General features: G+C 42.2%; 2 protein-coding genes across 2 annotated transcripts; both read left to right on the plus strand.

The window, feature by feature from the left end:
• Positions 1-37506: 37506 nt before the first annotated feature.
• Positions 37507-53434, plus strand: LOC133440776 (trichohyalin-like). Its single transcript, XM_061718094.1, has 6 exons — positions 37507-39447; positions 39491-39817; positions 39899-40074; positions 50335-50437; positions 50522-50722; positions 52132-53434. Exons 1-6 carry the CDS (start codon positions 37522-37524, stop codon positions 52441-52443), a joined length of 3045 nt encoding a protein of 1014 aa, XP_061574078.1. The 5' UTR covers positions 37507-37521; the 3' UTR covers positions 52444-53434.
• Positions 53435-61731: 8297 nt separating this feature from the next.
• Positions 61732-66284, plus strand: zgc:171704 (Ras-related and estrogen-regulated growth inhibitor-like protein). The gene is made up of 6 exons (XM_061718095.1): positions 61732-61743; positions 61804-61870; positions 63310-63363; positions 63737-63804; positions 64906-66208; positions 66255-66284. Exons 1-5 carry the CDS (start codon positions 61732-61734, stop codon positions 65308-65310), a joined length of 606 nt encoding a protein of 201 aa, XP_061574079.1. The 3' UTR covers positions 65311-66208; positions 66255-66284.
• The last annotated feature ends 5805 nt before the right edge of the window (positions 66285-72089 follow it).

Below are 72089 nucleotides of genomic sequence, written 5' to 3' on the forward strand. Positions count from 1 at the left end.
AAGCTGCTGCACTGTCCACGCTGCAGTGGGCGGAGCTAACGCTGCAATGGGCGGAGCTAAAGCTGCAGTGGGCGGAGCTAAAGGTACAGTGGGCGGAGCTAAAGGTACGGTGGGCGGGGCTAACGCTGCAGTGGGCGGAGGTAAAGCTGCAGTGGGCGGGGCTAAAGCTGCAGTGGGCGGGGCTAAAGCTGCAGTGGGCGGGGCTAAAGCTGCAGTGGGCGGGGCTAAAGCTGCAGTGGGCGGGGCTAAAGCTGCAGTGGGCGGGGCTAAAGCTGCAGTGGGCGGGGCTAAAGCTGCGCTGCAGAACTGGAGGGAACAAAGTGCATATAGTCTACATATCTACATATATCTGCACATCTTCAGTTTCCTATTTCACCATAGATCACACTTTGGGACGTCTTCTTTATATTTTAACGTTATTTCAGCATAGATAAGATCCAGCGAGCCCTTGCTCCCGGTGGCTGATTTATGGTTCCGCGTCACACTAACGCAGAGCCTACGGCGTAAGCTACGCCGTCGATTTAACGCGGAACCATAAATCAGGCTTTATTTCTCATCAGCGCAGATGAACAAAAAAAAAAAAAAACGTCGCTGATTAAAGCTTCTCTCACTCTCATTTTTTAACTTGATATCAAACACAAGCCACAGATCCAGCAGCACATCTATCATCTCCTCAGCAGCTTCACTCCAACCTCCTACTTCTAACCTGGGTATCTAAAAGAAACGAGGACGAGACGAGTCGCGCTGAGTAGGTACTAGTGCAAAAGGCCGTTAGTCTCATGAGTGAACGTGGAACCAAACATGTCTGGTGAATAAATGAGTTTGTGTGAACACATGAAGCTGCTGCAGGAACATCCATCCCTTCACCCCCACAGGAAGTTAAACCCACACCCACAGCTGGCCTGATGTTCTCATCCAGATGTTCTCATCCACAAAACATCTGGAGCAAACTGGACAAACGACATTTCACCCAGTTTTACAGCCAAAGGCGCGGCAAAGTTTGTTATTAAAGAGAAATAAATCTTAAAAGAGGAAGATTATTAAATAAAATGTTTAGAAACTAGATGTTTTAAGACGAAGCTCCAGGTAGAAATAAGTGCTGAAGTTTGGGAGAGGGCTCGCTACAAAGCCCAAACACAGGCGATCAATACCAGATACAAGTTATTACAAAACAAGTCACTTATGAACGTATATTACTCCCTCTCTACTTAACCGTTTTGATCCTAATATACCGGACCAGTGTGTAAAGTGTAAAGTGGAGAGGGGAACATTATTTCAATGCTTATGGCCAGAGATCACAAAGTTTTGGAAAGAAGTACTTGGTATCTTATCCCAGATTATCTCAGAAGATATTTCCTATTTGTCCACAATTGTGTATTTTAGGTTTATTTCCTAATAACTTCAAAATAAACAGTAAAAAGAAGAGTGTGATAATTAACTCTCTTCTCCAGGCTAAACATACAATTGCATTGTTTTGGAAGAACCAGCCAAACCCGACATCCAGCAACGGTACTAAGAACTCTAGAACTGTCTTGCATTAGAGAAATGGACATACAGGACTGTCTCAGAAAATTACAATATTGTGATTTTCTGTAATGCAATTACAAAAACAAAAACATCATACATTCTGGATTCATTACAAATCAACTGAAATATTGCAAGCCTTTTATTATTTTAATATTGCTGATCATGGCTTACAGCTTAAGAAAACTCAAATATCCTATCTCAAAAAATTTTAATATTCTGGGAATCTTAATCTTAAACTGTAAGCCATAATCAGCAATATTAAAATAATAAAAGGCTTGCAATAATATAGTTGATTTGTAATGAATCCAGAATGTATGACATTTCTGTTTTTTTAATTGCATTGCAGAAAATAAAGGACTTTATCACAATATTCTAATTTTCTGAGACAGTCCTGTATGCCATGAAAGGGAAATCTGATGACTTTTGGGAAATCTGGGACGTGTACTGGATGATTCTGTTGAATAATAATGGAGATAAGATTCTGTTTTTTGGGTTGTTTTTTTTAGTTTTGTCTGTAATGTTTTTTTATGTTGTTGTTGTTGTTGTTTTTGTCTCTGTATCTTTATGTCTGCTAGGTTTGTGTGTTCTTTGTTTTTTTCTATTTTATTGTACATTTTATTTACAGATATAACTGTATTGTTGTAATAATTGAAAAAATGTAAATAAATATAGTGTTAAAAAAAAGTTTAGACAAGCTGGTCCCGGAGCGGAGCCGAGGTGTGGCTGATAACACACACACACACACACACACACACACACACACACACACACACACACACACACACACGCACACACACACACACACACACACACACACACACACACTCACGCACACACACACACACACACACACACACACACACACACACACTCTCTCTCTCAGCAGAGACGCAGCAGCAGGAGGAGGAAACAGTCTGCGCTCCGAGGTTTGGAGGTTTCGGTGGATTTTCTGGATCTTTTTCTGGATCTTTTTCTGGATCTTTCTGGATCTCTGCTGATCGAACCTGCAGATGGATATCAAGGTGAGCAGCTGGACCGATCGATCAGGTATCGATCCCACTGATCAGGTCGGGAGTTGGAGCCTCAAACCTCCGACAATCAGAGTTTAATCACTGATCTTTAAAAACAAGTGCAGAGTTATTGATATTAACGTTTCTGAAAGTGGGTCAGATCTCTGATCATTTACGGCTCCGGATCTGGATTATTATGGGTAATAATCGATAATAATGACATACTAAACTGATTAGTTGATTATCGGGATAAAACTCGTGATTAAAACTGTGATTAGAACCGACATAACTGCAGAGCAGAAATGCAGAAATGAAGAGAAAGAGCTCCAAATATTGTAAAGGTCAGAACTTGAATAAAAGTAACTAGTAATTCCACCTGAAATAGTGACAAATAAGTCCGTGGTGAATATTCATGGATGTTGCTCCTCTTCATGGCAGATTATTGAAATTTTAGGATGATTCTGGATCAGAAATAATCCAGAATGAGATGATTCTGATTCTGGATCATTTATTGATCAAATCAGTGGAAACAGTTTGGTGCAGAAGTTCTGTCAGCTGAACAGGTAAAAGTTTAAAGTCGTTTATTATTATACTGTTCTGCGGAATGTTGACAGCACTTGAATTCTGAGAATTACAAATATGCAGAAGAGCAAAAACCTGCAAACGCTGGCTATGAAAGGAGATGGCAGTTAGTCATTGGTTGTGTCAGCTGTCAATCAAAAGACCACGCCCCTAAGGTTTATTTGTGTCAGGGACAATTTACAACATGTATCAAGAGTATCAGGGCCAGGCAGGAGACAAATATATAATATTTTAGAGGAGGAAGATTTTTTTTTCATTATGCACTTCAAGAAAAAAGTTGAAATGTTGAGAAAAAGTCAAAATTTCGCGAATAAAGTCGAAATGTTGAGAAAAAAGTCAAAATCTCCAGAATATTGTTCAAATATAATTTCGAGAAAAAAGTCGAAATGTTAAGAAAAGAGTCGAAATGTTGAGAAAAAAGTCGAAATTTCGTGAATAAAGTCAAAATATTGAGAAAAAAGTCGAAATGTCGAGAATATTGTTGTGGTATAATTTCGAGAAAAAAGTCGAAATGTCGAAAAAAAAGTCGAAACATTGAGAAAAAAGGCAAAATTTCGACTTTATTCACGAAATTTCGACTTTTTTCTCGAAATTGTATTTCAACAATCTCGACATTTCGACTTTTTTCTCGACATTTCGTCTTTTTTCTCAAAATTTTGACTTTTTTCTCAACATTTCGTCTTTTTTTCTCTTGCCTGGCCCTAATACTCCGTTCCGTACAACATGACATTAGTCTCAGAAATTAGAAAAGATGCTTTGTACCGGATTTAGTTTACTAGCTACTTTCCATCCGTAGTCCCTGGGCAGGTTTATGGATAATAAAAGGTAAGAGCGTCAAATACAAAACAAATCAATCATATATACACATGTACATCCACACATCCACACATCACTCACACACTCATGTACAAAACATATTACATAACGGGGGGAAATACGTTTTTAAAAACAATTGTAAAACAGTTTAGATATAAGATTAATGTTGACAAGTCTGATTCCTTAAAATCCACTTTTTGACTGCGGAAGAAAAAACGTTGAAATCTGTGCAAAGTTTCAGGTGGGTAGAAAGATTGTTCCATTATTTGATGGCTTTAACGGAGAAAGCAGATTGAGCAAAGAGCTGCTTCGGGATTATACATAAATTAGTTATTATATCCAATTTTACCTGATGTAGTACAAAAAATTCCCTCAGAGGCCTCTAACGGTCTAAAGACAGCTGTAGTTGCAGATATTTCTAATTATTTTCTTATTTATTTAGTAAAAGTTGAATGAAGTGAGAGTTTGGATGCAGACTGGGGGGACATGAACCTTGGAGAGGCTTAAACAACGATGTCATTGGTTTTCAGAGACAACCTCCTTTACTGTGTTTCATTGTTGTAAAAGATCTGAACAACATTTCTTCTCTATTGTGGGATTATTGATTCCTGGAATCTGAAATGTTTGATCAGGTTTGTCAGCAGTTTGAGGAGTAGAGACCGACTAACAGTAAAAACAAGTGATTAACGGAGCTGCAAACTGAAGAACTGAGTGAAAACTGAAGGAGATCAGGACGGTTTCTGCAGCCGCCCTTCTGTCCTGGAGAGAAGATCTGGGTCTGAGGAATGAATGAATGAATGAATGAATGAATGAATGAATGAATGAATGAATGAATGAATGAATGAATGAATGAATGAATGAATGAATGAATGAATAGTCTTTATTTCTGTCTTGTATTTTACAAAACAAAATGAAAAAAGTAAAATAAACATTGTTTTTGCCGAAAAGGTGCAGCTGAAGCCGAAGCTTCTACCCTTTGTCTCTTGTGATCAGTTTAAATCTGAAACATTAGCATTAATCCGTGGAAACAAACAATGCATAAAGAAGACAAAATATAAAATTGATGTTTTTGATAATATACTTTATAGTTATACTTCATAGTTATAGTGTATACCTGTATCATGTCGCAACTTAAAGAAAATTCTCTTGGAGCCATGGCCCAAACCAAACAGGAAGTCGGCCATTTTGAATTAATCGTGTCATTTTGGCGAAATTTATGCCATTTCTTCGGCCGTTAATACGGCCCGAACCGTAACGTGCACCCAGGTGTGTTATACATCAAAATGTGCGTCTCCATCCTGCAACGACGCCCATTACTTTTCTCAGTCAAAAGCGTTACCGTGGTGACGCTAGACGCCAAAAAGCGCGCCCCCCCTTCATCTGATTGGTCCATGTTAGATAGTTCCTACTTTCTGCCATAACTTTTGAATGGCTTGACATAAAGAGTCGTCGGTGGTGTCAACGGACTCGGTATTGAGTTCTTGATCTTTATGGGTGAAAATTGCACACGGGAGGGCCCGTTCATCGCCGCTTGCCGGCTCCATCACGGCCGGTTAAAGGAGGGTGAGACTCCCGGGACCAGAGAGAGCTCATAAATGACACCAGAGATCACAGACTTCATGGTTTTATTCCGGCCAATAAAACACTCAACACTTCCAGACTCAGCGGTTCAGCTTTGATAAGAGTTCCTCCCTCAGCAGATCAGGCTCAGGGCTGGGACCCGTCCTGGTTCCCCGGGGAACCGGGGGAACCGGGGAACCGGGGCGGAGTGAGACTCCTCTGCTCCCCAGCTCTCAGCTCAGACGCTCCAGCAGGATGATGACATGAATTCCTGACATTCCAGCTCCGTAACGACAGCGGAGCCTCCCAGAGTCCCCGGGTTCAGCTGAGCCTCCACAGAAACACGATGTTCTCCACAGGAACACCACGTTCTCAGAAACTCCACGTTCTCCACAGAAACACCACGTTCTCCACAGAAACACCATGTTCTCCACAGAAACACGATGTTCTCCACGGAAACACCATGTTCTCCACAGCCACTGCTGATGGTGTGAAAGCAGGGCCGCCCCTGAACAAATTGGGGCCCTAAGCGAAATGTTACTTGGAGCCCCCACACCCTCAAACCTCTCCCCATCCCAAATGTATCTTAGGTACAAAATAACCTTATAACAACATGCAGTTTAACTTGACAACCTTTATTAATAGGAACAATTGTACTGTAAGTACAGAGGGAATGTGCATGGCGTCACAGATGCGACTTCACAGCAGGTTTTCACTGTGAAGTCGCCCACTTTCTGACACTCAGTCTTTCGCCCACTGAGTGTCAGAAAGACTGAGTTGCAGCGTAAACTTTCAGTTCATTTCGACTTTTTTCTCAAAGTACATAATAATTCCCCCAGTTCTAACTAATATAGCTACATGCAGCATGTGTTTCTTCATTCTAAGGCTGATACAAGACTTACATTTTTTTGCGGCTCCAGACATATTTGTTTTTTGTGTTTTTGGTCCAATATGGCTCTTTCAACATTATGGGATGCCAACCCCTGGGTTAGACTGATTAAGCTTCAGCTCTGTGATGGACGGGGCCCCTCCAGCCCCCCCCCCCCTCCTGGGGTCCTGTTCCAGGGTTGCCCCCGGTAACCGGGTTGGTAATCGGGTTGGTAACCGGCCCTCTCTGGTTCTGTTCCAGTACTCGGACCTGGAGCTGGCCATCAACACGCTGGTGACGGAGTTCCACAAGGCTGCAGACGACCAGCCAACCATGAACACCACCCAGTTCCAGACTCTCGTCTCCAAGCAGATGCCTGCTGTCGCCACGGTAACCATCACATTACAGCTCTGCCTCCAATCACAGGAGATGGATGGATGGATGATGGATGGATGGATGGATGGATGATGGATGGATGGATGGATGGATGGACGGATAAGTGGATGGATGGATGGATGGATAAGTGGATGGATGGATGGATGGATGGATGGATGGATAAGTGGATGGATGTGTAGTGCAACAGGTTAGCTTTAGCTGATCAGTTATCGAAGGCTATTAATACTTTTATTAATAATTATTAATAATTAATAAAGTCGACTATTTATCAAATTGAATTATCAAAATGATAATAATTCTCGTATGGGGCACCACCCCGGGGCCTTAATCCAGGGAAATTATAACTTTTACAGCAGAATATCAGTCTCAAGAGTTTAGGATTATTCTGCAGAACAGTAAATAAGATAAGATAAGATAAGATATCCTTTATTTTCTCCCTCAGTGGGGAAACTTATTTTGTTGTCAGCAGTACACTTAGCACACACATGTAGGGAAGGGGTAAAAAGACTGAAAAGTCAGAAATAAAAAATATATAAAAAAATACAAAAGATACGTATAAAATATGTATAAACACAGGATATGAACAGTATATACAGTTAAGAAACAGTGCAGAAAAGCAGGTGGAGTGTTGTGAGGTAGACTGGCAGATTGACAGATATTGCACATCTTATTGTCCACTGGCTACTGAGAGCAGGCCTGGTTGTACAGTCTGATGGCAGCGGGGAGGAAATCTTACCATCATTGGCCCGGACCCGAGAGCGGCTTCCACGGCGTTCGGGCCGACGCCGGGGACGACCCCCCCGGCCGTTCCGCTGGTCAGCCCGGCGCCGAGGGTGGCCTCCCGACCAGGAAGGCCCGGGGGGGTTCCGGGCTTCCTCTCCCGCTCCGAGGGGGCGGGAGGGGGGAGTAGGCTCGGCCGGACGGACCCCGGCGCGAGGTTGGCGTTGGGGGTGTGTGGCAGGGTGGAGAGGTTGATGGGACACGCACCTGTGTCCCATCCGCTTGAGTGGCTGGTTCTCTCCACCCTGCCTGCCTTTATAAGGCAGAGCTGGACAGCAGCAAGGGGTCCGGAGGAGCTGCTGGCATGCTGATGTGTGATGCGGTGCTTGGGCACGTGTGGCGGGTGATTTGCGTTAAATAAAAAAGGGTCTGCACTGAACTCCGTGTCTCTCCATCCTGTCGGTCGGGCCCCCGTGGCACTCACACTGCTACACATTAATTAACCAGAAAAACATCAATAGAAATTAAATGAAAGTTAAATGCATGGAATGAAAAAGAAATCAAAGCAATAATAAAGATGATAAAGAACCTCTACAGTTCAAAACGTGGCTGCAATGTTTAAAGATGGCAGGGCTCCTGTGGTATTTAAAGATGGCGAAACCCTCTTTAAGCCACGTGCAAATTTAGACCGGATGTTGATCCCGGTGTTTTAAACCGTGATCAACTGGCGAAACGGTGCCCCCAAATGAACAAATAACCGTAATATGCACACAGTAATTTCATTAAGCATAAATTCAGGTCTACACCGTTTTAAGTGACTGATCGCCCAGGACGCAGCCTCACGCGTCCTCGGGAGTCCGGATCTGAAGCTGCAGGCTCCGTCGCCTGCGGGCGCGGTCCTGCACGAGTTTCCCAGTCTCCCGGCTCACATCGGGTCGGCTTTTGATCCCCTCGCCGATCGCTTTCCTGGCGGGGATCCTCAGTCTCAGCGGCCGCTCAGTCTCTCTCTCCTGCTCCTAACTTCAAAGGGAAAATAAAGCAACAGTTGCTGCAGCAACCTTACGCCGGCTCTCCGGATCCTGATCGCGTCCTCAACACACTGCCTCGCTGCGCACGGGGGGCCGGTTCCTCCCTTCGGAACGGCTCGTCCCGTGTGTGTGTTGCCGGGCCTCGCGGTCCAAGGCTGGAGCTCCTGGCGGGTTCTGGCTCCCGGAGCCGTCGTCCGGGTGTCCCGGTCCCTGGTGTGGGAGAGTGCTCGAAGGAAAGAAAGTAGTTAGCAGGCAGAGAGTGGGAGTCGAGAGCGCAGCGCTCTGGTATCGGATCTTACGCCCGGCCCGGTTAGTGCGGGCCCCGACGGCTCCTTGAACCCCCCCCCACAGCTGTTAAAAAGCTGCTGGACAGCAAAACGCGTCAGTCCCGGCTCGCTGGCTGAAGAGAAGAAAAAAGCGTCAGGTGGCTGCTCATCTTTATAGTCTTTGGGGCGGGTCTGGCCAACGGGACAGTACCCCCTTTTTGGGCCGTGCAGAGGCCTGGCTTGTGGGCTCCACTGTGTCCGACCCCCCCAGGTGTCATAAACCTCAGGGAGTCTGTTCTCTGGTCTTTGGACTGGCAGGAACCCACGCTGGTTTTATGGGGTTCCACTGTGTCTGACCCCCTCTAGGTGTTATAAACCTTAGTCCTGGCTCCGGGAACTTTTCGCTGTCCTCCTTTGATCTGGAGCTTTGCAGCGGGGGTCATAAACTGACCGAGAAGTCCGTGGGGGTCATAAACTGACCAGGAGGTTAGCAGCAGGGGTCATAAAACTCTGGCCCCAGGACGAAACCAAAGTCTGGCTTTCACTGGAATTCATAATCCTGAAATGTTCATAAACACTTATAACAGTCCACATGATCACTGGATGTGGTCCAACAGATGGATGTTGGATGGATGGATAAGTGGATGGATGGATAAGTGGATGGATGGATGGATAAGTGGATGGATGGATGGATAAGTGGATGGATGGATAAGTGGATGGATGGATAAGTGGATGGATGGATGGATGATGGATGGATGGATGGATGGATGGATGGATGGATGGATGATGGATGGATGGATGGATGGATGGATGGATGGATGATGGATGATCACACACCTGGAACGGTGTGTGATGTTTCCAGGTGTGTGATGTTTCCAGGTGTGTGATGTTTCCAGGTGTGTGATGTTTCCAGGTGTGTGATGTTTCCAGGTGTGTGATGTTTCCAGCTGTTATTCCAGGTGTTATTCCAGCTGTTCTCCTGACTCCTCCCTCCTCCCCAGGCGGTGCAGAAGGACGGAGGTCTGGGTCTGGTCCTGCAGCAGATGGAGGTGGAGGGTGACAACATCTCCTTCCACAACATCTGGACGCTCATCAACAGCCAGGCCGTCCAGCTGTTCGGCTCAGAGCACAAGGAGAAGAGCACCATGTGCAGCTGCCTGCAGCAGTGACACCTGCGGCCGCACCTGCAGCTGCACCTGCAGCAGTGACGCCTGCGGCTGCACCTGCAGCAGTGACGCCTGCGGCTGCACCTGCGGCTGCACCTGCGGCTGCACCTGCGGCTGCACCTGCACCTGCAGCAGTTTCAGTTCAGTTTCAGTTTCAGTTTATTTAAAAAAGGACAGTACACATTAATCAACATTACTGTAAATGCGCCAGTTTTAGCCAACTGGCTAATTCGCAACTGTAGTCCTTTTGGCAAGATGTTATAAAACATTACACCTAAAACAGAAGCATTAAAAGTAAAACACAATAGTGACACCTGCGGCTGCACCTGCAGCAGTGACACCTGCGGCTGCACCTGCAGCAGTGACACCTGCGGCTGCACCTGCAGCAGTGACACCTGCAGCAGTGACACCTGCGGCTGCGGCTGCACCTGCACCTGCAGCTGCACCTGCATCAGTGGCGCCTGCGGCTGCCCCTGCCCGGCTCCCACCACCGGGGGGCGCTGCTGGACCAAAGTTAACGAAACTCAAATGTTCATGTTGCTGTTGAAATTAAAAGTTCTTTTTGTTTACGGTCTGAAGTACGGAGGGCCGAAGCTGAATAAAAACAAACGAGACAAATCAAATCAAAGAAACACTCTAATTCACCCTTTTATCAAGCCCCGCCCCCGTTGCTAGGTCGCTCCCGTTGCTAGGTTGGAGAAAACTCATCTCTCCCGTCCACTTCCATCGTAAAAACTGGGTTTTACTTCTCTTTATTTCTGATTATTGGACCAAAGAAAATCAACAGCAATTAGATATAAATAAAAAGTACTTCAGGTACCTGAGTGAGTTTAAAAAACTGAGTTTTTGGTGCAAACGAGATATTTTGATGAGATTAGCTGGTGGAAGGTGTGTCCGTCCACGTAGCTTCATCGTAGTTTACCGTTGGTTTTGGGAGGAAATGTTTTCCTGTGATTCTCTCTGGGTAGCGGGGGTCACTTTTTAACCATTTTAAGATAAATTAATAAAAGCGTTCGTGGTTGTAGCTGCTGCCGGGCTGACTTTGTTTTTGAAGTACGGATCGGATTTCTGCCAGTTTGAGGATAAAAACATGCTGAACCCTCACGACATAAGTGTCCTTTTACTCATACCAAGTTTAAAAAATTATTCAGTGATTTAAATTTCGATAAAAGGCAGTAAAAACTAGACTTTTTCCATTGATGTGAACGGGAGAGACGGCTGTTTGGTCCGACCGGATAAACCAGAAGCAGCAACGGAGGATGACGTTTCTGATTGGTCAGTCAGGGACCAATCAGAAGGCTGACAAAGGGTCAATTGAAAAATGGACGTTACGTCTGTTCCAATCCACTCTGGTGCCACCAGCTCCGCCCGCTACACCACAGCCGCCCGTGACACTAGCTGACATTACTAAATTAATCCAAATTATTAATAAAGTACTTACATTTACAAACATTACCCAGCATGTCGCTTGACTTGGGTATAATTTCTTTTAAAAAATGAACCGTCCAGTAATTGCCTGATTATGGAACAGCGTTGACATTTTGACCTTCGATCCTCCGTACGTCGACCACGACGACGTCAGTTCAGACTCAAATAAAACAGGAATATTTACAGAAATGAGTTTCTGTTTCCCAACAATTAAAATATTATATAAGACGTTACTCGTTAATGTAATCCTGCACTTACCAGAGCCATAAATGAACTTGTTTAATAACAAAGCCGTGCTGTCGATACTAACATCTAACTTTCATGTTCTGAATATTACATGTTTTATTTTATTTTAGATTATCTTGTGAGTGTATATGAGTGTGTTGTATAAATGTATCTTTGTTTTTGATATAATAAACCGTCTGCGACACCTAGTGGCCGTCGCTGGTATTACACTTAGACGTGCAACACCAGTGATGGCCACCAGGTGGAGACAAACTCTGATGTTTCTAATAATCAGAGAAAAGAAGATTTGGATTTGGCATTATTCTTTAATTAGTTGTGTAATTTTCTATGTAAAAAGCGTGCTTATTTTAATATGAATAATGTTGTAATGATAAAATAAGGATGATCATGTCCTGACAGAATAAAGGATGAAGATGCTGCAGTTCCTCTAGTGTCCGCTGGGGGGCGCCGTTTCCACTGTTTGGTTTTCTAATGAAATTGTTCAGCAAAGATTCTCAAATCCTTTTCTTTGCTCGTCTCTGTTAAGAATGAATATAAATTCATTTTAAAATTGCAGATTAAAGTTTATTGTGACATTTTATCAAGTTTCCAGAGTTGTGTTTGTGGTTTTGAGAAACCGACCTGCCAGTTTGTAGCATGTGAATATTAAAGCTTGTTAATCGAGACCAAGACCGTATATATATATATATATATATATATATATATATATATATATATATATATATATATATATATATATATATATATATATATATATATATAAAAGTCGAGTTAAATGTCTGAAGCAAGTTGAGTACCTTTGTTGATCAGCTTCTTTGTATTTAGGAAATCAAATCTAGAATGTCATGTATCAAAATACATACATACACAAAAATCAGCATTAAGGCAAAAAAAAGCTTTAAAAAAGCAAAAGAAGAAGAACGTTGCATCTTTGTGGAAGATTTTGCGTTTTCAGGGGAAAGTTTAGTCAATTGAAACAATTGATTGTGATTTACGTTTGCCTCACTTCAAATTAAGCATTTTAAGATTAATAATCACAAAATATATAAGAATATATATAATAACAGTAAAACTTCTGAGGATAGAAAGTACTTTTTAAACAGAAATGTTTCCGAGTCTGCCTTTTTTTGTCTTTAAAGTTTTTTTATTTATTCATGCATATAAGAACAAACATTCAAACTCAAACCCCAACATTTATAACATTTATAACAGCATCAACATACAGTAAACCTATCATACAACCACATATACAGAGGCCTCCTGCAAATCCATATTTTCTTATCCTTTTCTTTTAATTTGAAACAAGCAGAATGTACATCCAGCACCATGTCTACATATCTACAATAAAAAACATGGTCCCACCCCCTCCTAGAATCTTACTTACTGACTTTGTTTATTTCTTTATTTCATTCATTAAAAGAAAAAACAAAACAGTTCAATGTAATTACAACAAATCTCTTTCCTTGAATGAAAGGGAACAGAAAGAAAACTAAGCTTATTTTATCTCTGCCTTTTTCCTAAGAAATCACATTTCAATTAATATGCACAGATTCAAATAGCTGTATTGGAAAGTAGACTTGCAGAGAAGACTTACTCATAGATATTTACCATAGTTTATTAAGAATACACAGATGTGAAATAAAAACGGATGTGAAATAAAAATGGTCCAAATCATCCCCCCTGTAAAACTGCCATCCCTCCTTTCCATCCCTTATGTCATTTCATCAATGAATGTGGTTTTACTGCTATTTCAACATTTAGAGTCATCACCAGAAAAATAACACCAGAAAAATAACTTATTTAACAATTTTCACCTGTTTCAAGTAAATTTTCACTTGAAATAAGTAGGAAAATCTGCCAGTGGAGCAAGATTTATCTTCTTATTACAAGTAAAAAAATCTTGTTCCACTGGCAGATTTTTCTACTTATTTTAAGTGAAAATCTACTTGAAACAGGTGAAAATTGTTGTTTTTTCCAGTGATGAGTCTTGTTTTAAGTGTAATGAGATTTTTTTACTAAAATGAGACATTTTAACTAGAAATAAGACAAATATTCTTGTTAAGATTGTGAGTTTTTGCAGTGATCCATGTTACTTATCCTGTGAAGGACAGAATCATATTGATAAGTTCAGAAAAGTGTTTTTTATTGTTGTGTTTTGATGTATTTGATGTAAGCCCAGTGGATATTTAAAGCTTACAGAAGGCTGCATTTAACTGCTGCTATGTCATTCCTGCAGTATTTCTGCAGGTGTTTTGGTCACTGCTATTATTTGTAATATATTATATTATTGTAATCAGCACAAATTATCTGTCCCCATATGATAAAATCCACCATCCCCCCTGATCTTTTTACTGGTACATGAGGGAGTAACAGGGAATGAGGGTGCTGATAAATGAGCAAAAAATGGCATTGCAAAAGGAAATAACAATACCAGTTCCACTAGGAAAAGGAGAAGGTAAAGCAATAATAAAGAAGAAAGGAATGGAATTATGGAAGATCAAAAAGGACAGGGATATCACAAAATACAAAAGTCTATCATAACAAAGAATTATACAGAAAGGAACAGAAGGAGGAAATAGTCATAACAAGACTCAGACTGGACCACACATATTATCATATTATCATACATACTCATATTAATTATCATACTTTGTATGTTATGGGAAAAAGGGACAGTGATAAGTGTGAGAACTTTGGTTCTTTAGTGAACATATTCTCATGTATTGTAACAGATATGAAATAGAAAGAGAAGCTACAGGAGAAAGTGAGAGAGGCAGGACGTGAGTGGAATTTGAGTGGGATCCTGGGAACAGATGGAGAAAGTGGGGGTTGGAATCACCAGAAAGACTAATTCACTTCTCAAAAGACACCAGGCTGATAAATAGAATAAATAAAACAGGCTAAATGAAATGATGTTACACACTCTTGTACAGTAGGTGGCGGTATGCACCTTAAAGAAATTACATGAAAATATGTAGCACGTTATTACAATTTAAAAGCAACTAAATACAAAATGATTCATAAATATAAAACAAAGGGATAATACACATAAGCATGTACCTATGGACATGTGTATGTATGTGTGTGTGTGTGTGTGTGTGTGTGTGTGTGTGTGTGTGTGTGTGTGTGTGTTGTTGAATAAAATAGTTCATAACTAAACTGTATACGCTGATCAACGTAATGTTTTCAAATGTCCAGCAGCTTCCATCTCTCCTTCCATCTCTCCTTCCATCTCTCCTTCCATCTCTCCTTCCATCTCTCCTTCCATCTCTCCTTCCATCTCTCCTTCCATCTCTCTTCCATCTCTCCTTCCATCTCTCCTTCCATCTCTCCTTCCAAGGTTGTTAACTGTTCAGGGGATTGAAATTTAATTGGTTAGTTCTTATAAATATCTAGGCGTTCTGATTGATGACGACTTGTCTTTTAAATCTCATATTGATAATCTTGTTTCCAAACTGAAACTAAAATTAGGTTTCTTTTTTAGGAACAAATCACGTTTTTCATTTCGGGTCCGGAAACATTTGATCACAACAACTTTTTTACCCTTGTTGGACGATGGCGATCTGCTTTTTATGAACGCTCCTGAGCAGTATTTAGAGAAATTAGATACCGTGTATGATTGTGCTCGTTTTATCACCGGTTGCAGCTTCAGGTACATCACTGTTTTTTGTTGCTGCTGCTAACTGTCCTTCTTTGCCTCCGTAGACTCTCCCACTGGCTGACCTTTATTTATAAATCCATTTTTGGACGTCTCCCTACATATTTATGCGTGCACATGTGAACTGGGTAAAAAGGCGTTCCAGTTTTCTGCCCCGTCAACCTGGAATGATGGAGAAGGACTTGAGATTGGTGGATCTAGTTTTCTTGGGTGAATTCAAATCCATTTTAAAAGACAGAGAAATGATCTCTCTCGGTTCTTGTGACTGCCCCGTTGTGTAAATGTTACTATTGTTTCCCCGGAATGTGTGACTGACTGTCTGTGTTTGTATGTATTGTTGTTTTGTTTTTATGCTGCTGTTTTGGCCAGGTCACTCTTGGAAAAAGAGGTTTTAATCTCAATGAGTTTTTTACCTGGTTAAATAAAGGATATATATTTGTGCTAAGCTTACTGTGAGTTTACTCTGATTCTCACTGACAGGAGCATTCTGTACCAGGCAGGAGATCAGAGGGGTCATCCTCCTGACCTGGAAAAAGCAATAAATCCTCGTCCCTCACACAGACCGGTCAGAACTCAGCGGGGCGGCTGATTCTCTTCTGTTCTCCTTTAACTTTTCTCTGAGGTCTAGCTCTCACCAACCAATACCTGGTGACAAACAAAGTTAAAGAAATGTCATTTAAGTAAATTAATCAATTCTATCCTACAAATGATCAAATTGTAAAAAGATTCAAAAGAAATATCGATTCAAAATGTACTTTTTGTTCTGCAAATTCTGAAACGATGACTCATTTATTCTGGCTGTGTCTCATTGTTCAAACTTTTTTGAGTGATATGTGTAATTTTGTGTCGGAAAGCATTGAAACTGATTTAAAATAATTTTGGAAGGATGTGTTGTTTGGTGTTTTTGACCATGTAACGATTAGAACAAAGCCAAAAGAAACATTTATTATTAATTTGTTGATTATCCTTGCAAAATGCCACATCCACAAATCCTAATTCTTACACAAAAAACCCCTATTTTTTTACTTTTCATTGTGAATTCAATCAGTATCTGGACTCTTTTAAGTTTTCTACTAATTCAAAACCATAAATGTATGTAAATGTTTTGGCTTTCTGTTATAATTTCATCCCCCCTGGCTGGTCATAATGTGTTATGCTTTTTGTTTTGTTTTTTATTTGAGTTATAGTCTATACTGTATATTTTATAATTCAACTTGAAATTGCATAATGTGAAGATTTGTAATCATTGTACTTTTTGCAAATGTTAAATTAAAAAAGAAAAAGCTCCATGGGGCGGATACGGATCCATGTGTACGGGCAGGGGGAGACATCATGGGGGAGACGGAGCTCCGCCCTCCCCGACCGTAGAAGAAGAAGCTGCAGCAGCACGTTGGGAAGCTGCAGATTGTTTATGTCCGGAGTTTGAGAAACGCTTTAAAGTTTATTCAAGTTTATATTTGGTGGAAACGACCAGGAGAGATGAATGTCTCCGTGTTTCTCTGGATCTGACCGGTTTTGGGAGGAAAGTGATGGAGCCGACGGTGAGAACCAGAAATACTGGTGTGTGTGTGTGTGTGTGTGTGTGTGTGTGTGTGTGTGTGTGTGTGTGTGTGTGTGTGTGTGTGTGTGTGTGTGTGTGTGTGTGTGTGTGTGTGTGTGTGTGTGTGTGTGTGTGTGTGTGTGTGTGTGTGTGTGTGTGTGTGTGTGTGTGTGTGTGTGTGTGTGTGTGTGTGTGTGTGTGGACTGTCTCAGAAAATTAGAATATTGTGATAAAGTTCTTTATTTTCTGTAATGCAATTAAAAAAACAAAAATGTCATACATTCTGGATTCATTACAAATAAACTGAAATATTGCAAGCCTTTTATTATTTTAAAATTGCTGATCATGGTTTACAGTTTAAGATTCTCAGAATATTCTAATTTTTTGAAATAGGATATTTGAGGCTTGCAATATTTCAGTTGATTTGTAATGAATCCAGAATGTATGACATTTTTGTTTTTTTAATTGCATTACAGAAAATATAGAACTTTATCACAATATTCAAATTTTCTGAGACAGTCCTGTATATTATTAAGGGGTAAAGAAAAATCCAATCCTACATGGCCCTGTGTGGAAAAAGTGATTCCTCCCCCTTTTAAAACATAAATGATCTGTGGTTCATCACATCTTTGGAAAGCTGAGTTCAGTTTCTCCAGCCACACCCAGGCTGATCACTTATGAGTGATTACTGACTAGTGATTACTGATTAGTGATTAGTGATTAGTGATTACTGCCACAGCTGTTCTCAATCAAGAAATCACTGAAATACGACCTGCCTGACAAAGTGAAGTAGAACAAAAATCCTCAAAAGTCTAATATTTACATGTGTTTGATGATCTGACACATTTAAGTGTGACAAACTTGCAAAAATAATATATATATATATATATATATATATATATATATATATATATATATATATATATATATATATATATATATACAGGACTGTCTCAGAAAATTAGAATATTGTGATAAAGTCCTTTATTTTCTGTAATGCAAAAATGTCATACATTCTGGATTCATTACAAATCAACTGAAATATTGCAAGCCTTTTATTATTTTAATATTGCTGATCATGGTTTACAGCTTAAGAAAACTCAAATATCCTATCTCAAATTAGAATATTCTGGGAATCTCAATCTTAAACTATAAGCTATAATCAGCAATATTAAAATAATAAAAGGCTTGCAATATTTCAGTTGATTTGTAATGAATCCAGAATGTATGACATTTTTGTTTTTTTTGATTGCATTACAGAAAATAAAGAACTTTATCACAATATTCTAATTTTCTGAGTTAGTTGGTGATTCAGATGAAGTTAGTTGTGATTGGTGTAAACTTCTCTCCTCTCAGGTCATGGCGTCGGCGGTCGCCGTGGAGATGACGGGGAAACTGGAACCATCCTTTACTCAGCAGGTAAGACCACGCCCCTTTTACCTCAGCGCAGGCCCCGCCCCCAATGGACATTAATATTTGGTACAGTTACCAAGAACCAGTGGTCCATGGACATTAATATTTGGTACAGTTACCAAGAACCAGTGGTCCATGGACATTAATATTTGGTACAGTTACCAAGAATCAGTGGTCCATGGACGTTAATATTTGGTACAGTTACCAAGAATCAGTGGTCCATGAACATTAATATTTGGTACAGTTACCAAGAACCAGTGGTCCATGACATTAATATTTGGTACAGTTACCAAGAACCAGTGGTCCATGGACATTAATATTTGGTACAGTTACCAAGAACCAGTGGTCCATGGACATTAATATTTGGTACAGTTACCAAGAACCAGTGGTCCATGGACATTAATATTTGGTACAGTTACCAAGAACCAGTGGTCCATGGACATTAATATTTGGTACAGTTACCAAGAACCAGTGGTCCATGGACATTAATATTTGGTACAGTTACCAAGAACCAGTGGTCCATGGACATTAATATTTGGTACAGTTACCCCAAGAACCAGTGGTCCATGGACATTAATATTTGGTACAGTTACCAAGAACCAGTGGTCCATGGACATTAATATTTGGCCACGAATCCAGTTTCCTGATATTTATATGTACTTAATTTCTACGCCGGGGAAATACACGAAGCAAAGCTTGAAGGCGTACAAAAGTCTTGACGCTTGGTCCGACTTCAAGGCAGGATTTGTTGTAGAAATGAAAGTGATGAGGACACCGAACTTTATGATTTGACCGTTTAACGTTAGCTACCCAAAAATCCAACATTACCTGATACAAAATGGGAACCACAAATCCACGTTTCGGTGCCTGGAATCCAGTTGTTTCTGTGAATTGCAGTGATCCATTTGTCTCTCTTAAGGTTATTTTTCAGCAGTCTGTTAAACGATAACTCTGATTTCTTAAATTTAAACTTAAACTTTATTTATTTATATAGCACCAAATCATACAGTATGAATGCAACACATGGTGCTTTACACGCAGAATACAATAACAATCAGAAAACACAATTTAAAACATCCCATACGACCCCTACCCCCACCCCCCACGCGTACACACACCCTCACTCATACACACACACACACACACACACACACACACACACACACACACACACACACACACACACACACACACACACACACACACACACACACACACACACACACACACAGTAAGTGGACTGGTGACATGGCTTAGCACTAACGATCCAGGTGAGGAAAACACTACCTATGGGTGGTCGTCCACACCGAGAGGCTCCACCGGCCATGACCACAAGGAGCATCGCCACAGAGACCCCCCCAACCCGGACAGACCAGGACAGACCCCACACAGAAGGTGGAGTCCCACCCCCAGCTACCCAGGCCTGAGGGACCCCCATGACGACACCCCCATGGGCGGAGCAGGCACACCTCCCAGTGTGGACGACCCCCCTGAGGAAACACTGGAGCTAAAAACTAAAAGATTAAAAGAAAGTAAAAAATGCCTAAAAGTGTAAAATTTTTGAGTACAGTCGATCGTACAACAGCTCTTTCCCATTTTAGATGTTTTCCAGTTGCTCAAACTGAAAGTTTACGCTGCCACTCAGTCTTTCTGACACTCAGTCTTTCTGACACTCAGTCTTTCTGACACTCAGTGGGTGAAACCCGCTGTGAAGTCGCATCTGTGACGTCATGCACATTCCCTACGTTAATTGAACAACGTTCCCCCCCCCAGTGCAGCAGCTGCCCCGGCCTGCCGGTGGTTCAGCTGCAGCTACGTGGTAGTTGTTAGTTAGTTTATTTGTTGATGTTTCCCCCCCCAGTGCAGCAGCTGCCCCGGCCTGCCGGCCTCCTGCTGGTGTCTGGACTGTGAGGAGGGTTTGTGTGACGGCTGCAGGTCGGCCCACCGGAGGGTGAAGCTGACGAGGGGACACCGTCTGCTGGACCAGAACCCTCCAGGTAACCCCTGCTATGAGCAGCCAGACCTACAGGGGGCAGTGTAACGAGAAGATAAAGTCATGCTAGCCAATCAGAATCCTGGAAAAAAACATCAACAAATGACACGAGTAACTTCCAGTTACTTCCAAGATGAACGAGAGTCTTTCGTTTGGAGTGACAGAGAAGTGGAGTTACTTTTAAGTGTGACTTTAGAATATAAAACAGGTAAAATACAAGAAAATATTGACGGTGGCCAAACAAATTGTAAACACAGGTGTCACTCATGACGCTGGGGACGTTTCTGTCTCAAAATGTGAAGTTCTGAAGACTAAATGTCCGTCTCTCTCTCTAATGGAGTTTTTGCAAATCTCCACTTTGGCCGGAGTTTTCAGAAATTATGCTTTTTGGAGACTTTGAGCTTCGTTTTCGTGTAAACGAACGGGCAAAACGCATGAAAACACCAACTTTTTTGCTACGTGGAAACGGGGCCTTATTTAAAAGCAAGGTTCAAAATAAAACAAACATAGCCAAAAACAGTGGTCCCTGACAGCCTGTCCTAACTGCACGCGAGCGTCCGACTATCGCGTCGCACTGCGTGGAATCGGACGCTCTCTGTCCTGAAACACTGAACGCGTTATCGGCCCCCACGTTCTTTTGATTGACAGCTGAAACTCGCTTTTTTAAAAGGCTGATTTATGGTTCCGCGTTTCACCAACGCAGACCCTACGGCGTAGGCTACACATAACCATAAATCAGCCTTTATTCACCGCACTACCCGCCCGTGCGCTCCTGAAAGAAACTCCTAAAATAACTCCTAAAAGAGTAAAGAGACAAGTAAAAGATGGGTGAGTACTGGTAATCTTCCTACGTTTGTACTTTCTAAACAGAAAACAAGCTTGATATTGTGATATTTTAATGTTCTATTTTCTTCCTGCCGTTGGCGTTGAAAGCCGGTAGAAAGCGCTGTAGGAAACAGTCATGATGAGGAACGGCTGATCCAGTTAGTTGAAATGAGAAGTTATCTCTATGATTCCTCCTCATTTCACTACAAAAACCTCAATAAAGTGGGAGAAAGAAATATTATTATTATTATTATTATTATATACTATCTTATTATATCTTTTTATCTTATCAGAACCTTCCAGCTCCCTGGCGATCTCCCTCCAGCAGCTGCCACTTTATTGAGGTTCTTGTATTGAAATGACTGTTTCCTACAGCGCTTTCAACCGGCTTTCAACGCGAGCGGCAGGGCGTCCGACAAATGTTCAGCTCAAAACGGCGCGCTGCGTCCAGTTAGGACAGTCCAATAGAAAATAAAGCAATGGAATTGTTTTTGTCGCTGACGCTCACTCACATCGCATGCAGTTATTAGGACACGGTGTGAGTTGCTTCTTGGTTATAAAGGTGGTTCCTGGGATAAAACCAGTTGAAAACCTCTGGCCCAGATAACCCCCCCCCCCCTGCTGAACCAGCTTTGATGCACCCCCCCCCCCCCCCCCCCCCCCCGCTGGTTAACGACCCCCCCCTCAATTAACTGCTGTTTACGGCCTTCAGCTGATCAGAACCTGGAGACAAAAGGAGATGAAAGAGACGACTGGAAAGGAGAGTTGGGAGGGGGGTTGATCAGAGTTGGGTAGTAACGAGTTACATTTACTCCGTTACATTTACTTGAGTAAGTTTTGGGAAATGTTGTACTTTTAGGAGTAGTTTTGAATCACTATACTTTTTACTTTTACTTGAGTAGATTTGTGAAGAAGAAACTGTTCCTCTTACTCCGCTACATTAGGCTACGTTGAGCTGTTACTTTTCTTTTATCCCTTTTATCCACGTACGCGTCAATCTCATGACATCACTGGGTGATTCTTTGGTAAAAATGTTTGTTTGTTAGTCGTTCTCTTTTCTTCTCTTTTCTTGTCTTTTGTTCGTATCTTTCGTCTGTTTCTGGATGAACGTGATGTTTTTCTCCCTTCAGACACCGACGTCTGTCCCAAGTTCTGCCCCCTCCACCCGCCCGAGCCGCTCCGGATCTTCTGCTTCACCTGCAACCAGCTCACCTGCTGGGACTGCCAGCAGGTGGACCACATGAACCACAGGTACAGACCTCCACCGTGCATCTGCAGCAGAACCTGCACCAGAACCTGCACCAGAACCGGACCCACTCCCAGCTATTTTAGTAATCAAGTATTCTACTGAAAATTCCATCGATTAATCCAGTAATCAGATAAAACATATTTTTGTTTAGTTAAAGAGCAATTATAATTAAAGCTGCAAGCAGCGATGAACGGGCCCTAGCACTCACAGCCACCGCCCTCATAAGCATATCAGAAATGACACCACCCACGACTTCCTATGTCAAACCATTGAAAAGTTAAAACAGAAAAAAGGGACAACCAATCAGAAGAAGGGGCGGGGCTAATTAAGGCCAACGAAGCTTAAGGACTCATTACAGAGTCCCATGACACCACCCACGACTCTCTATGTCAAAACATTCAAATGTTATACCAGGAAATATGGACAACCAATCAGAAGAAGGGGCGGGGCTAATTTTCACCAATTATGGTCAAGGACTCAATACCGAGTCCGATGACACCACCCACGAGTCTTTATCACAACCCGTTCAAAAGTTATGGCAGATAAAAGTATTCTAGGGGGCGCTGTTGAGCCATTAGGCCACGCCCATTAATGCAAACCATGAAATATCAAATGTATCACCAGGCCTGGCTTGTGCGCAAAATTTGGTGACTTTTGGGGAACTATCAAATATGGACCAATCAGATGAAGGGGAGGCGCGCTTTTTGGCGTCTAGCATCGCCACGGTAACACTTTTGAAAGAGAAAAGTAATGCGTGTAGTCGCAGGATGGAGACGCACATTTTGATGTATAACACACCTGGGTGCACGTTACGGTTCGGGCTGAATTAACTGCCGAAGGAATGGCATAAATTGCGCCAAAATTACGCGATTAATTTAAAATGTTCAAAATGGCCGACTTCCTGTTCGGTTTCGGCCATGGCGCCAAGAGACTTTTCTTTAAGTTGCGACATGATACAGGTGTGTACCAATTTTCGTGCATGTACGTCAAACCGTATTGTGGGGCTTGAGGCACAAAGTTTTTTCTGTCTGAACCAATCAGATGAAGGGTGGGCACGCTTTTTGGCGCCTATCGTCGCCACGGTAACTCTTTTGACTGAGAAAAGTAATGCGTGTTGTCGCAGGATGGAGAATCACATTTTGATGTATAACTCACCTGGTTGCACGTTACGGTTTGGGTCGCATTAATGGCCGAAAAAATGGCAGAAATTGTGCCAAAATTACACGATTCATTAAAAATGGCCGACTTCCTGTTGGGTTTCGGCCATGGCGCCAAGAGACCTTTCTTTAAGTTGCGCCATGATACAGGTATGTACCGATTTCGTGCATGTACGTCAAACCGTATTGTGGAGCTTGAGGCACAAAGTTTTCTAGGGGGCGCTGTTGAGCCGTTAGGCCACGCCCATTAATGCAAACCATTAAATATCACATTTTTCACCAGGCCTGACTTGGTGCAAAATTTGGTGACTTTTGGGGCACGTTTAGAGGGAAAGAAATGCCTGTGCATTTAAAAACCCTGAACTTACACCAGCTGACCAAATTCACTGCCTTCACTCAAAAAATTAAGGATCTTAACAAGAAATGTTCTTATTTCTAACCTAAAAATGCCATTACACCTGATAACACACATCACTTAAAAGGTTAGTTGTTTTTCCCACGTGTTTCAATTGAACTTTCATTTGTGTCAAGCAAATTTTAAGTTCTATTTAAGTTTTAATTTAAAGTCTTGATAAGATTTTGAGTTTTGGCAATGTTCAAAATATAATTCTGAGCCCTGCTGTATTGGTGCACATTAGCCACCAGCGCTACTTGATGTTTTATCCATCAATGACTACAGAGCTAAAATTGAAAACTACCCAGTTAGCTTTATTACGTTTTTATTTTTCACCCTCATCACTCTACAGCTCTGTGTTTTTACAGATTAAGGGCCAAATCCACAAAGAATAGATTGCGCCCGCAAATAGCGCTGTGAATTGCGCCGCATCTGCGCCCGCAATTTGCCCCGCTTTAAGGTCCTATTCACAAAAGATTTTGCTCTAATGATATGCCGGTGCAAACACGCCCATAAAGTTTTGCAGCTGAGTGCAATTTTCCCTTGTCTGAGTAAGTGAGCGGAGCTGTTTCCAGTGCTCTCTTTCAGCACACAGATTGGTCCATAATGAAAACTCCAGAGAGCACAACAGCCTCAACTTTCACGTATTTGTACTTCTCTAGTATTTCGCATGTATGACATAAGCTAATGAAATGTCAAATGTTAAGAGGCTGTGCGCATTTACGCACAAGGCACAGCACCGGTCACTTCATTAACACCGGATCGGGATCAGATCAGGATCTGACGGTAATTCATGTTCTGTGTTTTGCTACACACACCTACAGGTCAGCTGTTAAACACACACATTCTAGATTTATATGTTTATATGGTGGAATTGTGTGTAATAAAGCAGCCCCTACTGTATGGATGAATCCTGAGCTCCTGTTATTTTTATTTTTAAATCCGAGATAAGTCCACAACCCCACTTGATCTGACTGTGTACAGTCATGTCTGACTGTAGATTTCACCCTTAATATCATTCAGTATCACACAGGCTTGAATTATATTGAAGAGAGAGAGAAACAGAGAGACGGGGAGTGAGGAGTGAGTTTGCACGCAGTTAATACACGCTTCGAAAAGACGGTATTTGCTCCACTATTTTTGCGTAAGGCAAATAGCACTGGCCTTTGTGAATTAGACGGTTTTTGCAATGAGGCTTATTTGCATAGAATGTATGAATATTACCTAATTTACATGCATGCAAATGGCACAGGCGCACCATGACACTATTTGCTTGGCAGCGCAGTTTGCGCCCTTTGCGGGTGCTTTGTGAATTAGACGCTCTCTTTTTGTCTCATTTGCACCGGTTTAGCGGCTGCAAAAGCCACGCAATCCTTTTGTGGATTTGGCCCTCAATGCGTTAGCCGCGCATCGACAGTAGTCATATGCAACAGTGTTCGCCTTGGTGTCCAGCTGGAAATGCTGCCACACTTTTACATTTTCTGCCTTTTCTTTTAGTTAAAATCAAACATATTTGGTCTTTCTTCTTCCTTTACGTGTGCGGCGTCAGCGCGTTGTGCCGCATTAAACGTTGCCCGGGTGCAATAAAATTAAACGATTCCTCGAGGCAGTGAAGATTCTTCCATCATTTTTTGTAATCAAATTATTGGAGGAATGGTTTCAGCCCTAGTACAGACCTCCTGGCCGTGCGTCTCCCCCAGAACCTCCACCTCGTCCCGGGACGTGGTGGAGGTTCTATCAGCTGACCTAGGGCTGGGCGATATATCGAGATTTTAATATATATATCGATATATTTTCAAACGCGATATGGTACGAGACAATATCGTTTATATCGATTATTAAAAAATGTTGTTTTTTTTTAGGATTTTGATATCGCTTATTTTGTGACAAATTGAATGTTTTATTTGATATTTGCACAAATGTTTTGTTATTTGCACAACTGTCAACCTCAGTTGAAAAGTCTGCCTGTTACTGTCTACATTGTATTAATTGCACAGTGTATTTTAATTTAATTGTTATGCAGGAAAGGGATATTTGTTTTATTTTATTCAAGGAGCATTTTTATTCTATATATGCAGGCAGTTTATTTTTATTTCATTTGTTTTATACATTTTGATATTGTGCAGACCTCTGTTAATAAAGGAACCTGTGTGACATTTGGCACGAGGCTTTGTATTAAAACTGACTGTTTTTTTAAGGGTTTGCCTCTTGAAAAAATGATGCTAACAGAGATGCTATGCTATAATGCTTTGGGGGAAACCCCAATTATGGCACAGAAAAAATATCCATATATATATCGAGTATCGCCATTCAGCTATAAAATATCGAGATTTGACTTTTGGTCCATATCGCCCAGCCCTAAGCTGACCTCCTCCGTCCTCTCAGCTTCCAGTTCGTCACGGACATCGTGGAACACCTGAAGAAGCACCTGCACGACCTCATCCAGCCGCTCAGCACACAGAAGAAGGTGGTGGAGGAGAGTCTGGAGAACATGGAGAAGAGGTACCGACCCGGGGGGAGATGAAGAGAAAACAGCACTAGACTGATTAAAATTGATTTTGTATCCTGAATAACTTCCAAATTGTTTAATTGTATATTGCAGGTAAAACATAGATTTCTCAGGGTCAGTGATATATAAAAGAATGTCATCAGCATACAAGGAAATCTTATGTTCTTTGTTACCAGTCTTTAAACCTTGAATGTTAGTTAATATTCAGGTTTTAAAAGGGTTATTGATGCATGGAAACGCAGTCACTGTGACCGGAAAAACCAGAAGCCAAACAAAGGCCCAATTCCAATACTCGCCCTACTTTCTATCACTACCCCTAAAAAAGAAGGGACAGATTTTAGGGCACATGAAATCTTCCCAGGTCTGTCCCAATACTCCCACTACTCCTACTTTCAGCACCACCCCTAAAATCAGGAAGCTGAGAGCCAAAAGCTGTTTTAATTCAGCTGTAGTGCTGTTAATATGCCACTTTATTAAGTTTTAATATTTTTTCAGGCGTAAAAGTAACCGTTAAGATCCCCAACCTGGGCTCAGTTTATCCAAATAACGCCTGTTAAGAAATTTGATCCGATGTTTTCGGAGAAGAGCCGCCGGCTCGGAGCAGCAGCAGCTGTTACCATGGTAACAGCTGCAGCTGCTGCTGCTGCTGTTACCATGGTAACAGCTGCAGCAGCTGTTACCATGGTAACAGCAGCAGCAGCTCACGTACAGACGTGATCGTTAGGTCAACCTGCGCCGTCGTCCCGGGGAGAAACCTGCAGCTCTGTGGAGAATTACCGCTGGCTGAAATAAATCATTTAGGAAGATAAATGTTGGTTTAATAGATGAAATCTAACAGTTGTGGCTACGCCTGTTAAGAAATTTGCTCCGAAAATTTCTAGATTTCTGCCTGCCGGCTCCGGAGCTGATTTATGGTTCCGCGTTAAATCGACGCAGAGCCTACGGCGTAGGTTACACAGCGACGTGCGCCGCACGGCGTAACCTACGCCGTAGGTTCTGCGTTGGTGTAAATTACACTGTACAATTAATACAATGTAGACAGTAACAGGCAGACTTTTCCACTGAGGTTGACAGTTGTGCAAATAATAAAACATTTGTGCAAATCTCAAATAAAACATTTAAAGGAGCTTGAGGCCGGATTGAGGCAGGATTTATGAAAAAAATCCGTATACATTTTAAGTTTTCTAGTAATAATGTCAGATGAAGCGTTCCAAACCCAAAAGAATGTTTCCTCTAGTGTATCTCTCCTTTGCCTTTAACAGGCTGTGTGCTGCAAAATGTGCTGCAATTCGGTCCCGAATTTCCCGCGCTGCCCTGCGGATGTGACGTCACATGACGCTGCATGCACGTTCTCCCCGTTCTCCCGTGCCGGCTTCACTGTTGGCTGCAGTACCCCCAATGGCCGTCGTGGTGAAGGGTGGCGCTAGAGAGTCTCATTTCTTAAAAGGAGCCTCAAGCTCCTTTTAAGTCAATTTGTCACAAAATAAGCTATATTAAAATCATAAAAAAAAAACATTTTTTTTTTTTTTTAAATCGATATAAACGATATTGTCTCGTACCATATCGCGTTTGAAAATATATCGATATATATTAAAATCTCGATATATCGCCCAGCCCTAGCGTCACAGCAACGGCGTAGGCTTTGCGTTGGTTTAACGCAGAACCTTAATCCAGGCTTTAGCTCCAGTCTGGAGGATGATGATGATGATGATGATGATGATGATGGAGATGATGATGATGATGATGATGATGTAGATGATGATGATGATGTAGATGAAGAGCTCCAGTTGGAGTTTCCAGCTCCGTCTCTGATCGCTGCGTCTCGTGTTCCAGGCTGCAGGTTCTGGCGCAGCAGCAGTCCTTCCTGACGGGAGTGGTGGCGAGGAGCTACAGCAAGATGGTTCACCTCCTGAAGAGGAGGATGGAGCAGCTCCGGGTGGAGATCAAGGTAATCTCCTCCCAGTTGACCTCTGACCTCTGACCCTTGACCTCTGCTGCTCCGCTAGCCGCCTCCTGAACCCGTGCTGTTCATGGTTTTATTCTGATCCCCATGAGCTACAGCAGAACTGCAGCTATTCTTCCCGGGCTCCGGCACATAATACACACGACATTACAACAAAACATTTACAGCAAACCTAAAGAGGTAGCATATAAAAGAAGAAAGGGAAAAACTAAAAAAAATAGTCTTTTTCGAACATTTAACATTAACACAACATTAACATTTAGATATAAATGAAAACAATAATTCATACATTGTATAACATCAACAAATTCAAACAATGTATAGTTATCATAGTTTGCACCAATAACCATTTTTAATAAATATTCATTAATATATATATATATATACATATGTATATATATACATTTGTACACATACCCATATACTATCTACATTATTTTTTTTATTATAATAAGTTTTGTATGTATCTATTCAAGAGATCTTTCTTTACTAAAAAATGTAATTCTTTTATGTTAATAGTTTGGGAAGTGGGTTCCATGCAGACAGAATAAAGATTATTTTATTCTTTATTAATATAGAACAAATATTAATTAATATTTGTAAGAAATGTATCTGTACATCACCGTTGTTTTACCAGAGTTTGTCTTTACTTTTGGCAGTAAAAGTTCCCTCTGAGAGCAGAGTCTTGTGCTGTAGATGTGATTTTCTGAACTGTAACATAATTTTTTGTACAGAACTTTTGATATGGATACATTTCTTACGAATATTAATAAAGAATAAAGTAATCTTTCTCTTACTGTGTGTGTGTGGTTGTGTGTGTGTGTGTGTGTGTGAGTGCAGACGGTGCACCAGGAGGAGCAGCAGCGCCTCCAGAGGCGGATGCTGGCGGTGCAGCAGCTGCAGCAGAACCAGGCGTTGCTGACGGAGACGGTGGAGAAGACCGGTGGCGTCAGCGAGCTGCTGCCGCTGCTCAGCGTCCTGGCCCAGGTGAGACGCCGCGCCGCTCGGCCTCCAGCCGGCAGTGTTGGGACTAACGCGTTATTTAGTAACGCGTTACAGTAACGCCGTTAGTTTTGCCAGTAACTAATACTGTAATGCAGGGGTCGGCAACCCGCGGCTCTAGAGCTGCATGCGGCTCTTTAGCGCCGTCCTAGTGGCTCCTGGAGCTTTTTCAAAAATGTTTGACCTTTTTTTTCTTCTTTCTTTTTTTCTTATTTTTTTTCCTTTTTTTTCTTTTTTCTTCTTCCTCCTTTTTTTCTCTTTTTTCCCTTTTTTAATCTCGACATTTCGACTTTTTTCTCGAAATCTTTACCTTTTTCTAAACATTTTGACTTTTTTCTCAACATTTCGACTTTTTTCTCGAGATTTCGACTTTTTTCTCGAAGTGCACAATGAAAAAGAAATCTTCCTCCAGTTATAACTAATATAGATATATACAGCATGTGTTGCCTTCATTCTAAGGTTTATACAAGACTTTTAATTTTTTGCGGCTCCAAACATATTTGTTTTTGTGTTTTTGGTCCAATATGGATCTAAAATATTTTGGGTTGCAGACCCTTGCAGACCCCCCAATTCAGTAACTCAATTACCGTTACCAAACGGTGCGTTACTCCGTTATTTCTGGCTACAGTGAAGCTTTTTTTTCCCCACACGCTTTTTCCTCTAAAGCTCACGGTGCAGGAGTGTTTTTTCCAGAGAAGAACATAGTTATAGGTCGTTTTGTCGCTCTTTTTTCTTCTGGGAAACAAGATTCTTGTAAACCCAAATGCCACCATGTATTATATCTGAGACTGTAAAGAACGATTCATCAAAGGCTTCTGTTCTTGAGCTGCTGCTGAAGCTCATTGGTCGTTCTCAGCTTGTTGCTATCAACCAACGTTATTGATACAGGAAGTGAAGAAGCGGGGCGACTGTTTAGCCAATCAGAATGCAGAACACGATGCACAATGCAAATCCACACAGAACCTGCTGAAATGAAGGCTAGAGGGGCATTAATGGGAGCATTTAAAATAATGTTTTTATTTAAAGTAACTAAAAAGTTACTTTTCATAGTAAATTATTATTTTTTTGGTCTAAGTAACTGAGTTACTTTTTAATGAAGTAACTAGTAACGGTGTCTGTCCTGCAGGTGACGTCTCAGATGAAGGAGCTGGCCGACCAGGACCCGTCTCCACCTCCAGAGATGCTCCACCTGAGACTCGTCCTGCGGGAGAAGGGATTCGCTGAAAACATTTTGAGATACGGTAAACCAAAGTTCTGATCTGTTCACTTTTCTCTCTGTTAATCTTTTTCTTTTTAATGTACTTTTTAATTTTCTTTTTCATTCCTGCTCCTTCAACTTTTCCCTGATCATCACCTTTCTCATCTGTGCAGAAAGCTCCTGCTGCATCTCCATGATGTCTAAGGGCCTGTCCCAATACCCCCCTACCCCTACCCTTCAGCCCTAGCCCTAAATTTTGCGCGTTCCCGTGAGAGTAGTGGTGTCCCGATTCCTCTTTTCACCTAGGGGTAGTGGAGAAAACGAGTGTAGTGGCTATGAATCTGTCCCTACGGATCGAGGGTTTTCGGATGCACCCTAGGTGAACTAGGGCCATTTGAATGGAAAAAAAAAACATGGCAGACAGTTCTTATTTTTTAGTGAATAAAATCAATATTTTGAGTTAGTTTCTGCATAAAAATGCGTTTTGATTACATTTCTAGCGAGAAATATATATTTTACTTTCATAATATTCACTCAGTGAATGTACATAATTCGTTTGCCCGTTGTTGCGAAATCTTTTTCAAACCTCGCCAGAATAAAGGCTGATTTATGGTTCCGCGTTACACCAACGCAGAGCCTACGGCGTAGGTTACGCGGCAACGCCCGCCGTACGCCGTACCCTACGCCGTAGGCTCTGCGTCGATTTAACGATTAATAAACCAACATTTATCTTCCTAAATGATTTATTTCAGCCAGCGGTAATTCTCCACAGAGCTGCAGGTTTCTCCCCGGGACGACAGAGCAGGTTGACCCGGCGATCACGTCTGTATTCCGGCTGCTGCTGCTGCTGCTGCTGCTCTGAGCCGGCGGCTCTTATCATCGTCGAAAACATCAGATCAAATTTCTTAACAGGCGTTATTTGGATAAACTGAGCCCAGGTTGGGGATCTTAACGGTTACTTTTACGCCTGGAAAAAATATTAAAACTTAATAAAGTGGCATATTAACAGCGCTACAGCTGACATTAAAACAGCTTTTGGCTCTCAGCTTCCTGATTAGTGGTGGTGCTGAAAGTAGGAGTAGTGGGAGTATTGGGACAGACCTGGGAAGATTTCAAGTGCCCTAAAATCTGTGCCTTATTTTTTAGGGGTAGTGATAGTGAGGGAGGGCTAGTGGAAGAAAGTAGGGGGTGTATTGGGATTGGCCCTAAGTGTTAATGATTTATAAATTTTATGTATTTATTTATACTGTTTAATTATACATTTCAAAGTGCAATCATTATTTTAACCAGCCGGACCAAGGGAGGTTCTGCTACAGCGAGGTTGTGCTACAGTGCCATTGTAGCACAGAAATGACATAATTTGTTTCTTAGTGACCGGTTTTGGCATTTTTTTCTTTGAATGGCCTTAATTCTGCCAGGTGAGAGGGATTTGCCCTCCCCCGAAATGACATGACCCAGAAACGTAACCTCTGTGGCAGCAAACTGCAGTTTGGACAGGCTGGCTTTATGCCCCTGTTCAGCCAAAATGGGTCAACGGAGCCAGAGTAGCTTTAACACATTCGTCTCTGGTGATAGTACGTGACTTCACGACAGACAAAATAAAGAAAAATGATTGATATGTTCCACCCCAGTGTCACAATCAATCCAATCATACACAGCCAGTGCTTAATTTGTCAATGAAGAGGTCCCGGAACATCGAGGGGGTACCGGGGGGGGGGGGGGATCCGGGGGGGAACGCTCCCCCCCCCCCGGGAAATTTTTTGAGCATAATGCATTTAAATGCATCAATCTGGTGCACTTTGGAAAGCTAGAATAACAATAATAGGGTGTCTGCTGCCTTAACTTACCTTGGAAACATATCCTCTCCGGAGCTTCTCTACCCGGCTAAACTTTTATTCTCCCCTCTGTTTGTGTGAGAACAGAGCATGCACAGCCTCCACCGCTGATTGGCTGTTTCGCGTGCCTGTCTCTGTGTGTAACCAATCAGACGGAGCTGTGGGCGGGACCTTGCTGCACAGTGCAGTGACTGCAGGCAGAGAGATGCGGCTGCATCAACCCCAAAATAAAGCCGTTTTAAATTGTACAAACACAATATTGGTATCGTTGGAAAGGGAAAAATGTCCTCTTAATTTTAGGGGGGCTGAGATCAAATTTGGGGGGGCTTCAGCCCGTTTTTTTATTTGTAGTGAGAACATAATCCACAGCAACCGACACAAATCCATTCATGTGTATGTGTCCGCGGCGCAAGGAGCACATTGATTGTGCTGCAGCTGCCCTCATCGCCGCTTGTTGCTTTTCTGATTCGTTTTGAAGAATCATGCAACTCTTCCTTCTTTTGGAAAAAAGACAGTAAATTCAGCTGTCTTTTTGACATGTTTGCGTTGCTCGCTGCTGGCTCCCCAGATCCAGCAAATTTCCAAAGTTTTTTTGGTCGGGGGCGTGGTTTGCTGGCCCATCTTTTCATTGCATCAACAAATCTCCGGCTCTTTCAAATGACGTTAAATCTTTATAAACAACATGAAATGCTTGGGATTTGTTCTGTAAATGAATTTATGCATATTATTATTTTTTATACATTAAAAAAAAACGTTTTTATATTATTATTGTTTTATATATATACGAGAGGTGCCGGATCTGCCCAAATAAGTCCCGGAACGCAGGGAGGCCAAAATCGAGAGGTGCCGGATCTTGTTCCGGCAGGATCCGGCACAAATTAACCCCTGTACACAGCTCATACTCGCAATGGCAAGAATCCCATTTCCATACAATCCGGGTAGAATACAGTATCACAAAAGTAATCTGCAACCATTTGAATGGTGAATCAACCCAATTTGACAATTCTACGTCACCATGCCTCCATTCAGGGTCTAGAATGATTCAAAAAAACTATATTATTCCATTTCTAAATACTAGCCAAAAAGTCCTCTGAAGCTCTTGTGTTGTCCAGCAGACAAAAATCTCCCTCGTCAGACACAGACCACACCACATCAGGAAGCCATTTTTTGCACCATTTTAACAAAATAAATGCCAACAGAAAGGAAATGAGATAACACCTCCCTCTCATCCACGCAGCTTCACGTGAACGCGCATTCAGACAGGCAACACGGAGCTTACACACACACACTACAGCCGTTTACACACACACACACACGTTTACACACACAAACACTGCGTGACCTTGGGCCCTGCTGCAGCTTGAAGCAGCTCCCTTTTCTTCTATTTTCAATCTCCCATCAAAACCCATATTTCTTACGCCATTATCTATCTGAAGGGACATTGTCCCATTTATAACATGCTTTAAGCCTCAAATTAGTTGTTTTCGAAGGTTTAAAGTTCCGTATATTATTTAGCACAAGATTTATTTTAATTTTTTCCAAAATCTTTATTTCCTAGTTTAAGGGACGTCTCTCGTCGACTCGAAGAGTCTTTTAGAAAATTCTTTTAGGAATAAGTTTCAGCTTAACCATTTGTCTGCTATTTTAGCCATCTTAAGTTTCCTTTTTGACAGTTTGGTTTTAGCGCTGATCTTGAGTGAACAATCGAAACTTTACTTCACAATGTTGGAAGACCGCAACATTGTCAATAAACCCCTCCTGGCAGCTGACGGGGCCTCGGATCGGCGCAGGACCATAGCCTTGTCGCTGAAATCAGCACGGCTGCTTGATCCGTCGTGCTGACCCCACACGAGTGAACGTTTACGTTTTACCATCAAAACAAAAAGCAAACCAAAATTGACTGTCAGGATGCACTGGAACGCTAAAGAAAGCGTTGGAAAGGTCAACAACCGAAAACCATTTATTCTCTGCTGGAACCTGAGACAGAAATAGTATGTTGATTCAGGTCGAATCTTTTTCACTTCTGGTCCATTTATATTACTTAATCTTATTTGTACCTCTTTTGTAGTTTTAGTTTTAGTTTAACTGTGAATGAAGCGTTCCAGCATGTGATGCAAGAGTTTTCCTGCTGCAGAATAAAGCAAAAAGTATAAATCAGCCCCTGCAACAGTGTTCTAACAGCCGAAAGTATTAAAATGTAGCCTTTAACTCACTAACAGTTCGGCATGAGTAAAATTACTGACACCTATTAATTTTACGATTGTGTTCACGTAACTTGAAGTTCTTTATTCATTAATAATCACGTCTGAGAGGATACTGATTACGGGCAAGCAGCTACAACAGCAGCGGGGTGTGTACCCACACATCATGAATAATCTCTCCTGACACAATAACTCAATTCAATTTTATTTATATAGCGTCTAATACAACAAAAGTTGTCTCTAGACGCTTTCCAGAGACTGGAATTGAGAATAACAATACTCAATTCCAAGTTTTTTAATAAATTACTTTATAATCTTATACAGACGAGTGTGCTGATTTCCTTCCCCTTGGACATTTTGTACACACACCTAAACAATCCAAACCTGCAAGGTTGCTGTTAAATGTTCCTGTTAAATCTTTGAGGCGGTCAGGGGGTACTTAGGATTGTCTGCTTGATTAACGTTTCCTTTGTGGGAAAAAAAATGGGGTTTTTAGGCAACAAAAAGTAAAAATTATTAGCTCCCACGAAACTACGGCGCAGTTGTCCAAAATACTGGTTGATGATCAGATTAATTATTACAATAAACGAAAAACATGGTTCTTGTGCGTATGTGTATTTGTGTATTTTGGGTGCTCACGTGTCCTGCAGCAATGCCCTCAGCCAGCCTCGCGTGTCCGCCGGACCCACGCCGGCACTTTCCCCCACCCCTAGTCAGTTCCTTTACCTGTCTTAGTGTTATAAGGCCCTAAGTCGCCCCCAGACCCAGTCTGGTCACTCTAGATTCCCCAAACCCAGATCCAAAGTTCCAAACTTGGAGTAAGTCTACCTCTCTCTGACACAAGGCCTCCGCCTGCAGGAAAGCTCAGGGTCCGGCACGTCTGCCGACACTACTGTGATGCAGTAGGTAGCGAGGAGACTTTCGCGCGCAGCTTATTTTGGCCGTTTCTTTCTTCAAACCTCACCCGAAAGAACAGCAAGGTGTTTCTGTAGCCACCGAGTTCGCTAGACCCCAATCGGTGAGGGGACTCTGTCAAATCCTCCGGACGTCAGGCCCTCTTCTTGACCTTCACTTGATGGGGGAGTATAAGGTTGTTGCATGCACTTTAATCACCTTCGATCCACAGGGAAAAAAAAGAAAAATCCGCTCACAGATGGGGTCCCTTCGTGGGCCGCCAAATTGTGGTGGCAAAAATTGTTGTTCGTCCAATAGAGTGTTCAAAAATGAAAGTCAGGACACACTCAGCTGTCTTTCTGGAGTTTTAATGAAAAGAGAAACATTCAATGAATGGAGGGTCACAAAATGCCGATCTGATCAGACGCTCAGTCAGCCAGTAAATACCCTAGCAATGTTTAAGCACACGCTATCTTATAGTGGCCAGGCTGGGAACAAGTAGACAAAATATCACCCTGGCAACGAATGTCAGGCTCTGTGTCAAAGGAGCATGACCTCGCCATCGGAATGTTCACTTGAAAACAGGATTTGTGCATAAGTCTTACAAGACAACAAATATTGTTATACCAAAATTTCCCATTACATGCTACATTGACGCTCTGCTACAGTGAGTTTGTCCGACTCCATCTTTTCTTCCTCTTCTCAGGTGAACTGGACGTTTCCTGGATTCCCTTTTCTGTGGAACCCGGGACCCCGGGAGCTTCTGTTAGCCCCGCCCCCTCCGCCCCCCCCGGCGGTGGCATTACCCGCCCCCCCCCTCCCCAACCACCCTCCTCCGTCCTCCTGTCCCGCCCCCTCCCAACCTGGAAGTGGGAGGAGCTTATCCGTTCTGACCGCCGCGGCGCCCGGAGGCCCCGCCCCCCCGGTCAGCGCTGAGGCGAGGCCCCTCCCCTCACAGACCAGCGCCCCCCCCCAGGTGCAGCTGGTGTCGTCCGGTCAGTCCGCCCTTCCTCCCCCCTCCTCCCCATCCTCATCAGTGGCCCCCCCCGGCCCCTCCGCCGCCCTGCAGGTTCTCAACTCTGGGATTCGGACCAACGTTCTTAAGATGTCGGATCTCCAGCAGCAGTGGCGCTGGAAGAACCACAAGTTCTCCAAGGCCCCCAGACCGGCCTCCAAGGCCACTCAGGCCCCCGGACCGGCCCCTCAGGCCACCCCGGTCCCCAGAACGGCCCCCCAGGGTCCCGGACAAGCCCCCAACCAGGCCACTCAGGCCCCCGGACCGGCCCCCCAGGCCACTCAGGCCCCCAGACCAGCCCCCCCGGCCACCCAGGCTCCCGGACTGGCCCCCCAGGCCCCCGGACCGGCCCCCACCCTGGCCCCCCAGGCCCCCGGACTGGCCCCCGGACTGGCCCCCCAGGTCACCCAGGCCCCCGGACCGGCCCCCCAGGCCCCCGGACTGGCCACCCAGGCCCCCGGACCGGCTCCCCAGGCCACCCAGGCCCCCCCGGCTCCCAGACTGGCCCGCAAACCGGCCCCCGCAGCCCCCCCCGGGGCCTCAGGTAACCACCCCATCTCCTCTCCAACCATCTCCTCTTCATCTACCTCCTCCACCGCTGGCCCCGCCCCCTCAGGTCCTGCGCTCAGGCTCCTCCCACAGAAGCCCCCCCCAGGTCTCGGGTTCGGGCAGCCGACCCCCCTGGTCCAACCTCTGCTGACGCCGGTCTACAACCAGCCCCTGGAACTGGTCCTGAACCAGAACCAGGACTGGCCCCCCCTGGTGCTGGTGGCCAACCCCCCCCAGTCCCTGTACCAGGTCTCCGCCTACATGCTCCTCCCCCCCGCCGCGGCACCGCCCAGGTTTTCCACGATGCCCACTGACTCGCTCGTCTACGAAGCCGCGAGGCGCGGTGGCGTCCACTCGCAGGCCCCGCCCCCCGCCCTTGGCCCGGCCCCGGCCCCCGCCCTCGACCCGGCCGCCCCTCCACCGCCGACTCATGCAACCCCCCCTCCCCCGTATGAGGATGTCGTGGGAAGCAGCACATCTGGTTCCTCGCCCCCGACAGTGGAGACGGTGGAGATGGACGTAACGGTGGAGACGACGGTGACTGAGGAGAAGCTGGAGAAGCTGGGGAAGTTGGAGACGGTGGAGAATCTGAAGAAGTTGGAGACGGTGGAGAAGCTGAAGAAGTTGGAGAAGGTGGAGACGTTGGAGAAGCTGAAGAAGTTGGAGAAGGTGGAGACGTTGGAGAAGCTGAAGAAGTTGGAGAAGGTGGAGACGTTGGTGAAGTCTGAGATGTTGGAGACGGTGGAGACGATGGTGAGGTCTGAGACGTTGAAGACGATGGAGATGTTGGTGAAGTCTGAGGCGGTGGAGAAGTTGGTGACGGAGGAGACGACAGAGAAGTTGGAGACTGTGGAGACGTTGAAGACGATGGAGACGTTGGTGAAGTCTGAGGCGGTGGAGAAGTTGGTGACGGAAGAGATGACAGAGAAGCTGGAGACGTTGGTGGAGTCTGAGGCGGTGGAGACGTTGGAGACCAGACCTACATCCAGCGCCGCCCCCAGACGGTCACCAGGAACAGCAGAACTTGCCCCCCCTGAACCCTCAGAGCCGCTACGCAGACGACATGCGGAAGAGCCGTCAGGCTGGGGGGGAGAGCATCACATGACCCCCGCCGGAGCGCTGCAGGACGCCTGGCGGCTCCAGCCCCGGCTCCGCCTCTTCAGGCTGCCGCTGCCCCTCCCTCCACACGGGCCTCTCCCCCGTTTCCGCGTGACCCGCGGAGGCACCGAAAACGAGATCCAGCTGGACGTGGTGAGGAAGAAGTCTCGGCCGAGGAAGAAGTCTCGGGCAAAGGAGGAGTCTCGGGCAAAGGAGGAGTCTCGGCGGAAGGCGAAGTCTCGGCGGAAGGAGGAGTTTCGGTCTAAAGAGCAGTCTCGACTGAAGGAGTTTTGGGTGAAGGCGGAGTCTCGGGGGAAGGAGGAGTTTCGGTCAGAGTCTCAGGTGAAGGAGGAGTCTCGGGTGGAGGAGGAGTTTCGACTGAAGGAGTCTCGGCGGAAGGAGGAGTCTCGGTCTAAAGAGCAGTCTCGACTGAAGGAGTTTTGGGTGAAGGCGGAGTATCGGCCTAAGGACGAGTCTCGACTGAAGGCGGAATTTCGGGCGGAGTCTAGGCTGAAAGCAGAGTCTCGGTTGAAGGAGGAGTTTCGGGTGAAGGTGGAGTCTCAGTCTAAGGCGGAGTCTCATCTGAAGGAGGAGTTTCGGGCAGAGTCTCGTCTGAAGGTGGAGTCTCAGTCTAAGGAGGAGTCTCGGCGGAAGGCGGAATTTCGGGCAGAGTCTCGGGCGAAAGAGGAGTTTCGGGTGAAGGTGAAGTCTCAGTCTAAGGCGGAGTCTCAGCGGAAGGAGGAGTCTCGGTCTAAAGAGCAGTCTCGACTGAAGGAGTTTTGGGTGAAGGCGGAATCTCGGCTCAAGGAGTCTCAGGCGGAGTCTCGGGGAAAGGAGTATCGGCCTAAGGATGAGTCTCGACTGAATGCGGAATTTCGGGCGGAGTCTAGGCTGAAGGCAGAGTCTCAGCCGAGGGAGGAGTCTCGGTCTAAACAGGAGTCTCGGGTGAAGGAAGAGTCTCGACTGAAGGAGTTTCGGGTGAAGGAGGAGTTTCGGGCGGAGTCTCAACTGAAGGCAGAGTCTCGGTTGAAGGAGGAGTTTCGGGTGAAGGTGGAGTCTCAGTCTAAGGCGGAGTCTCAGCGGAAGGAGGAGTCTCGGGGGAAGGAGGAGTTTCGGGCAGAGTCTCATCTGAAGGAGGAGTTTCGGGCAGAGTCTCGTCTGAAGGTGGAGTCTCAGTCTAAGGAGGAGTCTCGGCGGAAGGCGGAATTTCGGGCGGAGTCTCGGACAAAGGAGGAGTCTCATCTGAAGGCGGAGTCTCGGACAAAGGAGTCTTGGGCGGAGTTTTGGGGGAAGGAGGAGTCTCGGCGGAAGGCGGAGTCTCGGCGGAAGACGGAGTCTCAGGCGAAAGGAGGAGTCTCAACTGAAGGCAGAGTCTCGGGTGAAGGCAGAGTCTCGACTGAGGGAGGAGTCTCGACCGAAGGAGGAGTCTCGGGCGGAGTCTCGGGGGAAGGAGGAGTCTCGGCTGAAGGAGTTTCAGGCGAAGTCTCATTCTAAGGAGGAGTCTCGACCGAAGGAGGAGTTTCGGGCGGAGTCTCGGGGAAAGGAGGAGTCTCGGGTGAAGGAGTCTCAGGTGAAGGCGGACTCTCAGTCTAAGGAGGAGTTTCGGACAAAGGAGGAGTCTCAACTGAAGGCGGAGTCTCGACTGAGGGAGGAGTTTCGGTTGAAGGAGTTTCGGGTGAAGGCGGAGTCTCGGGTGAAGGCGGAGTCTCAGGTGAGTTGGCGCTCGTTAACCTGGTTCCAGAGCAGGAAGTTAGCGTCCCAGTTGTACTGTTGTTGCTCTGCTGTGTTTCAGTCTCGCCGCGGCGACCCGGACGACTTCACGTCCCCCCTCTCGTCCCCCGACTCGGACCTGTCGGAGCTGCCGTCCTGCTCCGTGTGCCGGTCCTGGAACGCGTCCCGGATCTGCTCGGCCTGTGAGCGGAGCTACCACCGCGACTGCCACGCCCCCCCGCTCGGCGGTGACATCCGGTAGGATCCCAACCGGTCTCTGGAGGCGTCCCGGTCCTCAGGTCCCCTCAGGACCTGTTGTGCAACAAGCAGTGCTGTTCAGTTATCAAAAGTTATAAATAATTATCCTTTAACAATTATTAATAATTAATAAAGTAGATTACTTATCAAATTGAATGATTCAAAATGACTTCAAGGCGGCCATTTTAGGAGGCACATTAAAGCTGATTTTGGGTTGAGCCAGTTTTAAAGTCAAATACACATTCACAAAATGTCCATGAGCCTTCATAAGTTCAGAGTTCACATGAGCACATGAACGGTAGCACAACATACTTGTGAGTCATTTTAGTCAGTTAAGACTACTTTTTACAGTGCAACAAGTGCATTAATACTAGAATGCCGTCAAGCAATACCCAAACACCTCTGATGTACGCTTACGTTTCAGAGAAGTTAAGAAAAGGGTAGATAAGATTAAAAAAAAACTTTTAATCTAAAGAAAAACAAAAACATTTTTTGTTATTAATTTTGGATTATTGTACACAGATTTGACACCAAGTTGGTAATATTCGGAGCCTCACACGGGGCACCAATTTGTTGTGAAACAAGTAGTTCTGTTCTTTTATCAAAAGTTATTAATAATTATCCTTTAACAATTATTAATAATTAATAAAGTAGATTACTTATCAAATTGAATTATTCAAAATGACTTAATTATTCTCGGGGCACCACCTGGGATTCAACTAGGAAAATGATAACTTAACAAAATCAGTCTCAAGATTGATTATTATACAGAGTATAATTGAAGGATGAAATCTGAACGCAGGCTCCAGCAACCAACATTGGCGGAAAATATGTGTAAAATAAACAAGGACGACTTTTTTCAACCAGAATTTATTTGTGTGTGTGTGTGTGTGTGTGTGTGTGTGTGTGTGTGTGTGTGTGTGTGTGTGTGTGTGTGTGTGTGTGTGTGTGTGTGTGTGTGTGTGTGTGTGTGTGTGTGTGTGTGTGTGTGTGTGTGTGTGTGTGTGTGTGTGTGTGTGTGTGTGTGTGTGTGTGTGTGTGTGTGTGTGTGTGTGTGTGTGAGTGAGGGTCGGTAGCTCAGAATGGCTCGGGAATTTATGACCGAGAGAAGCCTCTGTGTGTGTGTGTGGGTTAGTAGGAGAGAAATAGAGAAGAAAGATAAAATAAACAGACACACTTAAATAATTCCTCGCTACCAGAAACCCAAGACCTCCTGATCTTTCCCACACAGAAATGCACCACTGTTACCCCTTTTACACCAAGTTGGTTCCAGGGCTGGTTCTGGGCTAGAGCCAGACTTAGCACCAGTTCTTTGGTTTTACACAGCCTAAGCACCAGCTCCTGGCTCTCAAAACTGGTGCTACACCAGCCCCTTTGAGCTGCTGGGCCAGCTCAAAGAACCAGTTACGTCAGGGGCTACGTGCTTACGTCAAGGGCTGGGGGCGGGGCTGGGGACGGTGTTACTGAACAACCAAAGCAGAATAAACACGGAAGAGCGCCGTTTTTAAACAACGGAGCGTTGAAGACGGCGGTTAAGTTAGCAGACTCTTTTATTATTACATCAATTTATTTGATAATGGATGTAAAACAGAAGCAGCAGTGGTCTACGGTACAATCCACCAACAGCAACGTCTGCGGCTCCGTGCCCGCCGATGGAGCGCAGCCCCGCGTCCGTGCCCGCTCCCAGCCCGTCCCCGCGGGCCGGGAATTTTTATTAAATAAATGGATGTCATAATAAGAGTCTGCTAACTTAACCGCCGTCTTCAACGCTCGATCCATTTATTTAATAAAAATTCCCGGCCCGCGGTGACGCTTCCCAGCCCGCGGTTCTGGTTCCGCGTTACACCAACGCAGAGCCTACGGCGTATGTTACGAAGGAGGAGAGGAGAGGCAAGGAGAGGAGCTGCTGTGCCCCGGGGCTGCCGGCTCTCGAGTCAAATTTTTTAACAGGCGTTATGTGGATAAACTGAGCCCAGGTTGGGGATCTTAAAGGTTACTTTTACGCCTGAAAAAAATATTAAAACTTAATAAAGTGCCATATTAACAGCGCTACAGCAGGAATTAAAACAGCTTTTAACTGTCGGCTTCCTCATATGGTGTGATGATCGACGCAGAGCCTACGGCGTAGGTTACGCGGCGCCGGGCGCCGTACGCTGTACCCTCCGCCGTAGGCTCTGCGTCAATTTAACGCGGAACCATAAATCAGCTCCGGAGCCGGCAGTCAGCCAGAAATTCCGAAATTTTCAGATCAAATTTCTTAACAGGCGTTATTTGGATAAACTGAGCCTAAGTTGGGGATCTTAAAGGTTACTTTACCTGAAAAAATATTAAAACTTAATAAAGTGCCATATTAACAGCGCTACAGCTGAAATTAAAACAGCTTTTGGCTCTCAGCTTCCTGATCAGGGTAGGGATGGAAACGAGGGGGAGTGGTGACGTGATGACGTGGCTCTCTGGCCAGCTGCTGGCTTGTGTAAAAGCAAACAGTTCTTACTTAGAACCAACCGCAAACCGGCTCTAGCACCAGCACTAGCTGCAGCCCTGGAACCAGCCTGGTGTAAAAGGGGTATGTGAAACTAAACTTCACACGTGCGCTCTTGTCATTCAACCGGGAAATTTGGAAGGGCCTTGTTTTAGGTTGTAGAGAAACATGTCATCACGATCCAGCAATGTGGATGCAGCACTAGACAAATAAGAAGGTAAACAAAAACACTTAAGTTAATAAACACAACTATGACAGGATCAGCAGTCCAGCTCACAGCGTAAACTAACTTTTAAAGTGTGTTACTAAGTTTTCTGTGCCCAGACACCAAAAACAGCCTCTTACGTGGGTCTTGTAGTTGAAGGAAAAAAAGGTGGTTTGGTCTGGCTGGTCAGTGTTCCTTTGGGAACAGCTGGGTGTTTACGCTCGGCAGGTGATCCTGATAAAGCGGCTCTCACTCCCTCCAGTTATCCGTGCTGTGGATGAGGGGACAGCAGCTGGATGAGGGCACAGCAGCTGGATGAGGGCACAGCAGCTGGATGAGGGCACAGCAGCTGGATGAGGGCACAGCAGCTGGATGAGGGCACAGCAGCTGGATGAGGGCACAGCAGCTGGATGAGGGCACAGCAGCTTGGCTTCCTCCAGCTTCGGGTCGGGCCGAAGGCGTTCACGTCGAGGCAATGCAGGGTCCCGGTTCGGCTTTCTGGGCTCGGAACCGGTCACTCGTGCGGCACTGCAAAACGGACGCTCCTTCGGTCACGAAAGGAGATAGCCGGCCCTTGGCTGGTCCTTCTGGTGCAGAGACTATGGAATGAGCAGAAAAGAGAGAAGAGAGCGAGAGAGAGGGGGCCTTCTCTTTTATAGTTGCGCCCAGGAAGTCCATGCTCCTTCCTGCAGCTTGGGGTTTTGTCCAATTAGAGTGTGGTCCCTTATCACCAAGGGGCCACATATGCAAATCCTGGCTGGGCTTCGTGTCCAGGGGTTTTTCCGTTGATCCAAGCCGTGTGGCCACGGTGTCGTAAACCTTAGTCCTGGTTTCGGGCTGTGGAAATTTCCATTGCCCCTTTTGTTCTCCAGACCACGCTGGAGGTGTCATAAAACTTTAGGGTTGCTTAGGTCGAAGGCCGGAAATCCGGCCTGGTGGCCTGGTCAAAGCCTGACTGCCATGAGTCCATAATCACATATGAATTCATAATCACACATGACTTCAAAATCACATGGGCGGTAGCCCAACAGGCCTGAGGATCTGAGGATTGATTGATTGAAATTCTTTATTCAGTCACATCACACTACAAGTATTATCAACACAAACATTACCGAAAAAATAGTGACTGAAAAGACACAGGCAGAAGCAAAGTGCTTATATTAATGCCTGTCCTACAAACAAACAATAGGAAAACTAAACCAGAAAAGGAGGACCAATAACATACTGTATATAGTAGTAAAGACATTTTTTTAATAAATATCAGAGAACAGCAACAAACAAAAACAAAATAAACACTAACAATAAAAGTTAGTGTCATTCCATAGTTTAACTCCCACAACAGATATACGTCTCCTTTTAGTCTCTTTTCTAGCTTTTTGTACATCACGCTGTTAGGTTAAAAAGTCATCACAATATTAATAACTTTAGAAAAAGACACCGGAAACTGTCAGAAATGATTTTCAATGGCCTTCTGCAGAAGGTTGGAGAGGAATCCTGAGAAGCTTTAGGCAACACGGCCCTTCTCTTAGCTCGTCAGAACTTCTCTCAACTGGCTCTCTGCAGAGCTGGCGCTTTTATTAAGCAAAGGATGACAGGAATGACCATATTTGGAACAGTGACTGTATAGATGGACGATTGACAAAAACAGATGGTCACACACATGACTTTTCTTAGTATGAAGAAACAAACAGACATCCTTAAAACACAAAGGGTCAATGGGTCAACTAAAACAGGACCCTCGGTTGGAGGTTTGAACAGATGGTTTTTAAAGACACTGGGTTATTTACAAACCAGAAGTCACCAGGCCAAACTTCATGGGGGTCTCGTGTTATCAGATGGTCCAACTAAACCTAGCTAACCTTTAAGTCAGCTTAACGTCTTGAAACACATGAAGGGTCAATAAATGAGCTCCTTCTGGACAAACAAGAAACTCTGTAAGGCTTTGCACAGATGTGTCTAAAGACACTGCTCAGCTGTTAACAAAGCCATAAATACCTAAATACCATCAGGGAATGGCCTGCCTGTAACTTCTGTTAACAATTGTAAACTTGTGAAAAACGCAGCAGTCAATTTCTCTGAGCTTACCTAATTCTGTTGCGTTCATAATGACAATTTAATTCAAAAACGTTGATTAACCTCACATTTCCCTACTCTTGTCATTTTGAAACTTCACAGCACCCAAAATAAAACACTCCAGTGTCATCGTAAACATACAGGTAATGAAAACACAGGACAGTACAAAGACAGTAATAGTCGGAATCGGAATTGTAATCTCAGTCATTATGTCAGCATGACTCAGTAGTGAAAAAGTCTCTTCCATTCCTCGGACTCCTCTCCTAATTTGTTGTCGCAAGTCAGTTTGGCTAGTCATCTTCAGGCTGTGGCTGGCGAGTAGGCATCAGTTGATTACTTCGGCGGGCAAAGGTTGTGGTACCGCCCGACTTCCCGCACTACTCGAGCCTGGCATTTCTCTGCTAGCTTTCACTGCAACTGGTGAACGCAGTAGATCATTCAGCAGCCTTTACTGCTGCCGGTGCTGTCGGTGTCCTGATTTGGACAGCAAAAGGGCCCGTCCTGACGGGTGATGACGTTTCACCACTCGACTCAGGATCCGGTTACCCAGTTTCAGCAGTTCCTGCTTTAGGAGAGGGGGAGAGGAAGAAAACAGCAGCGTACAAGAAGACGATTCTCATGTACAGTTCGACTAATGGCCATCATTCAGGCCATGGCTTTCTTGAGCCTTAACTTAACAGGCCATTAGTTCACTCCAAGAATGAAATCCATATGAACAACTTCAAATGGATAGGTCCTCTCATGTTGTATCTGCAACATGTCGGAAAGCTCCTACTAAAAATTTTTTAAAGGGTATTTAGTATTTAATCCTCATGATGTATCATATGTACCCTTACATACTCCCACTCCCTCCTGTTGAGCCATAGAAACTCCCTATGGCTCAACTTAGCCACCAGGGGGAACAACTTCCTTGGAATTACTGGTCTGCTTCACAGCATTATTTTGCATGCCGACAGGGGTGGGGGTTTTGTTGTCATTAGACCCCCTCCTTGTTGACTTGTCCCTGGAAGAGTCAGGCTGCCAGAGTCAGGCTCCCCAGATAAGTGGCCCTCCCACTTCTTGACCTCTGCATCCTGGCAGGTCGGCAAGTCTGACTTAATGATTCTCTAGGGTTGGATATCTATGTCCCTCAGAGATCCTCCCTCCCATCACCAGATTAGAAGGGGCAAAAACCTTTTAAACTCTGTCTCCCACCGTAGATTAGACTACAGAATTTCTCATTGAAAAACGTTCTTATTTCAACCCAAGTGGGATATGGTCTTATTAAAGTATCACCACACAAAAACTGTCAGTGCAGCAACTCTTCTGCAACGTAAACAGTAGTCTTCAGTGAACTTATATATATATATATAGTATATATAATAAGTCATAGTCACAAAACGTCGGACTGAAAGGAGGCATTCTATCAAATAATGCCTTCTCAACTGTTGTTGAGCTATATTTTCCCCAAATCAAAAGAAACGCTAGAAAATTGTCATAAAATTGTCAGAAAATTATCTCCAGATAAATCATGAGTACTTATAAAAGTCTTCAGGAGATTCTTAACCTTCTGTTTGCATGCTGCAACGCAAATGCATGCCCTTCTATGAAAACTCATAGAAGTCTTAAGAAAATTGTGGGATAAATTCCCATGCGTAAACTACACATAGACAAAAACCCACTAACATTAAACACAACTTCAGATCATCTGCATGTGGGTTCGTGTATCACTGCAAATGTGTAAATTATTTATCCTCAACCTACACTAACCAAACTCAATTGGTGCACTTCAGATGAACTCCCAAACTAAATGATAGCAACACTGATCACAAATGTACACATTTTCAGTGTGAATAGGCTAGTATGCACTCAGAGTTCTTCTTTTCTAAAAAGATTGTACAACGGGTTTGTTACTCCTGCACACACCCCTTTCTGTGTAAAATGTCACTGACATACAAATGACAGTAGGCTCATGAACACACTCTTCCACTGTATTCTAAAAATACAGCGGCGCTAATTTCATTGTACGAAACCCAATTTGAAACTTCTATGATTCTATGCCTTCATTCAGGGCTTAGAATGATAGAACAAACTATATTATTCCACATCTCTACGTCTCCTCCAAAAGGAGAGCTCACTTCACTTCACCACTGAAAACCCCCCTTTTTCCAGAAACACAAAAAAGTTCTCCCTCAGACACAGAGCCTTGCAGCCGCTCGTAAAGCGCTGCACCCACTGCTGGAGCACGCTTTCACACACACACTCTCTCTGCAGCTTGGCTCTGCAAACTCTGCAGCTGTTTCACAAGGTTTCATGAATACACACACAGAGACACACAGACACAGACTTCCTCATGCTGCAGCCTGCAGCAGCCCCCACTTCTCCCAAAATCCATCCTCTCCTCACAAGTTCGCAATTTTCTTGTTTCTTCTTCTAGTCTTAAATTAGTCCATTTACTTCTTTTTAAGTTCCCTATATTATTATTTTGCAAGATTTGTCTCCATTTTCTTAAGTTTGAGGACGTCTCCCCATCAATTAAGCATCTTTTGAGATTCTTTAAGCATAAGTTTCAGCTTAACCACGCCTCTGCTATTTTTCGTCAGTTATTTTCTTTCCTAAGTTTCTCTCAGGACACAAGTTTCCTTTTTTAACAGTTTGGTTTTAGCCTGATATTTAGTGAACAACTTAATTTTTTCCCCTCAATTTTGGAAACTCCACATTGAACACACAGTTTTCCTGTCATAAACATCAGACAAACATTAGACAAACATTAGACAAACATAAAACACAACCATTAAAAATCATTTCCAAGAAACCTCTCCTCGTTATCCTGTACTTTTAAAGTCCTCTGACATTCAAAAGCCGGTCCCCGACCGAGTTAGATGTTGGTCTTACGCACTGCTCTTTAGGCAGTATTTTTAGAGGCCCCTATGCCTCGTAAAAATCAGGTCCCCGACCCGCCGCCAAACACCGTTTTCGCTAACCTCTTGTTAGTATACACAGAAATTTCACTCAAAAGAGGTCTCTCACCTAGTCTCCTAGTGCCCTTCCCTGGCTGGGAAATCTCGTCGTCTGGACTCTGGAACAGCGCAGATCAATCTGGGCCCCGTTCCTGAAGTCAGAACGCTGTCGACAGATTTTTAGATGGCCTCCTTTGACCGTACGCCGTTCCATCACCAGAGCTTGAGATCACGGGTTCTCGGCACCAAAATGTTAGGTTAAAAAGTCATCACAATATTAATAACTTTAGAAAAAGACACCGGAAACTGTTAGAAATGATTTTCAATGGCCTTCTGCAGAAGTTTGGAGAGAAATCCTGAGAAGCTTTAGGCAACACGGCCCTTCTCTTAGCTCGTCAGAACTTCTCTCAACTGGCTCTCTGCAGAGCTGGCGCTTTTATTAAGCAAAGGATGACAGGAATGACCATATTTGGAACAGTGAATGTATAGATGGACGATTGACAAAAACAGATGGTCACACACATGACTTTTCTTAGTATGAAGAAACAAACAGACATCCTTAAAACACAAAGGGTCAATGGGTCAACTAAAACAGGACCCTCGGTTGGAGGTTTGAACAGATGGTTTTTAAAGACACTGGGTTATTTACAAACCAGAAGTCACCAGGCCAAACTTCATGGGGGTCTCGTGTTATCAGATGGTCCAACTAAACCTAGCTAACCTTTAAGTCAGCTTAACGTCTTGAAACACATGAAGGGTCAATAAATGAGCTCCTTCTGGACAAACAAGAAACTCTGTAAGGCTTTGCACAGATGTGTCTAAAGACACTGCTCAGCTGTTAACAAAGCCATAAATACCTAAATACCATCAGGGAATGGCCTGCCTGTAACTTCTGTTAACAATTGTAAACTTGTGAAAAACGCAGCAGTCAACTTCTCTGAGCTTACCTAATTCTGTTGCGTTCATAATGACAATTTAATTCAAAAACGTTGATTAACCTCACACACGCAAATTTATATTTTGACTCATGTATTGAGAAAAACCGTTGTACACAGAGCGGGAGTAACTTTAATTTAGCTTTATACATTATTTGCATTATTCTATAATAAACCAAATCATATAATTTCATAACATGGGATTTTATAAACGATGGATTTGTATGTTCATAGTTTCCCACCCTATTAATGATACATATGGCTCGTTTTTGTAAGAGGACTATAGCATTTACTGTTTTATACGTCGAGCCCCAAACTCCCACAATACGATATATAGGTTTAGTTTTTTTTAGTTTATTTTGTTTTGGTCATTTGCATTTTAAGATGTTTGCATATACACACTGTGTGTGTGTGTGTGTGTGTGTGTGTGTGTGTCTATATATATATATATATATATATATATATATATATATATATATATATATATATATATATATATATTTTGTGTGTGTGTGTGTGTGTGTGTGTGTGTGTGTGTGTGTGTACGTACACATTTTCTTTTTTTTTTTTTGACCAAAACCTGAAGCCTCATGGCTTATTTTGCCTATCCTTTTCAACAAAAGGCAGACTACAGAAAAAAAGATACTTAAGAAGAAAACGAAACGAATGAACAAAACAAAGAAAAATTAACAAAGAAGAGAAGAAAATAAATGTGGTCACTCACGATTGAGGACATCTGCAGGAGGAAAGTTGCATAATTTAGACAGTTTAATATGAAGATAATTTATATTAGTGTTCTATATTTATCTATTATTTTAGATTCATAATTTTTTTTAAATTTGTAATTTGAGCTACTTTTTTTTAGTTTCTCATCCAGGCGGTTCCACAGTTTCACCCCTTCGACACTGATACACCTTGACATTTTTTTTGTTCTTGGCCATTTCTGCTCAAAAATGCCATAGCCCCTTAGGTTGTGCCTGCTTTCCCTCACCTGGAACAACTCCACAAGGTGCTTGCGCAAGTCTTGAAAGTCTTAATAAGTATGGAATTTTGAAACACTGTTTTCCAGACCTTGAAAAGTCTTGAATTTTGTGTGAAAGTCTTAATAAAGTATGGGGAAAAAATGTATGGTTTTACAGTATGCTCAAAGGCATTGTGAAAATGTGAAATTCATGTACTTGTGATTTTCATGTTTTGAAACGTTTTCCTCAGTAAAAACATAATTTACTGTGAATAATGCATTCGTTCATTGAATACTAGCCTATAAAAAAATTCTAACAAACATTTCTAATAAACACAATTGGTACAATCTCAACCAATGAAGTAGGCAGTAGGCACACAAGTATACAAGTACGTAAAGTTAAGGTCTTGGGGAAAAAAAAAATCAGTTTTAAAAAAGTCTGGGAAAAGTCTGGAATTTTAATTTGGAAAAAGAGCAAGCACCCTGACTCCAGGATACAGTGTGGGATAAGGTAGTATTAGTGAACAATAAATTAAAGTTAGTGCTTTATGATTTATTATATTTCTGGACTGAGGTCCTCGGGGACCTGAGGTCCTCAGGGACCTGAGGATCTGTCTCTTGCATCCTTGTATTCCTGTTAAATGTCCCTCCTCTTTGTCTAGCAGGTCAGAGTGGCTCTGTTCGTTGTGCCAGGACCTGTCGGACCCGTCGGACCCCTACAGCTCCGACAGACCCCAGAGTCCCCGTCTGAACCTGCCGGACCAGAGGGTTGGACCTTAGTACCACTTTAGGGACAGGAAGGATCCGGTGTGGGGGTTAAGGACCGGTCTGACCCTGGTTTGTGTGTTTCAGCGGTGCGAGACCCTCCTGCTGCACCTGAAGGTGGAAGGAGGCCTCCAACTCTCTCGGGCCGGTTCCTGGAGCCGCCTGGTGCTGATATCGGAGCGCCTCGCCGACCTCCGGCCTCCCGCCTACCAGAACCCCGCCCAGCTCGTCTCTGACATCTGGGACCTGTTCAAGGACCCTCCCCGGGTCCGGATGGAGGGGAACCAGGTATGGAACCGGGTTTCTTACGGACAGAAGATCACAGGACGGCAAATAAAATCATGATAAAAGAAAGGTTCATTAATAGAGAAAAAAAAAAAGAAAAAAGGTTCAGTACTATAAAGGGGGCGTGGGGGTTGACTCAGCACACAGAACCTTCCGGTTAACCCTGATTTTGGCTTCTGACCAGGTCTCATATCACTCCGAGTTGTGATCAAACCGTAGCTCGTAGCAGGAAAACGAAAACATCGTGAGAGACACGGAAGCTGGCAGATTCTGACAATCTTAATTTTATTCAGATATTCCTTAAAATGAGTGGGTAAGCTCAGTGCGAAGACAGAGTGAGATTCTTTTGAAGAAAACGTTTGATAACATTACAGTGAATGGGGACCGAGTCAGGTATTGGCTACCCCGCCTGTCAAAGTCACATTTTATGAATCCCAACATCTATGTGTACATTCTGACGCAAAATTATTTGTCTCCTTTTTACAGTTTGGCTGTGAGCTCGAGTTACAAATAAAAATGTCGGTTATTTTTTGCTGTTTCTCACACTCTACCAACTGAATTCCACACTCTAGATTTGACGAAAAAATGATTTCCAGTCCTCGTTTGAGTGCTCATATTTTGAAAAGTGTACATCTTAGGAAAAAACTGTTTGGTGTTTTGGGGAGAAGAGAAGTTTACCTCCGTTTTGAAGTTTGAATGACATTTCTACGTGCAGGTATGAGAAAGCTAGGTGACTCAGAAAAAAGGTGAATTTTGGCTTCTTTTTTTTACCTCCTCCTCCACCTACCTATCCTTAGTGTGACATTCCGCGCCACACACATACATGGGAAAATCTCCCCATTAGTTTGGAAATTTGGAAATGTTTTTGCACTTCATGCGAAAATTATTTGTGCGATCGCTCTGAAAATTCACAGGACTGTAGTTAAATTCAGGGCCTACAACTTCCTAAATCGGTTCAGAATTTTTGGAGTAACGGTGTGCGAGTGGTGAGGCCCCAACGTTCTCCCAATGCGTTCCGGATGGCCCAAAAAGCGCACGTTTTCGCACGTTGTGCAAAAACGTGCGCACCAATCGCTAATAAAAGTCATACAACCTTTCTTGTTTTCTCAAAGCTGCGGGACTAGTTACGCGCCAAAGTTTATACGGAAGAATAAATAAAAATAAGGATAAATAAATAAGCCTGAGCAACTCCTCCTGAGTGTCTCGTGGTGCAGCCGTGGCACTAACTAGACAAATATTCCTGGTAAGATTTTGAGTTTTTGCAGTGAATGCAGATTAAGTTCAAAACTAGACGTATTCATGTAAAGCAACAAACTTCATTTTTAATTGTTAATATCACAGATTTAAATATGTTATATTTACATGCACTTAGATGTGTTTTTATTCAGTGCACTTTTCTCCTTCGTTTCCAGCAGGAGGCGCTGCTGCAGCTGCAGCTTCGTTTCCAGGAAAAGCTGGTGCAGATCTTCGGTGCAGGGCTGCATCCGTCCCTCCTGCGGGCCCCGGGGGCCCCGGCCCCCCCGGGCCCTCCACCGGCCCCCGGGGGCCCCGACGGGTCCGAGAGCAGCGAAGAAGAAGAAGAAGAGCAGGGAGCCGGGGAGCCGTTTGGACGGGGAGCAGAGTTCCAGGCCAGACTGATGGAAGTGAGGAAGAGGCTGAGAGAACTTGTGGAGGACAAGCCGCCGTCTGGTGCCAAGAGGAGGAGGAAGGAGACGGAGACGTAGTAGGAGACGTAGACGGAGACGTAGACGAACCTCAGACGTCTTTAACGACACATTCAGACGCCTGAGGAGCAGCAGGACCTTCGTTCCTCCAAACCACGGCCTCAACAGTCTCAGGGAAACAGGAAAAATGGGCTTCCTGGAGGAATAAAGAGATTCTTGGTAGAAGCTCCTGATCCGACGCCGGGAGACGGAACCAGAACCATGTTGGAGCTGAAGCAGCATTTCAAGGTCCAGAGACGCAGCTGTGGATGTTTTCTGGAAGTCGAGACACTAAAACAGGAACTTCTGATCTGCAGAGACGAGGACGGAGGACTGACCTCGGATCAGGAACTACCAACAGTTTTCTTGTTCTCATGTTAAATAAACGATCACAGGCTGAAATGCAGCTAAGAAAGGTTTTGATTTTAGACCCAAAAGAACCGCTGACGTGGGGACCAAATCTGAGAATAAAACTAGATAAAAGTGTTTACAGAAACAGGACTTTATTGATCGGTTACTTTTCTTTTCCTCATCCTGAACGTCGTGTTTTTTGACTTTTTTTAATCGCGTTATTCGTTCTCCTCTGAAGTTCTGGACCGGCACTGATCCACTTTTACGTCCGGAAGTCGGTGTCGGATATTTATTTCCATGAACGCAGCTTGAAAAAGTTGAGTGTTCTTTTACTTTGAAATCCAACGTCTGGTTCTGGTCGTTTACACAGAAAAGGCTTTTTCTACAGGAAAAATCCATATTTATTTTTTTATCTGAATGTGAAGCAGCTGTTGTTTGAAGTTGGTCCCGGTGACCCGAGTCCGTTTACCTGAATATTAAACTTGTTTACCTCATGAAGCTTGAGTTTGAAACACTTAAATAAAGTATTTGTGCCTTTCTCGTTCTGTGTGAGCAGAACTGTCCCCGATCAGAACCACCATGTTTATCATTTGTGTTCTGACTCAGGTTTGTGTTGATTATAAATAAGCTATTCCTATTTTTTGCTAAATAAATGTAAACGTTGAACCATCAGATGTCTTTGTAGCTTTTTTGTTTTGTTTTTTTGTTTCAAATATTTTTATTGAACAAATACAGGACTGTCTCAGAAAATTAGAATATTTTGATAAAGTTCTTTATTTTCTGTAATGCAATTTAAAAAAAAAAAAAAAAAAAAAAAAAAAAAAAAAAATATATATATAATGTCATACATTCTGGATTCATTACAAATCAACTGAAATATTGCAAGCCTTTTATTATTGAAATATTGCTGATTATGGCTTACAGTTTAAGATTAAGATTCCCAGAATATTCTAATTTTTTGAGATAGGATATTTGAGTTTTCTTAAGCACAATATTCTACTTTTCTGAGACAGTCCTGTAGTTGTCAATTGCAACAGTTTTAGACATATGATCGTTTTTTGTTTTTACACAAAAATTGAACAATAGACAGCTGTACATGAAATAAAAGTAATAGTAAAAATAATAAATAAATAAAAAACGCTCACAAAAAAAGGGAGCAAAGCACAGTTGGGCTCAATTGTGTGTAAAAGAAAAAGAAATTATACAAATGTCTAAACTGAGCTGCGAGAATCTCTAGAGGAAACACAACGAGTAAAATAAAAGGAAAACGAAAAACCAAAAGCAAAACCACACATAATACCCACCCCTTCTACCTCCCATATTATTATTATTATTATTATTATTATTATTATTATTATTATTATTAAAGGTCTGTCTCAAAAAATTAGAATATTGTGATAAAGTTCTTTATTTTCTGTAATGCAATTACAAAAACAAAAATGTCATACATTCTGGATTCATTACAAATCAACTGAAATATTGCAAGCCTTTTATTATTTTAATATTGCTGATCATGGTTTACAGCTTAAGATTAAGATTCCCAGAATATTCTAATTTTTTGAAATAGGATATTTGAGTTTTCTTAAGCTGTAAGCCATGATCAGCAATATTAAAATAATAAAAGGCTTGCAATATTTCAGTTGATTTGTAATGAATCCAGAATGGATGACATGTTTGTTTTTGTAATTGCATTACAGAAAATCACAATATTCTAATTTTCTGAGACAGTCCTGTATAGACACGATACACATGCATGAGATGAAATGACAACCTAAACTGGTTTTGTCGGTTTCTTCAGCTTTTTACTTTCTGTTTTCAGAGCTATCATTATTATTATTATTATTACTATTATTATTAATATTATTATTACAGTTACTACAGTTATTGTTTTTATTTTGTGTAGCCTCATGAAACTTCATTTGTTCTTTTTGCATATTCTATTATGTTAAAAGGTGGCCAAGATCATCTTTATGCTTCAAGTCCAGACCTTTTCAGTCAAAATAATCACCATGTTGACCAAAGAAAAACCTGTAAATGTTTATTATCTCTGCTTATTGATTTTTCATGCTTATAATTGGCCGAAATAAAGACTAACTAACCAACCAACCTCCGGACCTTCTCATGGCATCACCCTTCCCATTTTTGTGCCAGAGCTGCCGTTTTTGGGAAACTAGACTTTCCCTTCGTTTAAAAGTTCATCGTACAGCTCAGTTGAGCCGTTTGAAATCCACCGTTCAGCTTGAAATAAAGGTTTTCATTTCATTCATTTTCATTTTATTCTTTATTTCATTCAAAAATAAAACAAACAATTCAATACAAACACAAACGTTCCTAAATTGTGAATGAAAAGGGATCAGAAAGAAGAATCTTATCTAATCTGCCCCTTTTCCCGAGAAATACATTTACAAATAACATAAATTTAAAATTTAAAAAACAACCAAGTAAATAAAAAACTAAAATGAAATACAATTACTGCCATCTATGGGGATTTCAATCAAATTTAACTAACATATTTCATTATATTTACTTAACATACAGGCTTTAATTGTTCTTTTGAATGTAATGTTTGATTTGGATTCTTTGTTTTCTTTTTTCAGATTGTTCCATAAACTGATTCCTTTCACAGAAACACAAAGTTCCATCAATTTAGTCCTGAATCTTGTTTTTTTTAAAGATCTCTGTTCCTTTTAAGTTATACTTGCTTTCTCTTTTTTCAAATCTTTTCTGAATGTTGATTGGTAAAGTTTTTTTATGAGCTTTAAACATAATTTACAGAATACTATATTCCACTAATTCAGGACATTTCAACAATTGTAACTGAAGGAATAATGTATTTGTTGGATCTCTAGATCGTTTTCTACTGATTATTCTTATGGCTCTTTTTTGCAAAATGTTGCAGGTTCAACGTGGAACTGATTTTACAAATATTCCAGGATTCAGACCAACGTGAGCTGGAACCCCATTCATTCAAATTTAAATAAATACTTAAATTATTAAATATTCTTCTAAATAAATGAATATGACAATGAAATAGATAAAAAATGTATTAATAAAATCTTTATAATCTGCCGTCATCAAGGTGGCTGGTAGCCTCTCAGGACGTCTGAGCTGCTTTTAGTCTCAGGTATTTTAAAGTATTCCAATCTTTTTCTATTTCTTCTCGTTTTCCTGTCCCTCATGGATTTCTGCAGAAGTTCACGACTGGACACACCCACATGTAAAACCACGCCCCTTTATTTGAATATAAGAACATGAAATAAAGTGTTGGGAAGTGTAATACGTAAACTGGGAATTCGAAAATAAAAGTGCCATCAAATAATAAAATATACAGATATGAAATAATTTGTAAAAAAGTTAAGATTTTATTCATTATTTTTTTATTTATTTCATTGTCATATTTATTTAAAAGAATATTTCATAATTTAAGTTTTATGTATTTAATAGAAAGCAGCACTAACAAGCTGCGATGCTCAGATCGGCCACCAGGTGGCAGCAAAGAGCCGTTTCTGCTCCACAAACAACTCACTCTTTCTGTACTTGAACTTTTTATTCTTTTGCAGTCTGTGGTTTGTTCTGCAGCTTTTCCATGCTTTAAAACAAAATCAAGACAAAAGTAGGTTCTGTTTCCACAGTTTTCTCATCTCTGTTGTTTCAACCTGCTAGAAGCGACTTCCATCCCGTCCTTCACTCTGGGGAGTTTAGCACCGTTAGATCTCTCTGGTGATTAAACCTGCCCTCACAACCCTGAGGTCACCTTCTGTGGTTATGGACGCCACGGTATGTACAAAATTCATTCAAGTAAAGTCAACTTAATTTTTGCAAGCAAAATGCATTATTTACATACAAAAAGTAAGTAGTTTATTTTATTTTATTTTTATTTATTTATTGGCTTTGTCTCGAACACAACAAAACCCAATCAAATTAAAAGCATCAGAATAAAAAAAAAATAAAAGCAAAACAATTTAACAGTCTCATTCAAAAGTAAAACACAAATCAAAACAATGTGTTCGAGAGGGAACAGGAGGAAGCAGAACGCTTATTTAGTCCTGTCCCTTCCTCACAATATCATATATAAACTATAAAAATTAAATAAAGTTAAAAGAAAAAAAAAAAAAATATAACAAAAAATAAATAAATACAACACAAACAACCAATAAGCAATATCAGTAATTATAATCATAATTGAACCGGTCTCCTCAATATCCTAAATTCCAGAGTCCATCTCCCAGTCACCTCTACACTGATCCACGAACAGCCTTGAATGCCGGCAGTTATATTTGTATCATATATAATCCATTCACAATAAAACAAAATAATAATCAAAGAAATACATATGTAATGTGAATTACTTTCCTTAGAGGTCCCCATTATTATACTTGTCAAGAATTGCTTTCTTGTATGTGTTTTTAAACTGTATAGAGTTAGTACTATGTTTGATTTTATCATCAAGACCATTCCACAAAGTTACCCCACAAACTGATATGCACATGGTTTTAAGAGTAGTACGTACACATGGTAGTTTAAAATGTAATTTTCCTCTCAGACTATATTGTCCTTCATTAGCTTGAAACATTTTTTGAATGTTTTCAGGCAGTGAATTATTTCTTGCTTTGAACATTATTATTGCTGTTCTAATTTTCACTAAGTCCATAAATTTCAAAGTCTGTAATTTAAGAAATAGAGGATTGGTGTGATCGAGATACCCAGCATGATTTATTATCCTTACTGCTCTTTTTTGCAATGTGCATATCCTTTGTAAGGTGCTCTTGTAAGTATTACCCCAGATTTCAACACAATAGATCAGATATGGTAATATGAGTGCACAGTACAGATTGTATAGTGTTGTTTGGTTCAAGATGTGTCTACATTTATTCAGCACTCCAATACTCCTTGCCATTTTAGAACACAGATACCTAATGTGGGCCTTCCAGCATAACTTGTGGTCTATTAAGACACCCAAAAATTTGTTTTCATAAACTCTTTCTAATACAACATTATTCATTTCTATTTGAACATCGTCATTCATTTTACGATTTCCAAATAACATAAATTTAGTTTTCTTCAAATTCAATGATAACTTATTTGTATCAAACCAACATTTTAATTTAACCAATTCATTCGTGACCACTTCCACGAGCTGTGGCAAGTCTTCTCCAGAACAAAACATATTTGTGTCATCCGCAAATACAACAAACTTAAGTACCTTTGAAACTTTACAAATATCATTGATATACAAAATAAAAAGTTTTGGGCCTAAGACTGACCCTTGTGGGACACCACAGGTAATATTAAGACTCTTAGACTTATGCTGACCCATCTGCACAAATTGACGCCTGTTTTTAATGTAGCTCTTAATCCAATCAAATGCAACCCCTCTTATGCCATGCCGATCCAGTTTTTTTAGTAGTATCTCATGATCAATTGTGTCAAATGCTTTTTTTAGGTCAACAAATATTCCCATAGCATATTTCTTATCCTCTATACAGTTTGTTATTTCCTCTACCAACTCAATTAATGCAATTCAGGGTAGTCTGGTTTGTTTTGTTTTTTTCTAATAATATTATTTAATATAGTCCATGTACTTTTTATGTTATTTTTATTATTATCCAATAATTTATTATAATAATCCTTCTTACATACCCTCATAATATTAGTTAATTTGTTTTTATATTTCTTATATTTAACCTCCGCCTCTTTTGTTCTATATTTTATAAAATGCCTATACAGAGTATTCTTTTTCTTACAGGCATTTTGCAGTCCCTTCGTCATCCAGGGGTTTTCAGAATACTTTTTGTTACTAGTACATTGTTTGATTGGACAGTTTTTGTCATATGCATTTTTGAATATGTCTAAAAATAATTCATACGCTTTGTTAACATCAGTTTCTTCACAAAGTACTTTCCAATTATAATTCATTAAGTCATTTCTAAATGCTGTTATCGATTCCTCAGATCTTACTCTCCTGTACTCAACTTCTTTACACGACCAGTTCCTTTTGTAGCTACATTCATGAATCACAAAGACAGGCAGGTGATCACTAATATCATTAACTAATACTCCGCTTACAGTATTGTCCATATTGTTTGTAAAAATGTTGTCAATCAAAGTGGCAGAGTGGGATGTTATTCTGGTTGGTTTTATGATTGTTGGAAATAAACCCATACTGTACATTGCCTCAACAAAGTCATCTGTCATTTTATGCCTGCTGGGATTCAACAAGTCAATGTTAAAATCCCCACAGACATATTTGACTTTTTGCTTTTCTTTAGTGAACACCTTTTCCATATTTTCTATAAAGATTCCAATGTTTGACCCAGGTTTCCTATACACACAACTGACAATTACATTTTTAATTTTTTCCATGCATATTTCAATAGTAATGCACTCCATTACATCATCAATGGTAACCGACATATTGTTCACAACCTTATATCTGAGGCCTTTATCAACAAATAGAGCCACACCTCCTCCAACTTTGCTTTCTCTACTAATGTAATTCAGCTCATATCCCTGCAAAACAAAATCTGTGCCTCTTCCTTCGTTAAGCCATGTTTCTGAGACGGCGATAATATTAAAATGCGTTTTGAACTGTGATAAATATTCTTTTATACTTTGGAAGTTTGTATATAAACTTCTGCTGTTGAAATGAATAATATGTATCCCATGTTCAATAGTAATATTATTGTTAAACTGCTTCTCTGTATAATAACAGCAACTGGTGTTTATATTTTTAAAAAGATTATATTCTGGATCTATATCCTGTTCATATTCTATTAAGTTTTGTCCCAGGTTGAGATGTTCAATATACTGAAAATCATTTATGTTATCAGACATGTTTGTGGTAAAGATGAGAACAATAGCAAAACAAACAAAAAGAACATTTAAAAATATCTAAACTAAACATTACTACCTATTCACTAGGTTATTCAGAATCATGAACATATTTGAACTAATGGTTACATAACTTATCCAGCTGCTCAGTGCTCCTAATACATATCACTTTGGCCTGTTCAGGACTACCATTTAATTTAACGAACACCTTGCAATTTGCAGTCCATGTGGACTGAATTTTTCCCTTCTTTTTCAGGAACCGTGCTTGTTTTGCTATATCAGCATTTACTTTAGTGAGATGCTCGTTAATATACACATTTGTGCCCTTCAATTTCCTGCCCTGCTTAAGCAGGTCAGTTTTGTTCTTTCTGTTAGCAAAACGGACAATGACAACTTGTTTGCCTTTTTGGACCTTTGATGGTATAATGTGACATGCTTCAATGTCCACCCTGTTTACCGAGATGTCATTGTCATGAAGGAAAGTTGTTACCTGTGCCTCTGTTGATTCATCATGTTCATCAGTGTCCTCTTGTTGCACTCCTTTCAGGGCCTTGGCATAAGATCGTGGCTTGATCGACAGACCAGTTATAATGACATTGTTCATTCTCGAGTACTGTTCTAAGTCCGATACTCGGTTCTCAAGGAAATTAATTTTGCTCTTTTGCTCCTCATTCTGTTTCTTGAGCTCTTTAATTTCATTCATCAGATTTAGTATTGAACGTTGCTGGTTGGCTATATTTGCCAGTTCTTCAGTCATCATGCTCACAGCATTCTTCAATTCCTCAATGTCTTTTTTAATTTCCTTAGTGGCCATCTTGCCACCAAAAGCCGCAATTTATACAAAGACTATTCTTTCTTGATCTACATCATAATCTCATGCAAAAAGTTGACTTATTTTTTTTAAGTAGATCAAGCAGAATATTTGTATCAGTGTGAGGATCTGGACCCTGAAGATCCCTAAGATCCCAAACCTCCACGAGAGTCTGGACCCAAACGCAAACTTTAGAAACCACAAACAGTCCTCAAACGTGGACACGGGTCCCGGATCCCAGTCCTGTCCCTGAAACCCCTGAAGCTGAGTCTGGAAAATTAGCAAACTCAATAAAAGCATATTAGCTATTATTCAAAGCAAAGGTAAAAAGCAAACAAAGAAGAATGTGCACGTGTGTGTGTGTGTGTGTGTGTGTGTGTGTGTGTGTGTGTGTGTGTGTGTGTGTGTGTGTGTGTGTGTGTGTGTGTGTGTGTGTGTGTGTGTGTGTGTGTGTGTGTGTGTGTGTGTGTGTGTGTGTGTACCGGTATGAACATATGCATGAATAGTATGTAGGATTTGATGTATAGACACGATACACATGCATGAGATGAAATGAAAAGTTAAATTGGTTTTGTCGGTTTCTTCAGCATCTTTTCACTTTCTGTTTTCAGAGCTATCATTATTATCATTATTATTATTATTATTACTGTCATTATTATCATTATTATTATTATTATTATTATTACTGTCATTATTATCATTATTATTATTATTATTATTACTGTCATTATTATCATTATTATTATTATTATTATTATTACTATTACTATTATTACAGTAATTATTATTATTATTATTATTATTTTGTGTAACCTCATGATACTTCATTTGTTCTTTTTGCTTATTCTATTCTGTTAAAATGTGGGCAAGATCATCTTTCTGCTTCAAGCCCAGACCTTTTCAGTCAAAATAATCACAATGTTGACCAAAGAAAAACCTGTAAATGTTTATTATCTCTGCTTATTGATTTTTTTATGCTTATAATTGACCGAAATAAAGATTAACTAACTAACTAAGTAACTAACTGGTCCTCACAAAGACACCAAATCCGAACACACGCCAGGGGGCGCGGCCGGGCTGGAGCCCCGCCCAGGGGGCGTGGTCAGCCTTGAGCCCCGCCCCCTCAGCTTATAAGAGGACACGGACCTGCAGGACCTGCAGTCCAGAGACCAGACAGAACCAGAACTAGACCTGGACCAGAACCAGACCTGGACCAGACCTGAACCTGAACCTGGACCTGAACCTGGATCAGAACTAGACCTGGACCAGACCTGATCCAAAACTAGACCGGATCCTGACCTGATCCAGAACCAGTGATGGTGGTGGAGGTAAAACCCCGCGTGGAGGTGATGGAGGGCAGAGAGCAGAACCAGAACCAGAACCACCAGAACCAGAACCAGCAGAGGGTGGAGGTGAATATCCTGCTGCTGGGAGCCAGACACGTGGGGAAGAGCGGTGAGAACACACACGTTTACATGTATACACACACACATATATATATATATATATATATATATATATATATATATATATATATATATATATATATATATATATATATATATATATATATGTATATATATATATATAAACACACACATTTACATGTATACACACATATATATAAACACACACACACAGGACTGTCTCAGAAAATTAGAATATTGTGATAAAGTTCTTTATTTTCTGTAATGCAATAAAAAAAACAAAAATGTCATACATTCTGGATTCATTACAAATCAACTGAAATATTGCAAGCCTTTTATTATTTTAATATTGATGATTATGGTTTACATTTTAAGATTCCCTGAATATTCTAATTTTTTGAGGTAGGATATTTGAGTTTTCTTAAGCTGTAAGCCATGATCAGCAATATTAAAATAATAAAAGACTTGCAATATTTCAGTTGATTTGTAATAAATCCAGAATGTATGACACTTTTGCATTACAGAAAATAAAGGACTTTATCACAATATTTTAATTTTCTGAGACAGTCCTGTGTGTATATATGTATATATATATATATATATATATATATATATATATATACACACACACCTGCAGGACTGTCGGGACCAGGATGGGTCTTTGTGGAGGTTTCTGCTCCAAGTGGATATATATATATATATATATATATATATATATATATATATATATATATATATATATATATATACATATATATATATATATATGCGTATGGAGACAGACAATCTATCTCTGATTTTTTGGTTTTTCTTTCTTTGTGATGTTAACTAAGTAATTGTGCAGACCGTCTGTTATTATTGTTCAATGTTGTTTTGAGGAAGTAGAATAAGATTTTCTTCTTCCTGCTCCTTTCTGGTTATGGAATATGCTTTTGATTGTGTTGTCATTTTACTTTGTTTGCATATTTCCATGATCGGAATAAATAGAAATGAAATTATTATTATTATTATTATTATTATTATTATTATTATTATTATTATTATTATTATTATTATTATTATTATTCAAGTTTCTGGATTTTAATCTTCTTTCCCAGTCGGATTTTAAAATGCAGCAACGTGTTTTAATCACAATATCAATACATTTTTGTGTGAAATCTGATGACCTGAAGTTCTGGTCCAGGTCCTGGTCCTGGTCCTGGTTCTGGTCCTAGTTCTGGTCCTGGTTCTGGTCCTGGTTCTGGTCCTGGTCCAGGTCCTAGTCCTGGTTCTAGTCCTGGTCCAGGACCAGGTCCAGGTCCAGGTCCAGGTCCTAGTTCTGGTCCAGGTCCTGGTCCTGGTCCTGGTCCAGGTCCTGATCCAGGTCCTAGTTCTGGTCCAGGTCCTGGTCCTAGTTCTGGTCCTGGTCCTAGTCCTGGTTATGGTCCTGGTTCTGGTTCTGGTTCTGACCCTGTCCTCTCCCCCCAGCCCTCACGGTCCGGTTCCTGACCCGGCGGTTCATCGGGGAGTACGGAGACATCGGTGAGATTCTCTTTATCATCCCCATATTTCACCAGGAAATGCAATATTACAGAAATTCCTATTTTTTAATGTCAACGCACATAATGTTTTGTCATTTTGGACCTTGACCAGTAAACCATGTTGAAATCTCGCATTGAAAAACCAGTATTGGAAATTAAGGTGGAATTTGGTCTAAATATGAACGTTTTAATAAATATGAATCTTTTAATAGCCGGTGAAACTTTCACTTTTGAACCAATTTTGAACTATTTTTCAACAGAGCCGTTTTTTCAACGTCTTTTCAACGTCCTTTAAACCTGAAAATGTGTACAAGTGAACTTGAACTTGGTTCCAAACGTGAACTGGACTCTAAATCCACGTCTTGCTCTTTCAGAGTCGGTTTACAGTCGGGTGGACAGAATCGACGGCCAGGACATCTGCATCAACATCTGGGACTCGCAGGTACGTCTGGTCCTTTCAATGTCCACTACACAAATGACCCAAAGTACAGGTGGAAATCCTCAGTGTAATACAAAAAAATAAATATATATATATAATATATATATATATATATATATATATATATATATATATATATATATATATATATATATATATATATATATATATATATATATATATATATATACAATTTTAACTAAAAACCAAGGACTAAAAGGTGTAGACAGAAGCCTAAACTTATGACGCCTCCCCTTTTCACAAAAAATGTTAAAAACTAGTGCAATGTCATTAATAAATATCATTCCATACAGTATTAGTATAAGCAATAATACAATAATAAAATAATACATACGCATACATACATATACATACACATGTCCATAGGCCCCTTTGAATTGTAATAACGTGCTACACATTTTCATTTCTGTATCTAAACTGTTCCACTACGGAAGAGTATCAGGGCCATGCAGGAGAAAAAATATTTGAGAGGAAGATTTTTTTTTCATTATGCACTTCGAGAAAAAAGTCGAAATGTTGAGAAAAAAGTCGAAATGTCGAAAGTAGTGTTGAAGTACAATTTCGTGAATAAAGTCGAAATTTCAAGAATAAAGTTGAAATAGATTTCGACTTTTTCTTGAAATTGTATTTCAACACTAATTTCGACATTTCAACTTTTTTCTCATCATTTTGAATTTTTCTCTAAAATTGTACTTCAACATTAATCTCAACATTTTGACTTTTTTCTCGACATTTTGAATTTTTTCTCGACATTTCGACTTTTTTCTCAACATTTCGACTTTTTTCTTGACATTTTGACTTTTTTCTCAACATTTCGACTTTTTTATCGACATTTTGAATTTTTTCTTGACATTTCGACTTTTTTCTCGAAATTTTGAATTTTTTCTCGACATTTCGACTTTTTTCTCGAAGTGCATAGTGAAAAAAAATTATACTTTTCCGTTTCCTTTTTCCGTAATTAACTCCTGTCACTGAGATGCATCGTTGTTTAACATGGGTTCTTTGTTTTCCTGATCATGGGGATCATATTTGTTCCCCATAGTTGCTAACTCTTAATAAACCACCGTGTTTTCTCCCCTGCAGGCCGGCCAGGACTCGGCCTCGGCCAAGCAGCTGCAGTGGGCGGACGGCGTGATCCTGGTGTACGACATCTGCGACGCCGCGTCCTTCCAGGCGGCGCGCCAGCGGCTGGCGCTGCTGCGGCGCAAGCCGGCGTCGGCGCGGCCGCCCGTGGTGATCGTGGGCAACAAGCGCGACCTGGCGCGGCACCGGCGCGTGTCCGGGGAGGAGGGCCGGCTGCTGGCGCTGTCGCAGCGCTGCGGCTTCTTCGAGGTGTCGGCGGCCGAGACCTACCACGGCGCGCTGCTCGTCTTCCACCGCCTGGTGCACCTGGTGCGGGAGACGCGCGCGCTGCGCAAGAGCTCGGCCGGCGTGCGCGGCATCGTCCGCAGCGTGTCCGCCGTGTTCGGGAAGAAACGGGCCGAGTAGGCCCCGGTACCGGTACCGGTTGTGAGGGGACTGACGTGGGTCCGGTGTTCTGTCCATCCATGCTGCCCTTTGTGATTCTGCACAGTCCATTTTCAAAGTTTGATTGGCCATAATTTCTTGCATCCCTTCAGTCCACGCTGCTCTTAACCAGGGCTGGGGATCAATTAAATTATCAAGATTCCATTCGATTCTGATTCTTGAGATTCAGAATCGATTATCAAGATTCGACTTGATCCGATTCCGATATTGATTTGGGTTAGTGTTATTAAAACTGTTTTTTGAGCAGTTGCATGAATTATATGACTGTAGTTCTGCAACATATTAATCCTAGTATTATATTGAGATTCAACAGCAAGTATTGCAGCTAATGATGCTGTAAGGACCAATCAGCTCCCAGAATGCTGATAGAACTGAAACAGAAACATCGTGGGGCAGAATTACCAAACAGACGTATGAAATTGTTTTTTTTCCCCCATATTCAGTTTTATTTTTTTTTTATTTTTGGTCTATTTCAGTTTTTTAATTTTTGAGAATTTGGTTTTTTGCATTTTATGCAAATGTAACCCCAAGACAGTATGTAAAGTAATGAAATATAGACAATTTATGCAATTATAACTGAAAACTTTAATGTTTTCATACCTTTAAACATATTTAAAGGCAAAAACATGGCACCAGTTATTCTAGTGTCCAAAAAAACATTTCTTTTTTGGGCATAAACAAAAAAATACCAAAAGTTGTAATGTAATGATGGAAAAAAAGCAAAAATCGATAGACAAACGCTATCGGTAGCATTTTTTGACAAGGCAGCAGAAATCGACAGAACACCGGTGCTGGTTCCGTGGGGACCGAGGCGGGTCCCGGACGGGCCCCGGGCGAGTCCCGGACGGGCCCTGGACGGGTCCAGGAGACGAGTCCTGGACGGGCCCCAGACGGGTCCCGGACAGGCCCTGGACGGGCCCCAGACGAGTCCCGGACAGGCCCTGGACGGGCCCCAGACGAGTCCCGGACGGGCCCTGGACGGGTCCAATAGACGGCTGAAGCAGGTTGACAGGACGGTTCTGGTGAAGTGTCAGTGGGTCGTGCTGGGCCTGGTGGCCCGGCAGAGACGGGCGTGGAGTTCAGTTCCTGGTTCTGGTCCTCTTGACGGGTCCAGAGTCGGAGAACCCCGAGGAGAGAACTGCTCCAGGTCCAGAACCTGGAGATCCAGGAGGAACGTGACTGGTTTTAATGGATGTGAAACATTGGAGCGTCTGAACGCTGCTCTTTCTGATCCAGCTGCTCCGTGACGTGTGTGATTGTGTTTATTTGAATGTTTGAAAAGTTTGAGATGAAACGTTGATTCAGACTCAGGACTGGTTTTCCTGCAGATCTACAATCTTGTATAAACCACAGAATTATGACTGAATATCAGCTCTAAACGGCAGATTCTGTGACTTTAGTCACCCGAACCGTTTACCGGAGTGATTCCTTGTGTATAGTTTGATTGTGTGACTTGTAAATATCCTGTATGATAATTAGCGGCAGGTTGACCCTTCCGCTCCAACCCTGTAATTGTGAGTGTAAATAAACGTCCTCTTGTTTTGATGCAGAACTGTGACGATGCAGCAAAACGTGTCTGAACTTTGAGTAAAAACTGAACAATTCAAGTCTGTTCTGAATCCCAGAAGCTTTATTTCAAACTTCATTACATGAAAAACTGAGAGAATTCACTGAAATGTAAATAAAACAAGGCTCTAATTTCTGACTTCCTCTTACACTTAAACCACTTAAACCAACCGAGCTCTCACAACCTTTCCAGAGACATTCTTGTTCAGGACAAAACCTTCCAAATGACTCAAAGCCTTTATCAGACTATAAACGCACATTTATTCATCTTAACATACAAGTATTAGGTATTAGTATGAGTATGAATATTAGGGCCAGGCAGGAGAACAATAAAAATAATATTTTAGAGGAGGAAGATTTTTTTTATAAATATGCACCTAGAGAAAAAAATCGAAATGTTGAGAAAAAAGTCGAAATGTTGAGAAAAAAGTCGAAATGACAAGAAAAAAGTCGAAATGTTGAGAAAAAAGTCGAAATGTCAAGAAAAAAACTCGAAATATCAAGAAAAAAGTCAAAATGTTGAGAAAAATGTCGAAATTTCAAGAAAAAAGTCAAAATATCAAGAAAAAAGTCGAAATTTGAGAAAAAAGTCAAAATATCAAGAAAAAAGTCGAAATGTTGAGTGGAAAAGTCAATGTTGAGAGAAAAAGTCGAAATGTCAAGAAAAAAGTCGAAATGTCGAGAAAAAAGTCGAAATGTTGAGAAAAAAGTCGAAATGTTGAGAAAAAAGTCGAAATGTCAAGAAAAAAACTCGAAATATCACGAAAAAAGTCGAAATGTTGAGAAAAAAGTCGAAATGTCAAGAAAAAAGTCAAAATGTTGAGAAAAATGTTGAAATTTCAAGAAAAAAGTCAAAATATCAAGGAAAAAGTCGAAGTTTGAGAAAAAAGTCAAAATATCAAGAAAAAAGTCGAAATGTTGAGTGGAAAAGTCAATGTTGAGAGAAAAAGGCGAAATGTCAAGAAAAAAGTTGAAATGTCGAGAAAAAAGTCGAAATTTCGAGATTAACGTTCAAGTACAATTTCGAGAAAAAAGTCGAAATGTTGAGAAAAAACTTGAAATGTCGACTTTATTCTTGAAATTGTATTCCTTTCCCTCAAATATTTTTTCTCCTGCAGGGCCCTAATTAGGGATGGGAATCGAAAACGTTCCCAGTGTTTCAATTCCTTGGAATCGTTTGCCTTTTTTGAAAACGATTCCCTTATCAATTCCAGTCGGCGTGAATGACGTCACCGCGCATTCGCAGCAGGAAAACACGGCGACAAAGCGGCATAAACGCTCGAAAGTTTGGTTACATTTTACCAAAAAGGATGACAACAGGGCGACTTGCAATACTTGCAAAAAGGAGAATTTTAATTCCTTTTGGAGAAGAATATTTATTTTATTATTATTTTGTATTTTATATTTATTTTCAAAACAAATCACTTGTATTTTTTTGTTCAAAGATACAAAACAAAGTTGATGCTAATCGACCTGTTTGTTCTCCTTTTTTCCAAATGAGAATCGATAAGAGAATCAATAAAGAATCGAATCGTTAAACAGAATCGAAAATGGAATCGGAATTGGAAAAATCTTATCAATTCCCATCCCTAGCCCTAATACTCTTCCGTAAGTCCAGAGTTAAACAAGAACGTACGTCTGTTATTGGCTGGTTAACCTGTCAGGGACCAAAGCAGCCTTAAAAACAAAACATTTGCTGCTAATTAAAGCATCACGTCCCCAAGTTCTTACTTTCATTCACCCTTTACTGCCAACATATTTCCTTCTAGCTGAACCTCAAACTAAAGTTTTCTCTCGCTATCGACTCAGAACGGGGCAAAAATGCAGGATATGAAAGTTTGTGAAGCATCTCGTTGTTAAATATGTCACTGAAACTACTTTTATCTCCCGACGTGTTTTTCTCGAACCTCTTATAGTCTAGGAACAAGTCTATAAAAGGCTTTAGTTTTCGAGAAACCCGAGGTAGAACCAACCACAACAATGATTTTTATTATCTTTAGGGTCTACTATTAGTTACATTGGATGTTGTGGTTTTAGATTTTGGGGCGAAATGTGTTTTTTTGGCTCTTCTTTAGAATTACTCCAAACTCTGAAATGGGGCCAAATTGGGCACTCTTTTCTGCATCAAACTTGCTGAGGTATGAACCAGTATTCAATAGCATTCAAGACAACTAAGTCATAGTATATTTTATATGGATTTATGTTTTTCTGATAAATGAGAGAAAAGTGAAGGAGTCCTATATGTTCTTATTACCAAAAAGTATTTGTGTAAGTAATTTCCGCCTAAACTAAATGTATGATTACAGTGCTATATTTCACTATTTTCTCAGGTAAATCATTTTGTGACTGTTTGATGATGGTGGACAGAGACCTGGTTCAAACCTCAGCAAGTTTGATGCAGAAAAGAGTGAGCATTCTCAAGTTATGGGCTTTTTTCCCTATTTCCCCTATTCGAACTGGCCCAATTTGGCCCCTTTTCAGGGTTTGGAGTAAAAAACAAATTTTCCCCCCAAAATCAAAATCCACAACATCCAATTTCACTAATAGGAGACCCTAAAGATAATAAAAATCATTGTTGTGCTTGTGTCTACGTCGGGTCGGGGGTATCTCGAAATCTGGGGGCCATTGTTCCTGGACTATTAGTTTTTATTCGGAGTTACGTCAAAGACGGAAACGATACTGAAATAAATACTGTAGATTAATTAGTTAGAACTCAGGTTTGATGTCTTTTTTGTTGCGGCATGAAATCTAATCAACCTCACGGATCTCTGAAACCCGTATCCTGCTTCTCTGATAACGTTCCCAGCTGTTTTATGATTTAGGCGTCCCACAGGGATCCGTACTCGGCCCACTCGTATTAGTCCTGATCTACACCACCTTTTGGGCTAGAACCATTCAGATGTAATGATTTATGCAAACACACACCTACACACACTTACACACACTTATAATTTGGTGTGTCAGATAACGTTCCCAGCTGTTTTAAGATTTAGGCGTCCCACAGGGATCCGTACTTGGCTCACTCGTATTAGTCCAGATCTAGTTTCACTTTCTGGGGTAGAACAATTCAGATGTAATGATTTATACAAACACATTAGTTGGTGTTCCAAGGTGAATAAAAAGTTCACATCTTGAATTCATTTATTAAAACTTTCAATGGATTCTTCAGCAAACAACCAATAAAATTAATTCTTAATTACTAAAGTCGAGAAGGAAAACTGTCCCTGTCAATCATCACACCTGAAATGGGCGTGTCACCAGTGGGAGGGTTTACTCGTGGCTTCGCTGAGGCATGATCAGGATCAGGGGCCGGGGCAGGATCAGGGAGCCGGGGCAGGATCAGGGGCCGGACAGGATCAGGGGCAGGATCAGGGGCAGGATCAGGGGGCAGGATCAGGGGGCCGGGCAGGATCAGGGGCCGGGGCAGGATCAGGGGGCAGGGCAGGATCAGGGGCCGGGCAGGATCAGGGGCAGGATCAGGGGCAGGATCAGGGGGCAGGGCAGGATCAGGGCAGGATCAGGGGCCGGATCAGGGGCCGAGGCAGGATCAGGGGCCCGGCCGTAACGTGGCGACGCCTCCGCGTTTCAGCACCAAAACACCAACCAGCACCAGCTGAGGGAGCGACGTCTCGTCGTCGGGGACCAGGTCAGGAGGCGGGGACTCGTCGGGGACACGGGTTAGGGGCGGGGCCCGGGTTAGGGGCGGGGCCCGGGTTAGGGACGGGGCCCGGGTTCTGTCTAGGCCTCGGCGGTTTCCATGGCGATGGCGGCGGCGTTGTCGGGGGGGCTCAGGTACTCGAAGGCCTTCTGGCTCTGGGAGATGAACTGCTTGAGCGGCGTGAGCAGCAGCTCGGTGGCGGACGGCCGCCGCAGGGTCCTCCCGTCGGAAGGGGAGGCCCCGCCCTCCGCCTCGGCGTTGGGGGGGGGCTCCTTGGCGCTGGAGCGCCTCCCGTTGGGGGGGTCCTCGGACCCCCTCTTGGCCAGAGACTGCAGGCTCCGGCGGCGGCGAGGACGGCCGTCCATCGCCTTCAGGAAGAGGCTGTTAGCCGAGCTGCGGCGGGACGAGCCGTCCGAGGAGAAGTCGTCCTGGTTCAGGAAGTCCTCCACCTCCTGGGGGGACGGCTGCTCCAGCTGGAACACAACAGTTTACTCAATAAATACACATCGTCATAGCAACCTATCTGATAGCGTAAGTAAGTAAACCAAGTTAACTGGACTTGTGAGAACAGTCTTGAGAGGTTGGGAACGTCGGAGTGGAGTCGGATGAGGGGACTGGAGGATCTGGTTCTCCCTCTCAGTGTAAGTAATACACCTTTTCCACCAAACAGGTTCCAGGGCTGGTTCTGGTTCTGGTTCTGGTTCTGGGCCAGTGCTGAGTTTGGAACCAGTTTTTCTGTTTCCACAGACAAAGAACTGGCTCAGATTCCAAGGTATATCTTACGAATGTTCCTACGGGAGGGTCGGGGTTGGCGTAAAGATACGCACATTTTTCGGTTAGTTTTTTCTTTTTAAATCCCAACCTTTGCGCAGAAGGTGCTTGCACATCTTTCAAGCCCTGTTTTGTGCACAAGCAAGCTTTATTAATGAGGCCCCAGGAATCCCCCCCCTCCAATTAGAAGAAATCCTGCAATCATAAATCCAATTATGAAGCATCTTCAACGTCCTCGACAGACAGAATCTGGAGGCACAACGGTTTCCAATGTTTCCAGGAATCCATTGTATATCCAGCAAAAAATGTCCCATCGGGGCAGGAGGGCTCCCTTACCCCCCGACTTCTCGTCGCAAAAATTTGGTCAATTGTGCTGAGAGACCAGTTAATCAATTCCATGATTGTAGAGTTTCAGAGGAGTGAAAAGGAGAGACTCTGAAGACGAGACAGGACAAAAAGCAGTAGCAGGGCAGATAGATAAGGGAGAGGAGCAGAAAAGCGTCCGCCTTCGCCGAGAGCCGGAAGAAGAGAAGCATGAAGCATGAGCATGAAAACATTCATATCTCCAGTGAATTTATTAAAACTTTCAAAGGATCTTTCAGCAAACGACCAATAAAAAACACGGGACTCACCATGTTGTAGAGCGGCGTGCTGTTGACCGCCAGCTGCAGCAGAACCTCGGACAGTTCCCTCAGGTCTCGGATCAGCTGTCGGACCTGGACCGGCAGGTCCTGGACCCGCCGGA

The sequence above is a fragment of the Cololabis saira genome, chromosome 3 (assembly GCF_033807715.1).
Source record: "Cololabis saira isolate AMF1-May2022 chromosome 3, fColSai1.1, whole genome shotgun sequence".
Classification (NCBI taxonomy): domain Eukaryota; kingdom Metazoa; phylum Chordata; class Actinopteri; order Beloniformes; family Belonidae; genus Cololabis; species Cololabis saira.

Excerpts from the sequence above, each read along its gene's own strand:
- zgc:171704 (XM_061718095.1), top strand. Across the intron at positions 63,364-63,736 it reads CGGGGAGTACGGAGACATCG|AGTCGGTTTACAGTCGGGTG; the intron begins GTGAGATTCTCT and ends TTGCTCTTTCAG. Across the intron at positions 63,805-64,905 it reads TCAACATCTGGGACTCGCAG|GCCGGCCAGGACTCGGCCTC; the intron begins GTACGTCTGGTC and ends TCTCCCCTGCAG.
- LOC133440776 (XM_061718094.1), top strand. The coding sequence starts at position 37,522 with ATGGACGTAACGGTGGAGACGACGGTGACTGAGGAGAAGCTGGAGAAG. Across the intron at positions 39,818-39,898 it reads GGGTGAAGGCGGAGTCTCAG|TCTCGCCGCGGCGACCCGGA; the intron begins GTGAGTTGGCGC and ends GCTGTGTTTCAG. Across the intron at positions 50,438-50,521 it reads TGAACCTGCCGGACCAGAGG|CGGTGCGAGACCCTCCTGCT; the intron begins GTTGGACCTTAG and ends TGTGTGTTTCAG.